This window comes from Aegilops tauschii, chromosome 7, assembly GCF_002575655.3.
Source record: "Aegilops tauschii subsp. strangulata cultivar AL8/78 chromosome 7, Aet v6.0, whole genome shotgun sequence".
NCBI lineage: Eukaryota > Viridiplantae > Streptophyta > Magnoliopsida > Poales > Poaceae > Aegilops > Aegilops tauschii.
In genome coordinates, this window is record NC_053041.3 from 558,307,406 (window position 1) to 558,379,014 (window position 71,609).

General features: G+C 48.8%; 2 protein-coding genes across 3 annotated transcripts; both read right to left on the bottom strand.

The window, feature by feature from the left end:
* Positions 1–3,569: 3,569 nt before the first annotated feature.
* Positions 3,570–17,408, bottom strand: LOC109785372 (glutathione synthetase, chloroplastic). 2 transcript variants are annotated; one of them, XM_020343971.4, is made up of 13 exons: positions 16,912–17,408; positions 7,744–7,913; positions 7,584–7,659; positions 7,067–7,197; positions 6,820–6,942; positions 6,661–6,741; positions 6,422–6,502; positions 6,264–6,333; positions 5,838–5,959; positions 5,337–5,476; positions 5,068–5,260; positions 4,865–4,992; positions 3,570–3,825 (listed from the first exon to the last, which is right to left on the bottom strand). In XM_020343971.4, the coding sequence occupies exons 1-12, from the start codon at positions 17,221–17,223 to the stop codon at positions 4,869–4,871; spliced, it is 1,623 nt and encodes a 540-aa protein (XP_020199560.1). In that variant the 5' UTR covers positions 17,224–17,408; the 3' UTR covers positions 3,570–3,825; positions 4,865–4,868. The 2 variants fall into 2 exon arrangements, with proteins under 2 accessions (XP_020199560.1, XP_020199559.2); XM_020343970.4 differs by lacking the exon at positions 16,912–17,408 and adding an exon at positions 12,095–12,561.
* A 4,318-nt stretch (positions 17,409–21,726) lies between these two features.
* On the bottom strand, positions 21,727–30,307 carry LOC109785371 (uncharacterized). Its single transcript, XM_040396788.2, has 3 exons — positions 29,996–30,307; positions 29,652–29,908; positions 21,727–22,049 (listed from the first exon to the last, which is right to left on the bottom strand). The coding sequence occupies exons 1-3, from the start codon at positions 30,293–30,295 to the stop codon at positions 21,998–22,000; spliced, it is 609 nt and encodes a 202-aa protein (XP_040252722.1). The 5' UTR covers positions 30,296–30,307; the 3' UTR covers positions 21,727–21,997.
* Positions 30,308–71,609: the final 41,302 nt, after the last annotated feature.

A 71,609-nucleotide genomic window follows, 5' to 3' on the forward strand; every position in this document is an offset into this window, starting at 1 on the left:
CCGTGACTATGTCAACAAGGGCAAGACTCCGGATTTCAATGGACAACATGAGAAACTGAAAGATGATTGGCCAGAATTTGTGAGGCAAAAGAAATCGGAGCATTTCAAGGAAATATCGAAAAAAATAAGGATAATGCGAGTAAGAAAAAGTTCCATCATATTATGGGGCCAGGAGGATACCGCCTTTCGGAGCCTAAGTGGCAGAAGATGGAGGAGGACCTGAGGGTGCGAGGAATCCCTCTAGGTACAGAGGGATGGGACCCAAGGGCCAAAAGCTGGTGGTACGGGCATGGGGGATCGCTAGACCCGGAGACAGGGGTGTGTGTTCACCGGAAGAAAAAGTTTGCTCCCACCGAAGCCCTTATTGACGCAATGACCCAAGCTCAAGAGGGCTTGATCAAGTTCAACAGAGAGAAAGACGCACTGACAACAGCCCTCGGGAATGATGAACACGGAGGACGTGTACGAGGCAAAGGCAGAATTCCGTGGAAAGTAGGGTTTTCCCAGGACAATGACCCGTACTGTTACAGAAGCTGTAAGAGAAAGACGGACCGGGATGCAGATCTCTTGGCGAAGTTTGCATCGGAACTCCATGAGTTGAAGCAGACCGTGCATGAACTAGTAAAAGAAAAATCGGCTGCAGGGCCGCATGAAGATCATGAAGCGGATCGCGGAAGCCAGCAGCGGAGAAGCAGCGTGGCTTCCACGGATGCCCCGCCTGGTGCTAATGCACCGATGATCGAGATTCGTGCACCGGAGCCTCACTACCCCATGGATGATGTAAAGGAGATGAAATAATGTGATCTGCATTATCCCGTGGGGAACGTTTCCACGAAGGTAGCTACCGGCAGTGCTTTACCCTGTACACCTGGAGCACTCCACCACAACAACCCCATTGCATATGGCTATGCTCGTGTCACGGTGGAAGACATAGTCCAAGGGTTTGAGGACCTGGAGATTGACAAAGCTACACCCGAAGGGGAGAGAAGACTTGGAGATGTCAAGCGCCAGATCATTCTATGGAAAAAGAAGTACATAGTGTTTCCAGGCGAGGCGCCAAGGCTAACAAGTCCACCCCCCTCCGATGGTGGTGGTGGTGGTGGTGGTGGTCGTGGTGGTTCACCTACACCTCCTTCACGCCATTCGACGCCGTCCCCCGATCCACAACCTCCGGCGGGTAAGCAGCCGCCACCCCCCAATCCTCCTCCGGCGGGTACGACGCCCCCCAATCCTCCTCCGGCGGGTACGACGCCCCCCAATCCACCTCTGGCGAAGAAGCAGAAGCAGGCGGACAGCAAGGAAACCCGCTCCTGGACTATTAACCCGGACCCTTATGTACCTAAGACCACAAGGGTACCGGAGCCATCACTGAAGCCTCTCCTCCCAAGGCCTTGGGAACTTAGTGAAGCTGAAACCAAATTGGCCGCGTCTGCTCATTATGAGAAATGGAAGGCGGATATGAAGGCGATAAAAGAGCCTGAGCCCAAGCAAGTATTCACTGAGAAGCAAAAGAAGTGGGCTAAGGATTTTTTGACGACACCGTCCCAAGCCGAGCTGAATATGCCTGATGACTATGGACATGAACTTCGTAGGCAAGCAAAAATATTGAAGGAGGAGAAAGAAGAAAGTAAAAAAAGCGGGAAACAAGTTGACCAGCTCGGGATGCAGAATAAACAATCGACCCCCCCGCTCATAGTGAAAGCCGGTCCAGAAGAGGACCCCGAGATCATAGCAGCTGCGGCAGCACTTGGATTGACTGTAGCGAGTGCCATGAAACAAGCGTCCGAGATGGGTTTGACTCTTCGTGCCTTCTTAGGCCTTGAGGATGCACCAGTATGTGAGATAGCATTACAATATGTGCGGAATGGGCCTCTCGTCGAGCCTGCGCGGGAAAAGAGTCTACCACCACAAATGCGAAATCTGCTACGTTGGTACAAGCAATTCATAACATGGGCCGACAAAGAATATGTTTATGCGGATGTTACAGAGGAGCATCACACCAAACGGTACTCTGTAGAAGTTAATATGAGTGAATTGTTCCAGCTGTTCAATCTGCGCGAGCTCGACAAATCTATGCTGAGTTGCTACGTTCTGTAAGTGATTTATTTCTACCTCATCTCGTTCTTCAATGCCTGCACTATATATATATATATATATATATATATATATATATATATATATATATATATATATATATATATATATATATATATATATATATTGTCCTAACTATATTGTTACGTACGCTATTATGCAGATTGAAGATTTGGGAATGCAAAATAAGAAACATCCATGATGTTGGGTTCATTGACCCACATATCGTTAATGGACATGTGTTACAAAATCACCCCGAAGACGTGGAGAAAGACTTGTACAAGTTTCTTAGAAAGCATCAACTCAAAAGTCATATTCTATTTCCTTACCATTTTGGGTGAGTGTTTCTCTCTTGTGCCCATTCTCTTTTGTTTACTCCATGCATGGTATGTCTAATCGATGAGTTATGCATGACTGTGCATGTAATGTGTCCGCAGGTTCCACTGGATTCTGCTAAATATTGAACTTCACACCTCCAGAGTTCTAATCATGGACTCTATGGATTCGGATCCAAAGCGTTGGGCCGACATGAGAAAAATGCTGCAAAAGTAATTATTTTCAATCATTTGAGCTCTATATCGATCGGTCTCTTTCGTTCATTTCCTAATATCAAGTAACTAATAACTCCCTTGTTCATTTAATTTTCTTTGCCCTGTAGGGTTTGGAGACGGTTCTCAGAAGAAATTGTCGGTGAATTCAAACATGAGCTAGATTTTAGAAGGTTAGTTAATGTGGATAAGCAGCCACCGGGGACCAATCTATGTAGATACTATGTTTGTGAGAACATCCGGAGACACACCTCTGAGCGGAAGGCATCGGATAGCGTGCGGAAGGCGACGGATAACTTGCGGAGGAGGCTTAGTCCAGAAGCTCGCTTTCGACCAATTCAAGATGAATTAGCAGGATTTTTCATGAGGGAAGTCATCAATCCTAAAGGAGAACACTAAACCGAGGACGAAGAAATTTATATGCATACCCGAGATTGAAACTTGTTCGAAGTTGTATATGGTCATCCATCCTAATTGTGTATGGAAACTTGTTCGAAGTTGTATATGGTCACCCGAGATTGAATATATATTATATATTCCTCTTGAATTCTTCTTGTTTGAAATTTCATATGCATGTATATAGTAGCGTAGAATATGTGTACTGAAACTTCATCGAAATTAAAATAAAACATAAAATAAAATATAAAAGAAATAAAACACTACAGATTAAAAAGAAACCAGGTTTAGGGAGGCTAAAACCCTAAACCTGCGGAGGAGGCCTTTAGTCCCGGTTAGCCACGAGAACCGGGACTAAAGGTCCTCCGCCCCGACGGACTCCTGGCGCCCACGTGGACGGGCCTTTAGTCGCGGTTCGTAAGAGGCGCGACTAAAGGGGGGGGCCTTTAGTCGCGCATATTTAGTCCCGGTTGCACAGCCGGGATTAATGGCCTTTGCGAACCGGGACTAAAGGCCTATTCGCTACCAGTGTGATGCACACAGCCATTTATTATACAATTTTCAGGACATTACATAAATAGATAAAAAGGACACAACCACGGACAATACATTTGTACATAAGACACTCATGCATTACTAAACCTATTTCTATGCTACCATATAAACTTGTTGAATAAAGCATGTACGGTCATCTCCAAATGCTTGTATCCAAAGTCTAGAAGCCCCGAGCTTCCACATGCTGATGTAAGGACTACATACAGATTCGGTGCGTAGCTCCGTGGATAACCTGCAAAAAATGGAAGCTTTGTCATTGTTAAACATAAGGCTAATATTCTCACCTGGATTTGAGCCTTAAGTTTCTCATCCACCCCACACGACTAATTTCCGAACATATTAGAGATACTAGTAGGCAGTGGAATATTAAACAGGACATGGACCCTCTACCATAACAAGCGTGTGAATGGGCACAATAGGAAGAAGTGCTCGATTGTTTCAGTCTCATCATGAAAACATCACTTTTTACTACAATTCCAGTTATATTTTGCTAAGTTATCCTTAGCCAACATGCTTGTACAAATATATACCAATCCAAAATCTTGATCTTAAGGGGGACTTTTACCTTCTAGATAAAAAATTTCCTAATAAAATATTGTCGTTTGTCAAATCAGCATACATATACTAAGAGGCGTATCTCTGAGCCATCCTTGCCAAACCTATCATTGTTACCATTACCAACTTGGAAGGAACCCTTTGAAAGAATTCCACTTTGACTCGCACGAGACCTTTCCAGAATGGAGAATTTGTAGGTTTCACTATCACTTGTAACAACGTTTTGGAATTAGTTATTTAATTCGCAACAGCTCTTACTATATATATGCCCATACCCATCATTTAACAGTTTGAAAAAACATTTGTGGAGCAACATTTATTTATTTTTATCTTCAAAACCTCCACCCCGAGACCACCCTTGTCTTTAGGTCGGAAAGTAGTGTTTAAATAGTTAGCTGTTATTTGCGCTAGCTTATGATTGTCAGATTAACAGAAGAATCTGGTTTTGTAATATTCTAGTGCTTTGTGACCTTTCCTTAGGTACCTTGGAGAATGACAACGTGAACATCGACATCCTTTCGCTGTCGAAATTGACTGGGATATTTTCTTAAACATGTCCTCTATACCATCCCACTCCTTATTCTGGAGGTTACAGATGTGGAAACAATAAATGGGTAGGCTCTACCTTTTCTAAATTCCTCTGGACTTGTTCAAACTACCTATATTCGACATGTTTTCATATATGATAAATGAACAGAAGTATGGAATTTATTTACCTTGTCATGTCAGAAATATGCTATTCAAAAACGCATATCCAGCAACCACCCCACCTTCATTTAGTGAAGCTGCTTTGGTCCTCAACAAATAACCGCACTGATCATTTATAATGACCTTGTCGTTGTTCCTATATCCATGAAATAAACAATTTTAGCAAGTGTTAAATATATGTCAAATATTACAATAGCTGATAATGTATTACCTAAGGTAGGCTCCAAATATTCCAAACTCAGAAACAACATTATCCCTAACAAAAGTTCCCTCGCGGACAAGATAGCTGGGAGATGCTGGTGGGAATATCCTTTGCATTAAGATGTATGCTGCAGTTTCATTGCTTCCATCCTTCCGAAGGCGAATCAATGTTTCACGTAGATTATCCCCGTAAATGTTGTTCCCTGAACGGAATATCAGGGTTACTCATCGGTCAATAGTGTCCAACATTTTGGCTGCATGGTGAGACTGAGGTAATACCTCCACCCTCCCTCTGTGGTTTGAGAACAAACAACTCCGGCGATTCAATAGCGGAATTTACTATAATGTCATTCTCCAAACTCCACAATCCTGCGAAGCATTTTCGTACATTTTCTATGTCGGATTGGTTGTCAAGAAACCTGGTACGTAATGCAGGGTCAGAATAGCAATCGTGTGCAGAAGGAGCCATTGATAAACATAAATAGTGAGTATCATTAGATATTTTTGTTTTATGCCCTTTTTTACTTGACTTCTAATTATTTATGTAGTCAAATTATCTGAACTTCCAAAGTTTGGCCATGAACGGACTTAATTCTGTGGAAACTGTTTACAAACAAATCATATAACTACATTTAGTATTTTTTTCGTCATATTATTACATTTCACAATATATTTATTATTACAGTAAACCTGATCCATAGTTACTGTTTTACTATGAGGTTTACCATAAACTTTTAGCGAGTCATGTATCAGTATGCAATAATAATGAAATGGGATTACCTTTCAAGCACATTTTCCTTCGCCAGTTCTTGTTGAATCTTCTTTGTACCGACAAGATGGTGTGCTATTGACGGGCACTTAATAGCAGAAGAACGCTCGATCAAGAGTCTTGCTCTCCATTCCTTAAGAAAAAATGTGGCAGTTGTGTGAATAGCAGCTACTTCAGTTGTTCTGTTGAACTATGGTAAATAGTACTCCCCTCGTCCCAAAGTAAGTGTCGTTGGTTTAGTACAAAGTTGTACTAAAATAACATCACTTATTTTGGGACCGAGAGAGTACTAGAAAAAAAATCAATGCTTAAGTCCCATATTTGTGGTTGCACATCTATTTTCAATGTTTATATCCCATCAAAAGAAGGAATCATTCAACACATCTAAAGATTAACAGAAGTATATCAAGTTTAATCATAGTAAAAGGAATACATACGGCTTCTGATGGGTAATCAGCCGGTGAGTACCCTGCCCTGAAGTAAACTATTGCAACTGGGCGTCCATTTCTGAATGACAAAACAAACAAAAATTCAAAGTTCCTCAAATCACGCATGACGACATTGCAAGTAACATTCTTGTAGAGAGGAACCTTACATCACGAGTGTCCCATCAGGACGAAGATCCCCCTCCGCTTCTATTTCTGCCATTGTCTTGCGAATAGTCGTCACCCCATACGTAAAAACAGAAGTTAAGGAAAAAAACATTGTACATTTTTTCAATAATTGCACGCTACGACACATTTTGAAATTGAATGAGATTCCTCTGCATTTTGTATTGGCAGCATCTAGCTAGTATCAAGCTACAACATGGCATTAGCATAGACCGGAGGATATATTTCTCTCAGCGCGACCGTGATCCAATACTGGTCATACATGTACCTTTCTTCTGCTTGAACAACCACCAGCACTACCGCGCTAAACAAGGAAAGCTTTTTGTTAGTTAGAACAAAAGTCTTAAGAAAGTACATGTCTGCATCAAATTAAACACCTAACCTTTGGTTGTTGTACTCGGCCCATGCAGTGGCTAATGCTTCAGCGTGCTGGGCTATCGCAGTGTTTCCAACAACACTGGTTGGATCCAAACCAAGCTCCCTCTGATGGTGTCTGATTAGATTTCTGCGCGTTGCATTCAGATCGTTCTTGTCATCAAATCATTCAGCAGAAGCACTCAAATATAGTTGTGCAACGTCTGTGAGAATTGTGCAGATACACTAGTTAAACTATTGTATGATCTTCAGACCTGTGAAGCTCAGATACGCCGCAAGCGAGACCATTGGAGGATGTAGAGATCGTGTTGAGCTCTACTTGAAGAAGCTTGTCAGTTGCCCCATCTATCATGTAGTCCGACCTGGTCAGACCCAGTTGAATGTCCTGAAAGATGTATCCAAACTCACCTCATTACTTGAGTTAAGCCAAGGGTATCATCGTGGATGGGTTTAGCATGTAGTAACCTCGTACCCCATTCGTTCCAATTTACTTTGCATATCACTTTTTTCTTAAGTTATTTTTTAAAAAGTTGACCAAATTTATGTTAAAAAAATTAACATCTACAATACCCAAAAATATTATATAATTATATATTTCATGATGGATCTAATGATATGTGATTCAGTATTTGTAAATTTTGATATTTTTTACTATAAAACTTGGTCAAACTTCAAAAAAGACTCCAAATAAAGCATATATGTGAAGTAAAGTGAAATCAAGAAAGTATATTGTACTGGTTTAAACGAACCTTAAATTAGCTGCACACTTACCTCTTTCTTGTTTAGTTCCATCATCTTTGAGTGAATATCTAGAAGCCTCCTAGTGAATGGATCCACTTCTTTTGTCCTGGAAGAGGAACATTGGCTTTCACAAAATTATTTGAATCCAATAACTATACTCTCTTGATGTTCAGTTCCATGAGAAAATAACCTTGCCAAAGTCTGCTGCAAGAAGTCCCCATCCAGGCTGACACGATGAACGAGCTCATTGAAAAGTGGAGCTAGCTCGAGTGCCTGCTCCCAGTAAACCTTCGGAAACGACATTGGCAAGAGAGCAAATGGGGCATGGAGTAGACCAACACCAGGCGCTTTTCCTGATCTCTGCATGCACCCATGAAAAATTAAGTCAAAATGTTTTGTTTAAGAAAGTGCAAAAACTTTGCGTCTCGGTGCATTGATAGAAATATGAGTTTGTAAAACTCTAAAAAGAGAAACACCCAAAGAGTATGACACGATGCCTCTAATTGGTAGACACAGTCACACGGCCATCACCGGAAGCAACACTGCCGCCACCTATTTCCTGATTTCGGTCTTAAATGTGCCAAGTAGGCGAGCTAAGCTGGGTTGAGCAATGTCGAAGATGAGCATGTTCCGATGCTTTCGGATGCACTAAGCCAATAACATTCTGATCGAGGATATGCCTTTGCGGATCGAGGTGGGGACAAAATAATAACTTTGTTGCTCCCAGTTCACGAAACCGTTCCCCGTAGCGCTGGGGAGGGGGTACCATCGGACGGATCCATGGGAGCACCTTGTGCTACATAGTGCGTGAAAATGAGCATCCGATGAGATGATCCATTATCTCCTTCGACTGATTGTAGAGTATGCACCTAGGTGCATACTGGTGACCAACGGCGTGCCAATTGCTCGACGGTCCAACAACCATCTTGGTAAACCTGCCCCACATGGAGAACTTGACCTGAGAGAGAACCCAAGTCTTCTAGTTGAGCTTTCCATGAGCTCGAACCGGACACTCCATGAAAGCAAATATGGCGAATCCTAACCAGCTAGGTGCACAACCTGAATCGCTGACGTTGCTGGTCCATGTGGATGCACGCCCTTGCATGTGCGCGGATACTCTCTCTCTTCTCTTCCTGCGCAAGTACTCACACATGCATGGCCTACATTAGCTTCCCTCTCTCCTCTAACTCCCATGGTTTTCATTTTCTTTTGACAATTTAGATTGTACATATCTTTAGAACCAAAAAGTCATTTTTGATTTTTTTTTACATATTTGAACTCGTGACGCCAAGCCCTTTAAAACAAGTACAGTCTTGGATACATTTGAAACACTTCTTTTAAAAAAAACTTTTGCTTTAAACGGTGAAGAACTTTTCATTTTTATTCTAAAGTGCCAAATAAACAGAATCAAGGCTGAAGAACTTTCTAAATAGTGGGTCTGCACTTTGTTAGAAATATGAAAGAACTTTGCTAGAAAATGTATCTGGAAACAAAGAACCTTATCTACAGCTTGGCCAAACTTTGATGAAATGTTTATGGAACTTTTTTGAGCCACACACAATTTAATTTGCGTAATTTATTTAAAAGTAATGGTGACATATTTGGTTATTCTGTTATTTTGTTTAAAGAGCCACAACATGCATGTGAATATGGCGAGGGAGTACACTGCATAGCTGACAACGTGGTGGGGCAGGTTGATTGGACATGACCCTAGATGGAGGGCCAGGATACATGTTATGCGGGTAACTGGTTAGGAAAAATCTACTTCCCCATGAAAGAGAGCGTCGTAACAGCTCTTAGCAGTCCAACATCAAATAAGGACGTCCAGTTCGATGGTAAGACGCACACTGCATACCATCCTCCATACCTGGAAGTATTGCCATAAGGCCAAGGCAAGGACCCTCTAGTGACTGAGATTGAACGAAGGTCGGTCAAGGCCCCAACGACAGCCTATTGCTTCTTGGTGCACCCTGATACCATTTTGTTAATACGCTTCCGGGTCTTCTTATTCATGCCTAGGACCATCAACTGGTGCACATGGATGGTGGCACTTAACAAACGTGAGATGTCCTACATTTGCCATCATAAATGCCCTCAAAGTTGGGAGGCGATTCGCAATCCCATCGACCAAGGGTTGGAGCGCCAAACTCGAGAGCTTTCCTGAACGCCAGAGGAAACCTGAGGTATTTGAACGGAAAAAAGCTAGCTAACACTATAACTGATGCCACCTCCAGGGGGCTCCTCCTCCTCCGAGAGTAACTTATACTAGTGTCGTGCATATGACACTAGTCTAAGTTACTATCTTTATAGTGCAAAGTAACATAGTAGCAGTGTCATAGATGTCTTTATTTATTAGCTTGTAGACTTATCCTTTCTCGGGAAGCGCTATGTTACAGTAACATATTATGTTACTCTAAACACATCTCTCCTCATTAACCACACGTCACATAAGCAAAATTTTCTTGGAGTGCGCTATGTTACTACCTAAGTTACTCCCACTATGAGACTATCCACAGTGGGAGTAACATAGGTGGTAACATCACACATATCTAGATAAAATAGATGATGTGGCAAGCAATTAATGAAGAAAGAGAGGCATGTAGTAACATAGCTAGTTACTAGTACTATGAGTAACATCACACATACCAAGGCAAGATGAGTCTATAACCTAATAAATGAACTTTTGCATAATATCACACATATGTTACTCCCTATTGTAGAGGTAGTAACATAGACTAGTAACATATGCATGTTACTAGTCTAAGTTACTCCCCACTGTGGACTAGCCTAAGGGACACTGAGGCATTTGGCAAAGCTATAATGATTGATGTGTTGTAGTAAAACGAAGCCAAACCCCATGAAACAGTCCATGGCATAACCATTTTACACTCATTTCTAGATCAATTTTTTTACATCCAAAGATGAACAACACTAGCCAGGCCAGTTCATTAAGGTGAATTGACAATTTGCATGGCCGAACGAGAAATGGTCCCTACATCTACTCTCTATCACCCATATGCTTCTACAGTAGTAAAGGATGATTGAGGACGCACATAAATCAATCCTCTCTTTGCCTATTTTTAGTGTGTGGCATTAGTTTAGTCCCAAAATGCAGGGCCAAATATTCCTCTTTTGTTGCTGTCACCAGCAGTCACCGTCGTTATGTCGTTGTTAGTTATTACGGCCAACAAGTTGGTGCTGCTCGTGCACCTCGTGCGCCTTTTTTTTAATAAAGTACACATTTTAGGGTGATGATGTTTTTAGAGGCCGTCCGTTCCTCTTTTGCCTAAGATACATATATGGACCAGAATTCGTCTATCTAAAAAATTGACACGGACGGCAATATTCCTATATTGGGCAAGTTGTTTTCGCCCGGGTCTAAAAACAATTTCTTTACCTTATGTTTGGAAAAAGTATTGTTCGCGTGACATAATTTCAGCTTGTCGGAGTTAATTAGAACCTGAATCTCTAGTTCTCTTTCATACTTTTTCGCAGGGAGAATCAGTAGATGTTCTCCACTTTCTCCCCAGAGGTGTGTCAGCCTAGTTTCTTAAAAAAGGGAAGAAGCCCATCCATACAACAGACCATACTTTCTCTATAAAGAAATATAAGAGCGGTAGAGCATCTTCAGCCACGTATCTCTAATTCAGCCCCTCAAACGCCCGCGGACGCGCCCTGTCAGTTAACTGGTGTGTCTGTTTTGAGCCCTTATTTTTCCGTCCGTGCAGCTACACTCCTCATTTTCTTTCTCATGTGTCAGGTCAGTTGCATGTGATTGGTGAAGATGAAAAGAGAAGAAAAGAATGAATAAAGAAAAAGAAAACGTGGTCTGGGGTGGGGACGCATCCTACATGGCGGACTAACCGGGCGCGCCCGGGCGCGTCCGCGAGCCCTCATATCCTCCCCATATTTGAGACGGATATGAGGGTTCGCGGATAGCCCGGGCGTATAGAGATGATATGAGGGGTCCGGTTGAGTCAATTTTTTGCTATTTTTTGCTTCTTCCTCCTGTCCGGTCAATTGTCCCCGCACCCGATCGATCAATTTGAGGAGTCTGGCTGTAGATGCTCTTACTACTTAATTATTTCAAACTTCACCTCTAAACTACTTATTTAATGAACGAGGCAAATATTATGCCTCCGCTTCAATTTTTTATTATTATTCCAAACTTCTATGAAACGCATAAATGGTTTCTCCAGCTTCCATCGAAACGAAAAAATAGCGTGCTATAGCAAAATAGCGCCGATCTTAAAATATGCTATTAGCGACTCAGCATGCTATATCGCGCTATAGCGTGCTATTAGCGAGACGTTGTATACCGATATATTTAGCGAATCAATTCTTAACACGCTATATCGCGCTATTTTTTTCAGTGATCAAAACTAAGCCAGCCGGTCAAATATGCAAAATAAAATGATTGCCGTTTCACAATTATTGTATGCTTCCGCAAACAGCAACGGGCAAACTGTGCAGCTTGTGCTCTGCACTCGTAGCAACGGGCAAACTCCAACGAAAGAAATGGGCTAGGAAGGTCACGTCACCGGGTGGTTCTTGTCGCCGACGACGAGGCCGTGCTGCGAGCACCACACGAGCGCCTCCTCCACGAGCTCATCCACCAGCTCCGGCGGCACCGCCAGCTGCTCGAACCGCCTCTCGTCACCCTCCGCCGTTGCCGCCACGGGCGCTGCTGTCCCAACGGCGGCGCACCGCACAGGGCGCAAGCACGACGAAGACAACGTCCTCGCGGCAGCCACGGAGCGTGGGCACACGGCGATCACATTGACAGAGCCGCTCAGGCTCGGAGCGCAGGACATGGAAGCGCTGGTAAATGCGTTGGCGGCCGCCATGGTCGATCGCCGGTGGTCGTGGGGGTTTCTTGCTTGATTGGTGGGGTTCCACACTTCCACTGGAGTGAGGAGCGAGCGGAAGCAGGTCATATATAGAAGAAAGTGGGGGCAGATGAGATGGGAGAAGGGGCACATATATGAGGTACACATGGAAGGCATGTGTTCTGATAGAAAATGAGACGTGGGTGCACGTAACGTAGGGACAAGCAGGGAGTCAACTTCAGTGCTCATTTGCCACGCGTGATGACAATTGACAATGTCGCCCGCGGATTGCCACACACCGATTCTCTTGTCAGTCCACATCATCCCCTCCAATTGGCGTGGCTTGCTGGCATGCGGGTCCGCTCGATTCCGGTGGTATGTGCTCGTTCGGCGGTGGAATAGACGTTTCGTTTCACCTTGCTGACCCTGACCTCATGTGTCATGTCAGTAACTCTTAAAGTGGTGTTGATATTTTGTCGAATCCAAACAAATATGTGGCTCTTATGACCGTGTGCATCTTTTGATGCAGAGGCCGGGGTTATCCTCTGTTTCAAAAAACAAAACAAATGTGTGTCTCTTGCCTTCCGTTGTTGTGGTGCCTCGCCCGGCAATTGACGGTGGTCTCGTCTAGATTTCGGATTATTACCCGAACATCGACCAACCACCCGATTACTCTCATATCTTGGTGGTAGACGGTAATGATGGGAAGAAGTTGCGATGGAGGGGCGATGATGGCGGCGCGCCTTCGGCTCGCTTCGGTGCTTGTAGTCGTTGTTAGGTGGTCTACGGATCTGGATGTACTTTTTATTTCTGGTGTTCGTTGTACTGCCATGATTGAAGATGAATAGATTGAAAGTTTTTCCGAAAAAAAAAAGTTTGATGGAGTCATATCTTACAATGCCTGACAGATTTGGAACTACTGGAATGCTAGAAACTTCAAGAATGATCAAAGTTCTGTTAGGGAAACTAATTTCAAGATACCGGAGGATTTGAGAGTTAGAAAGATAGCATTTGCCAGCGTAGTGAGTAGTGCAGGATGTTGTAGGGCTGGAGGCTAGCGTCCTTGTTTGGGTTTTTTCCCTCCTAGGCAAAGGCTAGTGAATATGGGGCGTTGGCGTCAACTTATTCGTTCGCTTCTTTCTCCTCTAATAGATACAACAGTGCTCCTGCTCTGTCAAATGTCTCCTTTTCCGAACACCCGCTCTCCCTCGTCGGTTATAAGCGATGATGACATTGGATGCACATGATAACAATTTCGCAGACTATGGGCTATGTCTAATAGCTTTCAATGCTCGTGTTTCTTTTGGAAAGGAAAGAAGAAGAAATGACTGACTGCAGGTTAAACTCAACTTGCAAAGCCAGCAAGTGTGGCAACAGCTTCAGAGTGATTGTCCGGCTCCCGTGGTGGCGCGCATGGCCAGGTACAGCGTGCAGGCGAGTGGATCTGGCGTGGGGGCGGCCAGGTGAGGGCGGATCTGGCGCCGGCGAGGGCGTGGCGCGGCCTGCCGCGGAGGCGGCCAGGCGAGCGGATCTGGCGCCGGCGACGGCGCGCGTCCAGGGGCGAGCGGGCGTGGTGCACGGCCTGGCCCGGTGGCGGCCAGGCGAGGGCGCGCGCGGGCGTGGCCCAGGGTGGGCGCGGCCTAGCGCGGTGGCGGCCAGGCGAGGGCGCGTGGAGGTGCCTCGGATTCGGCGCGGGCTGGCGGGGCGGCGCCCCTCCGGCGTGTCGCGGCCGGATCTGGTCAAACCTGGCCAGATCCGTGGTGGGTTTGACGCGCGCCGGCCCTGCGCGCTAGTCCTATGATGCTGGAGCAGGCGGCTCCGGCCGTGATAGATGCGGGATGCAGGGACTGATCGGGTCACTGTAGGCTCGCCGTGGGCGGGGTGGACCACGACTCCGTGGCTTCTACGACTAGGTTCTGCGGCGGTAGCGGTGCGAGACTGCATGAACGAGCTTCTGTGGGCACGAGCGAAGGTGTGCGGCGATACGGATGAAAGTCCTGCACGACCAGAGGCCGGTGGCGATGGCGCCTGTGGGTGTCATTTTTCTCCTTGGAGGCGTCACCTGAGGTGTGTCAGCATCTTCCTCGTGCTCGGATGGTGGTTTGTCTCCGGGCGAAATCCTAGGTCCGGTGTTGGATCGGCATGATGGCGGCGTGTTTGACGTCGTTCCTCTGTTGGGAGCATCACGTTTGGAGACACTTCCTGGAAGCTCTTTGTGGCGCTCCTCCGGTGCTTGCCGCTGTTCAAGGTGAAGCTCCAGGCGCAATGTACGACATCATCGATGAGTCCAAGACGAAGCTCTTCCTGGGATCGACCAAGTCCCGCCATCTACCCCCTGCTTCCTGGGTGGATGGTGCGTTGGCGAGGGAAGTTGTAGTGGGAGCTGCTGCTGTCTTCGGAGGTGATCGGCGTTGTTCGAGACGCGGTGGTGATGCTTAGCTGAGGACAGGTGCTTCGGTTGTGTAGTCATGTTGTTTGTGGTGGGTGTAGCTCCCTGCAGCTATTAGGGCCGCAGTTTTTTTCTTTCTCTTTTTGATCTTCGGATCTTCACCATGTTGTTCTTCCGCTGCTTTCTGCTAAATCTGAATCAAGCCAGCAATTTGCTAGATCTTAAAAAAAAAAGATTGTATGCTTCTGGATTTTGATAACGAAAGGTAACCGACACGATTATGATCGCCTTGAGGAGTTAGTCAATAGTTCAAGCTATATCCCCTTCAAATGTACGGGGCGCTAGTTGAGCGCTCACAGAGACCCTCTCCTCCGCGCATATGCTGGCATGAGGCCCCCAAACTAGCAGTGCTGGGTTGGGGCTAATCGATTTATTGTACTTTATAATAAAAAACAGAGCCAAAATGACAAATAGGTAGGTGCATCCCCATGGGACGGTCCTGCATGCATGACATAAACATTTTACACTCTTTTCCGGAACAAAACAATTTACATTTCGTCGTCTATCTAAAAAATTGTCTCCGTCAACTCTCTATCACCCACATGCTTCTGAAGTATAAGTTGTGACTGAGAAATTTGCCTATTTTTAATTGTGGCATTTTTTATATTAATCACACAATGGCATCGACAGGTTTCCCTTTCTTGCTCTGCTGCTCTGGACCCGTCACTAGCCGGTCATTGTCGCTACTTCGCTGTCACACAAACTAACAAGTGAACAAGTTGGCAAAGCTGTGACTATGACACGAGCCCCCCTCATGCACCTCGTGCGCCTTTTTTTTATGCCCCAGGATATGTGTGGAGCAACCGTCTATCTAAAAGTGACGCAGACGTACAATCCATCCAGCGGCCAACGCATCATACCATGTTGGGTCCTCGACACTGGACAAATTGTTTTCATGCAGGTCACCGAGAGCGATGCTCGAAAATCAATCAGTGGTTGGATGACTAGGAGGATGAAATCCTATATTGTGTTCTTTACATTACTGTGGTGGTAAAAACAATCTTTAATTGAACTATGGTAACGTGTTCAGTAATTTGTTTACCTTATATATGTTTGGGGGAAAGAAGACATCATTTGTATGCCATAGTTTTAGCTCGCCAGAGTTATAATCAGAAGCTGAATCTCTTATTCTCTACTACCTTCACAGAGGGTTGTCAGCCTAGTTTGTCAAGAAAAAGGCGAAGCCCATCTATTCAACAGATTGTAAACTTCTGTGTATATGCATGGAAATCTGGAAGCTTTAGGGTGCCCTCCAACCTTGCTTAGTTCAACTAAATAAACTGAAGCTTCACAATTTACATCACTTCTAAAACATTATTTCATTTTTTTTGAAGTAAGGAGGGGCAAAGGGGAATAATACGCTGATGCACTTGGGTGCTGGTGCACCTGTTAAGGAAAAAATAGTGTATTAATTATAGAAGAAGTAAAAAAATCCTGAAACTATTTTTGAAACAAAATTGACCTTCTTTTGTATTGGTGTAAAAAGTTTAGCACGGGAATAATCTTTCATTTACCTCAGGCCAGAAAAACGTTTCCTAGTGCAAACCTAATGAACAGTGACTTGATTATTCCGTCGCCCACAATATGCTGGAAGGTATTTCGCCGTGAAACGTTTTAAATGGGTAGAATGTTTGCTCATGTATGTTTCAAGAAATTTTCAGTTTTTTTTGCTTTTTTAGTTACTATAAATTATTTTTTCATATCGGGTGCACTTACACCCGAGTGCACCTAGTTCCCACCTGGGCGAAGGGTACCTTATAGTTCAAAATTTGCATTCATGTCTACTCCTGGTTGTAATAACATTTTATACTATGTGACAGATGATGTATTGTACTGTACTCCGTCCGTTCGGAATTACTTGTCGCGGAAATGGATGTATCTAGACGTATTTTAGTCTAAAACTCTAGATATATCATTTCCGAGACAAGTAATTCCGAACGGAGCGAGTAGTACCGAAATGGTTTCTCCAAAGACAAATGTGCAGAATTTTAGTGGTTGCTCGTTTTGCGCACAAAAAGAAACAAACGGATAAACTCCAACGTAGAGTAGGAAATGTGCTAGCAAGGTAAGCTCACGTCACCGGGTGGTTCTTGTCGCCGACGACAAGGCCGTGCTGCGAGCACCAAACGAGCGCCTCCTCCACGAGCTCATCCACCAGCCCCTGTGGCACCGCCAGCTGCCCGAACCGCCTCCGGTCGTCACCCTCCGCCGTAGCCACAACAGGGGCTGCTGTCCCGACAACGCCGCACCGCATGGGACGCAAGGACGACGTCCTGGACGTTGGTGCCGCTGCCACCACGGAGCGCGGGCACACGGCCGTCACGGAGCCGCTCATGCTCGCACCGCCGCCGCGGGACACCGAAGCGCCGGTGAGGGCGTTGGGGGCGGCCATGGCTGTCTGGGTTTCCTGCTTGATCGGTGGAGGTCCTCCAATGGAGTGAAGTGAGCGGAAGCAGCTCAGAGAGGAAAGAGTGGGGAGATGGGACGTGAGGAGGGGCAGTTGAGGTAGCTCATAACGTGCATCCAGCGAACCCGGCCGTGGCCCATGGCATTGAAGATAGAACGCATGTGCTCTGAGCCTCTGATAGAGAAGGAGACATGGGTGCACCGTGCACGGCACCTAACGTAGGGACAAGTTCGCTGGCAATACGAGTGCATGCAATGCATGGCTCGCTCTCACGGCCGGTGGGTGGGGAGTCAGCGTCAGTACCGCTCACTCGCCGCGCGTGACGATCGGGGATCGCCCCAAATCAATCGATTTCTCTCGTATTTCGCCCCCTTTTGGCCTACTAGTTGCTGTTGATCGCATATCCCGTCCAAACGTACCCGACCCTCGTTGAGATCTCCTGCGCGACGGCCCCAGGCAGCTGGCAGTTGTGGCCGGTAGGGGGTCGGATTGAATCCGCGTTTGCTGTGGCTCGTCGGTAGGTGGATCTCCTCAATTCCACGTATTCTCTGCTTGTGCTTCCTTTTTTTTGGATAGCGATATTTGGCAACTATGTGGTAGATTGGACGAACCAGCCAATGAGGCTGAGCGTGCTCCCGCGTGAGAGGCCGAGCGCGGTACCACCACAGACCCAGACGGCATGTCGTGGCCCAATAGAAAACCCCACGAACCCCAACCCCATGCCGAATCATACCACCACTCCCCACGCCCTCAGCACCACCACCCTAAACCCCGAAGCAAGTAAACTCTCCCCCATGCCCAGTCTCTCAGATCGACACCAAAACACTATCGTAACTACAGATCTAGGGGATCAAGAACAATCCCCAGTGGCCTCTTCTCTTCATCTTCGATAGGTGGCTATCATCAGCTCCAAGACGGGGAAATTACCAGGGATCTGGCAAAAGATTCACCAGGAAACATCACCCACCCTGGCAAGATCAAGTTCATCCTCACTACTCTAAAATAATTAGCCTTGCAGTAATTTACCACCGCATTTGAACAAATATTACCAGCCCGTGCACACTGTTATCACCAGCTATATAGATCAACAGCTCCCCCACACTCCTGTTTCAATTGTGTGATTTTGTGAATATAGCAGCCCAAGAAATCAGGAATGTTACCCATGTAAGAACTAGAGATAAAAAAGGAACCTTTAATGATCACAAAATCACATAGTTCTAGACAAAAATGCGTTACGATAGGGTAACTTCTAGACTAGTACGCTAGGTAGCAAAAAAATTTAAAAATACATGAAAAAAGGAAAAAAAATACCAAGCTGTACATGAGAAAAATTATCATCTACTTTGTATTAAAGCTACCAGGGAAAAAACATGGTGTCTTTTTTTTGAAGTTGCTCATGCTGCACTGCATATATCCCAACTGTATAGAAAAAGTGTCCTGTGCAATTGAATGAAGGAATGATCTTCCCTTTGACCCCTGTTGTACGAAAAAACATGAAACATAACAATGTGTCAAAATTTAGTGAACATGTGTAAAATATCCACTTTTCTATACAGAGATAACAAGAACATTGTATGTAATGATGATACTAACATGTGAACGTAAAAAGCATAAGCAGGTGGTACAAAATGGCTTCTAGCCTGGAAGATAATGCAGAAGGTGTATTGAGAGGTGGCAGAATGAATCAACATGAAGATGTTGCACGCACGACAAACAACAATTTTGTAATCCCGAACACAGGTAGTTAATCATGTGTGCAATTACTACCAGCCTTGATGTTTATAAAACTACCATGATGAACTTATGTTGTTTACCAGTGTTCTTGGTGGGAAATTACCAGCATTGATGTTTATAGAACTACAATGATCAACTTATGTGGTTTACAAGCGTTTATGTGAAGGTCTTCGTACACACTACGTGTATAAACTAACAAGTTCACAATGTATATGAAAATACCGGTCCTTGTTGGAAAAAAAATCACCATACTAGATTGTGTGACTAAATTGCCCGGTGAACACTATGAAAGTTATCAGACATGTTGAGGGGAATTTACCACTCATCCTGGTAAGAAATTACCAGCCTTCATGTTTATGATATTACAATGATCAACTTATGTTGTTTACTAGAGTGTATGTAAGGGTCTTACCACACAACATGTGTCTAAACTACCAAGTTCATAGTGTGTCAAATATCGGTCTTTGTAAAATAAAAATTAAAAGATCACCATACTAGATTCTGTGACTAAAGCACCAGGTGAACACTATGAAAGTTATCAGACATGTCGAGAGGAATTTACCACACAAAAAGAAAAAATGGCCAATATTTACTATGCTGCATTGCAGGTGCCTGGACAATCAGTGCACACAACAACTTGCCTAGTGTGGAAACAAATGCAAGCATGGGAGCAGGAAGCTTCGGGGAGCAAACAATCAGTGAACTGGCAACTCCAGAATCAGCTCGGATGGACGCTGATTAAGGGGGCTCCAACATGGATGCATATTCCATGCCTAAGGCTCCTATTCCATGAACAAAGTTTGACAATATGGAGAGCGCGCGTAGATCTTTGATTCGAGCAACTGAGGGTGTTTTGTCTTCTCATTTTCATGCATGGGCAAGAAAGGGATAAAATGCCAAACTCACAAATCAGATACAGGTAATCAAGACGAAATAACTCGCATACTAAATTTAGTGATAGTTTATAGAAGCGACAGGCTACTACGATGCAGGTTTATGGGAAATTCCCTCTATATCTATACGGTCACTCCGGGCTACAGAGTATCAAGCAATATGTTTCACATGTTACTGTTTCTCATGTAGCTAAAAAGAGAGGCAAATATACCATTTGACATGGAGCATCATATATGTCAGTTGCATCTTCCCATCATCCTTCTCAATCTTAAATTGCTCCTAGAAATAACATAAAAAGCATCAAGAATAATTTCAATGATTGAAGTGTAGAGAACTCGGAAGAAGCATGGGTGTTCAAGTTATGTTCTGTACCAAATGGTATCATCGCCCAAAAAAGATTTAAAGAGCAAGAATGCGTACACAACCAGCCATACCACACATGCACAACTCATGAATATGGACCGGACATATAAAAATTTATGCAGAATTCCCATATCATTAACGTAAGCTAACCAAATACTGGAATTGGATGAAAAGAACTATTGCACAATGATACAATTACTACATAAAATGGTGTCTGCAAACCCCATATTCCATATACCAATCAGAACTGATGCAAAAAGATAAAAGTAGCAACTATATTACGACTTAGTCTCGCTATGTTCTGAAACCAATATATAGGTCATTTTACTACAATCTACAAGGTCATCTAGACACCAACTGAACCATAATGCCTGAAATTAAAAACATCAGCAGAGATGAGCACGACAAGCAACTCATGAGCATCGAGAAAATAGGAGTACCAGGTGGTGGTAGGAAGTAGCTGAGTAGTTGGGGTCGGGCGGAACTGAGCAGTGATCATGAGTATATCGTGGGCATGGGGTACCCTGTTCGTATCGATCAACTAAAGAGCAATGAGAAAAGAAATTGAACAAGCAAAGAGAAGATAAGTCGCTTAGTGGGAATCCGGCGTGGAAGATAGGTTTTCTTCTTCCTCCAGGGAAGAGGCCGAGGAGGGCCTTCCACTGGCTGTTGGCCAGACGTAGTCATGTACTAGCGGAGCCCGAGAAGCAGCATTTGTGCCGCAGGAGGTAAGGAACACAGGTGGCGTGGGCGCGGCCATGAGAGGGCTCAAAATCGAGCCTAGGTTGACCCGCCCCCGACTACTTTCCCGATTCTTCCTGTCCTGCATCCATCCACGAGGGGATCGTCTAGCACACAGCTTGTGAAGGAGGGGAGGGAAGGGGCAAGGAAGTAGAGAAGGAGCGGCAATGGCGATGGTGATGACGTGGAAGGCGAGGAACGAGAGGAGGAGGAGGCGTGTCTGGTGGAGGCGATATTGATGTGAGAGATGAGAGGGGATGGTGGCGTGCGATGGGGAGTTGCCTTTTTAACAAAGGAAACAAAGTCGCGTGGAAATTCTTTGGAGCAACCGCTGCATTTTTTCTCCCGCTATTATTTGCACCGATGCACCGTTCCTACGCTGCAGACGTTGACATACTAGAGTGCACCTTGCCTTTCCCTCTTGAAGATTGTAATGGTGTCCTTTTTCAAACACCAGTAAGTTTGCAAACACTGGCTCCACTCGTTAATCTCCTTGTTCTTTGAGAGGATTTTTTTTTGCTACTAGTCCAACCCAAAGCAAAGCCAGCAAGTGGCACCATGTTGCACATCCGAGTGAGCATAGGCATACTAACTTTTGATAATGAAGGATAACTGATAAATTTATGATCAACCCAAGGGGCTAATGATCAATATTTTATATGTTCGGACCAAAACAACATGTGAAAGGATATTCTATTTTCACATTAACTATATTGGTGTTGAATCTCAAAACAACACACAAAAACTTTGCTGGAATTAAATATGAAAACAACAAAGACATGGAGTATAGGTCCAAAACTCCAAACATGCAGTGCCAACTTCTAAGGATTCATTTCAGTATAGGTAGAAATAAAAATGAGTTTTGTGCACAATGCCCACCAAGAAGCAGGTTGCAAAATCCGAGAAACATGTGACTAATCGGGACCAAAGATTTGTGATCCAAGGGCACAAGTTTCAGTTTTCATACGTTCCACTGAAACTGGGTTTCCGTTGGATACTTTCTATATTTAGATACCATATCTCCTCTTCACGATCTTCTGGCCAAACGTTCTGATGCTGTCTTCAAGGGAAAAAGTACTCTGTAAAATATTAACCGTGAAATCCAGTTAGATAATTAAAAAAATTCATAATGCAAAAGTTAACTTTGTACAATGTTAACCATGAAATTCAATGGTATTTAATCATAACAGTGTTGAATCTTGATTGTTTTGTTATTTAAACTGTTAAATGTGTCGACTAGTTCATTCATTTTACCATGTCACCTTTTACTTTTTCCTACCCGTCTTAATTAAATTAAATGTCTCTTCCCAACAATTCATAGATGGAACTCATTTCATTGATGAATGGATGTATATACTAAGCTAGCATGCATATGTATTAAGTAGCACCAACTGTTATAAAGGTAAAGTTGTGCTACTACAAAATTTGGTGAGATAGTTGAATCATAATCACTCAAGCTTTATCATCCATTGATTTTTTATAGTTATGTTTGTTATTTAGTAATTCATTTATTTTCCATCTTAAATTTTACTATAAATCGTTCTTTTGCTAGATCATATTAAGATAATTGAACTACTTGTTTTCCATTTTACTAATGATCAGTGCTTTCACGGTCGGCGATGGGCCATGTCAAGGAGTGTGATGGCCTAGGGCCCATCTCAAATAAATGCCCAATACATCAATATATTATGAAAGTATGTTTGCATAACATAAAACCAGCAATAATAAGAGGTTAAAATGAATTTGCTAATGGATACCTAACTCCACCACAATGAAGCGTCAAGAAGAAGCAATCATCTTAGACGATTTGGAATCTCAAGCACACGGGATGCATACAATATATCAACTTTATGGAAGGTCTGCATATGATAAGTCCCACATATATTTGAGCTATTATTCTAATAAAGCCAGTGCCCGATAGAGCCCCTTTGTAATGTTGTGTTTGTACTAAGTATCTCGAAACTAGGAACCACATTTCTGTAAATACTATGTTGGCCAACATGGCAGAAGGATGAGGGCTATGGCGAGTTGGTGCATGAGTTAGCTCAGGTTCACACGAGAGAGATAGGCATCTTAAGAAGATGGTAAGCTCAGCCGAGCTTTCTGTTGAGGTGAGGTGTGGTTTTTTTTTTACCGGATGGAAAGAAAATATGAGTTACATAAACAAAATAAAAGAGGAACAAGCTATCTAGGCAAAATTTCTAGACCATATTCCCTTGATAGTCTCTATTTTACTGTTTTATAGCGACACTATAGGAGAAATTATAGAATAGGAGTGTAAGTTTTGGTAACCGTATTACTTTGAGTTGAATGTTAGATGATGGTGTGACTTGCTTTTGGCATTGGATCTATAAGATATAGAAAAATATTCACAGTGGTCTCAAGAAAGTTTTATCCCACTCGTCTTATTGGAAGCTATTGTTGTTAATGTTGGTGCTTGACGAACCACTCTTGACTTGACAATCTTTGTACTAATAATTTTTATGAGACACTTTGTTATGGTAATATTGATCATAATGAAACATTTATTGATTTTTGGGACAACTCGTTGAGCCATAAATTCTACCCATAGATTTGTCTTCTTGTAACTAAAGATCATGTTTAAAGTTGGCGTCCACCATTACTGTATTTAGGATGACTCATTAGAAATGGATGTCAATACGATAAGCTTCCAAAATAGGCACATATGTATATCATGAATCTATAAATAAAGTGCATTACTGTTGCAATTAGCACTTCCAGAGTGTGGAGCATGCATTAATGGTTAGCTACAAATTTTCTAAAGCACAGCACACAGAAGTGGTACTGACGGGATGCTCCTACCACAAAATATATTGATGTTATATGCGGTACACAACTATCTCCATTTTAAGTCCTCATTTGTCATCAATATCAAGGCATGAAGCCTAGTGTCCCATTATGTCTCTCACAAGATAGGAACACAATGGAGATTCGTGAGTGTTGGAGAAGACAACATCAACATTAGAGTTACACTGAATGGAGCAAGGCAAGCACATGAACCAGGCGTCTACAAATTGGTGTTTGTGGTGCTTTGGATGAACAATTACATTCATGACTTTGTTGTCTCGTGGTATTTAACTAGACAAATCTTTTCAGGGTTAAATCCTCAACAACATCGGCTCCCTCCAACCTAAAGCAACATGTTGCATTAATTGCTTGAACACCTCCCTCCTGGTTGTAGGAGAATGATGGCATAAAGTGTGTTTCCACAGAGAGTTCACATGGTCTATCATGTCGCTATAATCAATGATTGGGCAAGTCTATTGAAGGAAAAGGCAATGTAGATATCCAGTAAGGATCCAGAAAATTTGCGGCCATGAAAGCTGATGGAGGTGTTTGATTGGACAAAATGATTGTACAAGATGTTTCAGGGAAGCCATATGGCTTAATGGGCCGGCCTAGTCGCTCGCGCATCAGCGCGGCGACGTACTTTAAAAAACACCATCTGCCCTTTATTCTGAAGGGGTATGGGGTAATCGCGTCATACATGTGTTTAGGCAGGGGGAGGGGGGTTGTACCCAAGTAGAGGCCATTTCCTTTGCACATATACAGTTTTTTTACCAGAATCGACACACTAGTGACACCATGTGTCTTTCGTGAAACGTCCGGTACAATCCTTTTGCCGAGCAAACACCTCCATTGGCTGCCATGGCCGCGGGTTTTTTGGATCCTCAGTGGAGATCTACATTGCCTTTCCTTCAATAGACCTGCCCAATCATCGATTATAGCGACATGATAGACCACGTGAACTCTGCCTGGAAACACACTTTATCCTATCATTCTCCTACAACTAGGAGATTTTTCACGTAATCAATGCAACATGTTGCTTTAGGTTGGAGGGAGTTGATGTTGTCGATAAAAGGATTTAAGCGTGAAAACCTTTGTCTAGTTGAACACCACGGGACAACAAAATCATGAATATAATTGTTCATCCAAAGCACCACCGATGCCAATGTTTAGACGCATGGTATCACTATGTGTCGATTCTGGTAAAACAAACTGTAAATGTGCAAAAAAGGCTTCTGCTTGGGTACAACCCCCCCCCCCCCCCCCCCCCGCCGCCACCTAAACACATGTATGACACTGAGATTACCCTGTACCCTTTTAAAATAATGGGCAGATGGTGTTTCTTAAAGTACGTCGCCGCGCTGGTACGCAAGCGACTAGGCCGACCCATTAAGCCATGTCCCTTCTACCACGTTAAATGTAAACATACATAAAAAAGGGAGAGCTTGAGACCTCTAACTTAAGACGCGCACTACTAGCCACTTCACATCACCACTTCTTGGGCTTGTTTGGTTGCCCGCATCGAGCCCAACCAGGCCTATTTGGTTGCCTGGTTTCACTGTTGGGCCTGCATCGCATGCTTCTTAAAGCAGCTCAGAGCCCGGCTCGCTGAAAACGCTCGAATCGGCAGTTTCTCGCGAGCCAGGCCGAGGCGAGCGCAAGCGAGCTGGCCCTTGCACAGGTGGAGACGGGAGGGATGCGAGGTGATTATGTGAGGTCTTCTTCAACCTCGAGTAAGTTTCTATCTGATCTCCTCCCTCTGATCTGCACAACGGTGCTTCGATTCGAGGTAAGCTCTACACAAAAAAGATGCACCTCGATGCTACGGTTCCATTCAGGCGATCGGTTCGTAGTTATGTCGGCCGTAAGTTTTTAATTTTGTGTTCCCATTTGGAGCTATTCTGGACAAATTTTGTCAGATTTGTTGTGCACGATCGATCATTTGAAATTTCCTTTGACCAGCGGCCTAATCTCGCAATTCCTCACAACATTCGTGTTGTAAGTTTTTGGTTTCGACAATCGTAGCTTCATCTCTCTTTGAACAGCAGTCTACTGCACTGACGCCGCCATGTCGAGCTCCTGTGTCCTCTGCCTCTATGCACACTGCAGTTCGCCACGCGTCGACGGGGTCTATCATCTTGGCCTCCTCTCTCTCGCCCTACTACACTGGAGTCGTTTCCGGCGTCGATCATCCCGACCTCCTCTCTCGTCCACTGCACTAACGATACCATGGTGCGAGCACTGCATTCCCCTCCTCTGTTGACTGTCTTTACGCGAGCACCGCAACTAGTTCGCGAACGGTGTCGCTCACCGTGCCGCCAACGGGGTCGCTCGTCCACGACTCCATGCTCGTCATGTCGGACACGGCGCCACGGCCACTATCCACCGTAGTCGCCATGGTCCGGCGCACACTGCATTTCTTCTCCCCCTTCCTCTGCTAGCTCTTAATCCTGTGTGCTAAGTGCAAGTGCTAGCTCTTAATCATACCACATGCGGGCAACCAAACAGCGTGTAGTTGTATGCGCCGAGACAATGCAGGCAACCAAACATCGTGCCAAAGTTGATCCCCCTAATGCAGGAAGTCCATATGCAGTCAACCAAACAACTTGCAGATGTCGCATATAAGGCTGTTTTTCCAGAGCCAGGCTGGGTTGAGATGTGTATGCAGTGCAGCTACTGTTCACTACTGCAACCAAACACGCCCCTTGTGATATTCCATAGCTCCAAATATATAAGTACACACAACAACGTTCATATATACAAAAATGTTTCCTAAATTTTTTGAAACTTTTAATGAAAAAATATGTGAACTATTTTGAAATGCCGAATAGTTGTTGAAGTTTGAACAAAATTTGAAAACACAAACATTTTCAGAAATTTGAACAATATTTAAAAATGAACTTTTTTTAAAATTTCCGTACATATTTCGAAACATGAACAATTTCCAAACATCTTTCAAAAGATGTTTTTTAATTTATGGTTTTCTTTTTTCAGTTTTCGTTTGTCCCGTTTTCCTTTTGTTTTTTCTCTTTCTCTTTCTTTTCTTTTTTAAAATTAATGAACTATTTTTGAATCATGAACTTTTCCTTAAATCCGAATCTTTAAAAATTTGTGAACATTTCTTAAATTTGCGAGCTGTGCTTTAAGAAATTATTCATAAATTAGGAAAATGTTCGTGTTGTCTAATTTTGTTCAGAGTTTCAAAATTTGTCTCCTTTTTCAAAATTTGTTCGCAAACCAAAAAAGTTCTCTTTTCTGGAAAAATAATAAATTTTGAAAAACGTCACTTTCTGAAAATTTATTCACAAATTTTAGAATATCCCTGTTTTCCAAATATTGTTCACAAATTTTTAAAAATATTAGTGGAATTTAAAAAAGTTTTGTTTTCAAAAAAGTTCCTGGTTTTAATTTTTTACAAAATTTCAAAAAATCTTCATGTTTACAAATTTTGTTCATAAATTCAAGAAAAATCATGAATTTTAAAAATTATTCTTATTTCTTAAATATTGTTCATGTTTCAAAAGATGTTCAGAAAGTTCAAATGTCAAAACATGTTTGTGTTTTCCAATTTGGTCACAAATTCAAAAATAATTCAGCATTTTACGATTGTTAACCTGTTTTCTAATAAAATGTTTGACATTTTTCAGAAATGTTTTCTTATATATGAATGCTGCTGTATGCTCTTATATATTTCGCATTGTAGAACATCACAAAAAGCTTTGAGGTGAAGTTGGTAGAAGCGCGCACCTTAAGTGGGAGATCTTGAGTTTGAATCCTCGTGAGCTTACCCTTTTCTCTGTAGTAGGAAATTGCCCGTGGGTTGCAACAGCGCATACATATGCTAGTGATTTCACGCCGATTGTGTCTAGCATATAACTTTCTCCACACATTATCTTTGTCTAATACCTCTTTGAAACACTTAAAACCGTCCAAGTGTGAATGCTCACCCAATGCAAACTTGACCCCGACAAAATACTTGCTCGTGCTTGAGCTGCGTCTCATCAAGAGGCATCATCAACAAACAAAATTCTAAAATGCAAGGGCAATTCAGTAGCAGTAACAAAATATAGCTCTAGAAATCGACCATAGTACTCAAGCGTCGTTTCCTCGTTGGCGCCGGAGAGCGCACTAGTTCAGAAGCCAGAGTCGAGCATGAGCACGACGATATAGTACTCGAGCACCTTCAGGTTTATGCGCGCGTCGGCGAGGGTGTAGAGTGTCTGCTCCTCGATGTTGAAGTAGATCACTAGGGTGGCCAAGGTCCTCGGCGCGGCTGCCGAACCCTTATGCCAGCACGTTGAATGTACAACGACTGCAGGCCCCGACATGGCAGCCGTGGCCTCCCGGATGCATGGGGAGTCGAAGCGCTGGAAGTTGTGACCCACCCAGTCACAAAGGACGGTGCATCACGGGGAACGCGACCGAGAGGACAGAGGAAGCATTTGGAGATTGTGGAGAGGTCCCCTGGCGGAGGAGGGTTTTCTGGCGCTTCACCGTCAGTAGGTGGATACCTCGACAAGGCAGCGCCGGATCGAGACGAGCAAGGCGAGAGACATGGCGAGTGGCGGGTGGGATGAATGATAAAGGAGAGCATCGAGGAGACGGATCCATGAAGGCAAGATAGAGGGAATGGCTAGAGGAAATAAAATTTTGGCAAGATTTGGTAAGGGAAAAAAATTTGTATGTTGTTTTTAGATAGGAAGGAACATAATAGATATTTTTAGATTAGAAATAGGAGAGACTATCGTACGTGATTGACCTGAATTAACTGCGTTATCCATTACCAAAAAACATATGAGTTACCAGATAAAAGATTCTTAGTTAGGAAGGAATAGGGGAGATTGATTAGCCTGAATTAAATGTGGTACGATGTTACCAAATACTAAAAGATAGGTTACCAAATAAGAGACGTAAATTGATTGAATTACCAAAGATTGATCGGACAAAAAAAATTGTTGGAACATGGGACGAAGAGGTTCGATGAAACATAAGACGAGAGAGGGAACCTTACGTTTCTTTTAGGTAGTATATAATATATATAAAGGTTTTTATGTTGCTTACATAGAACGTGGCAGGAGGGACATGGCTTCATGAGCCGGCCCACTCGCTCGCACCCGTGCAATTCGTATACAAGGTTCCGCGTATACATTTTGCCAAAGTTCATTATTGCTCTTTATACGTTTGCTGAAAGGGGCTTAGTGAAAGGGGTGTGCCGAAGCGGCCCTCGTGCAAAATTGTGATTCTGTGTCATAGATTCCTGCCCTAAAGAGTACTGATATGACTCCTGTAGGGGGTCTAATGCTAAATAAATAAATATCTCCACAGGATATCTTCTTCAAAATGTAGTTTAATCCCATTTGCTATAGCTTGAAGCAGACCAAGGGCCAGCATATTCAGGACCAATACTTTGTTGTATAGCACAGATATTTCTCTTTCTAACCAAATAATTACGAGTACCTCTATTGTTGTTCCAAAAAAGGTTGTAGGAGGGACATAGCTTAATGAGGCCCCGTCCCTCACGCCTGTGCAATTCGTATACAAGGTTTTTGTATACCTTCTATCAAAGATTCATATTGTCCTTTATACGTTTATTAGTAAGGGGCGTGGGGCTCGTGCAAAATTATGATTCTGTTTCCAGCCCTACAGAGTACTCCCTCCGTAAACAAATATAAGAGCGTTTAGGACACTAACATAGTGATCTAAACACTCTTATATTAGTTTACAGAGGGAGTACATACTAATGAGCGTGTATCTCTTGCTTTCCTTTAGCCGATGGCTGTCAAGTATCAAACGTCTGATGATTTCAGGGGAGAAATCCCTTCATTAAAAGACGAAAAGACTAGTTACTCGAGGAGTAGTATGCGAGACTGTACCGTCGGCTGCCTGCTGGTGTCGGGGCTGCCTCCTGAGACGCTGCCGTCGCCTCTTGGTCCTCGCCGAACCTGTTTCTCACATCGTCCAAGAACTCGGTCAACACCGGATCTTGGATCGGTGACTCCTGCACGCAGCAGACCACCTCGACGCCCACCTTGTCCCAGCAACCGCGGCGCGGCCCCTCCGTCCAGCGCACGGTGAAACGGCACGCGCACCGCTCCACGCCGTCCACGGTGCCGTGCGCTGCCTTCTCCACCTGCATGTGTGGTCTGTGCCCATTACTACTCAAGCATATGCCTGTGTTGACGAACGCACTGTGTAGGGCGCGACGAGGAGGACTTACGGTCTCAAGGACGGCGTCGTAGTACTTGAGCTCGTCGGCGTCGCCGTAGATATCGCAGGCGAGGCAGAGCCGGTCGCCCGGGCGAAGATCGCCGCAGCGGGCGTCGTGGAGGGCCGGGCTTTCCCGGCGGAACCTGGCGCGGAGCGCGTCCACGTCGCCCGGGGATGCGAGGTCAGCCACTGGATCGTACCACTCGTCCGCATCCTCGAGGAAATTCTCGAACATGACGCGCAGCCAGCCGTCCTGCACCAACACGCGCGCGGGGTACCACGCTTCGTCGGACCGCGCGCGGTACTCCATTCCGGGTCGTGGGCGGCGCGGCGTCGGCGCCGGGGCGACGGTGGCCTGCCGCTGTTGCGACTTCGGCATTTCCGCGGTACTGTAGGAGTGGCGGCGCTCGGGGTGGTCCGTGGGATTTGGGCCCTGGAGAGGACGGGGCGGCGGGTTTCCCAATGCTTTATACCGTCCAGATTCTGGTAATCTCTCTATGTTTTAGGTTTTTAGATTTGGTCTGCATAATGCGCATAAACGTCCCTCAGTCAAAAGAAAATCATAATGTACAAATATAAAAGAGGATAACTATATTAGGGATATCTCTCCAAATTTCCTAGAGGTTATTTTGACCAAGATAATCACATTTCAGATTACACACTTATTTTATAAACTAAGATTTAGACCTATTATTACTAATTCATCTATGGAGCCTTCGTCTCAAAGGTGTGCTTTGATTGGGCACCTATTGATATGGGAAATGCTTTAGTATCATATCTTCCTCAGTCCGGAAATACTTATTAGAGAAATAGACGTATCTAGATGTATTTTATTTCTAAATACATTTATTTTAATTCATTTCTCCGACAAGTATCCTGGCACGGCGCTCGGCGGCGTTGCTTCCTGGTGGAAGTGGCGAGACGGCGACGGTCTACGGGCAGCGAGTGCTTCGTTGGTCGGCGTGTTGCAGCGCGGTGACAGGGACTGTCCCCGGCCGGGCCGTAGGGCCTGGCACGTCCTCGTTGCCGCGTCCGGTTGGCTTCGCTCTTGCGATGGAGGTTATTCCCTCCCACCAGTCGAGTAGTGCCCGCTCTCGTGGCCGTTGTCTCCTTTCCCTCTCCAGGCCTCGTGTTGGCAGCTCCAGAGAGACGGCGAGGGTGGTCCGGTAACCGTGGTGGGCACATGCTGGTTGGCTGCTGCGTGGGTGGTGCACTACGAAGTGTCTGGAGTGGTGGTGGTGGTTGTGGATCGGGAGAAATCCCTGTCGGCCTGTCGGCACCGATGCGATGACGCATGCGGACACCGTCGGACCTTCCTGAGGGGCATCGTGTGACACCCGGATAGTTAAGCTACAGTAAACCCTTCCTAATGGTGCCACGTCATCGCATTACTGTTGCCAATACTCACTTGATCGAAATCACTTGATTGAAAATCAAATTTAAAGTCAAAAATTCAAATTGGTCGAACATGAAAACTAAAATGTTCAAAGTGTAGCAAATAATCCCTGGATATTTTTAATTTTAGGACCAACCTCGTTTGGATTCCCAAAGTGCCATTGAAAATTTAGTTAGTGGTCCAGCAGTATTTAAAATTGACCTTTTCAATTTCTAAAAATGGTTAGACAACTCCTTTTGGCCTCAACCTTTTTGTGACTCCTACAAATAATGTACTTGATTTATGGTTAGACAACTCCTTTTGGCCTCAAACTTTTTGTGACTCCTACAAATAATGTACTTGATTTATGTGACAAGTCTCAAATCTAACAAGACTCATCTGGTCTTACTTTTAAATAGAAAACAACAGCTAACATTGAAAACAGAAAAAGAAAATGTAAAAAAGGAAATAGACCACCCCCTTGTCCCCCCGGCCTTGCCCACTACACTGGCCAACCCACCTCCCCAGCTTCTTCCTGTTCACAAAAGCCTCGTGGACAGAGGGGACGCGTCCGTGGGCGGGATGGCCACGCGCCGGCTATCCGGCGACGCCCCGACGCCCCTCGCACCGCTCCTTCTCTCTCTCACACTCTGGATCGAGCTAGCCGACGCACACCGGAGCGTTACACCGCGAACCACCGCAGCCACCGCCCGCCTCACGATGTGCCGATTCCACCAGGAGACAAGTCGTTCCGCTTCGTCCTCCTCGCCCATGAGTTCAAGCCCAGAGACAACGCATCGACCGGGTGGAGGCAATCTTCTTCCTTGGTCATCGCCGTTGATCTTCGTCGATCCGTCGCCTCTACAGCTCCTAAGCCACCAACGGGCCTCCGTGTGCCTCTGGGCCCGGGGTGAGCCCTCATCCTTCCTCTCTCTGCATCGTTCCGCTCGCCCGCTCCCGCGCCTGCCGCTGCAGCGCCTGCCTCCGTCCGCAGCCGCTGGCCCGCACGCGCCGACCGCCCCTGTACCCCGCACCAGCGCCCCGCGAGATCCCCCTCCCTGCCCCGCTGCGCCGGCCGCCCCCGTCGCGCTGCTGTAGGCTGATCGCGGCCTTCGCTTGCTAGCTACGCCCGCCGCAGCCGCACGCCGCTGCGCCGCGCTGCACGTCACCGTCGCCGCGTGCTACCGCTGCTCTGCTGACACTCGATACCCCGGCTGCCGATAGCCGCGTCGGCGGCGCCCCGTGCTCACCCGTGCCTGCCTGGCCTTCCCCAGTCGAGCCCGTGCCACACCACTGCCCACTGCTCTGCTCTGCTTATACTGCTGCTGCTAACTACTGTAGCTGCTAGCTAGCTTTGCTAAATCTACAATGACTAACCCTCTAGACAATCTCTAAATTGCGGTTAAACAGTTGATAACATGAGTGAAAATAATATGAGTAGAAAGTATACATGACAAACTCCATTTTATCCCACTGGACCAAATCTTTTTGATGCATGGATTAAATCCTACGAAAATCACAAAGTTCAATGTTCTGTTAACAGAAAAACCAAAAAACAGCTTTATTTTCATAGCTACTTTAGAGCTGTTGATGATCACGCAAATGAATTCTAATTGGGGTGAAAGTGATACTAACATGTAGTTCACAAAAAATGCTCAAAATTGATATAAGGCACAAAATCATAGGATGTACAGAACAATAGCTATAGCCTCCGGAAAACAGCTAATTGATGTTTACAATTGTCGAATTCTCGGGCCTTGATAAATCATAGAAAATATTCCGTAACTCGGATGAAAAAGTTTTATACATGAAAGTTGCTCAGAACGACGAGACGAATCCGAATACACGGTCCGTTCGTCTGTCACGTGCCCCTAGCATAGCGAACCTGCAACCGTCCCCCCTCTGTTTCATCTGTTCGAAAATGACAAACTTCGGGAAAACTTTCCCGGATGTTTCCCCCCCTCTGTAGCGTTGCGTTAGAACACCCCTAGCGCTGCTTATTGTCTTTTCATGCTTAGTATTGCATCTGTTTGCTCTGTATTTACTGTTTCTTCCCCCTCTTCTTCTCCGGTAGACCCTAAGACCGCTGCCGATGTCGCTGTGATCGACTACGTCACCAACGACTCTTCTTCCCTTTCAGCGGAGCTTCCAGGCAAGCCCTCCTTTGGTCATCCCGATAACGCCCATTCCATTCTCTCATGCTTGCATTAGATTTTGCTACTGTAATTGATTGCTCCTATTCTGATGCATAGCCTGCTTTTGTAACCTTCTTATTGTTACATACCTGCTTATCCTAAACTGCTTAGTATAGGTTGGTTAGTGATCCATCATTGACCCCACCTTGTCCTTGTTGCCCCTGCTTCATCATCGACGACTTGGTCAACGTGATCGACGACCAGAGCATAACACCTCACATCACATCACGCCCATTTTGTTGCTCGACTCTGCAGAGCTACTATCGAGTCCCGAGGGTGATACCTCATAACGCACTCTTGATGATAACTCTGTATTGTAGCTATTCGGTCATGGTCAACGAGGGTGGTTCCTCCTTCACCATTCCCGATACGGTTCTGTCGCACAACACCTCAAGTGTGAACCTCGCATCAACCGTAGGTCACGTTTTCTGTCATGCATGTACCTCCATGACGATTTTATGACAGAATCAAGATAGTCATACCTGTGCTATCGTAGAAGTGTTCCATGACATTACCAAAATTATCATCACGGAAGTGTCCACTCCCATGACGATAAATCTTGCATCATAGAAGTGCTTTCGTCAAGAGTGACCGACACGTGCCATCAACCGTAACGGGTCGCCGTTAAGCTATCGGGTCCGTTTTGGATCCGGTAACCCGTTAAGAGCCCGGACCAATGGGGATTTTTCACATGTAAAATTCTCATTGGCCGGAGGAAACACGTGTTTGCTCACCGTTGGGACAGATGTAATCCACTCATTGGACAGGAGGCGCCTATGATACGTCGACACGTGGCACGGCCCAACAGAGGCCCATTCCGGTGAAAAGGCCGGCCCAGCTAAAGGCCCACCATGTTTTTTCACACACTAGTGGGCTGGCCCGTTAACAGCCTGCCATGTTTTGGGCCAAATTGAGGCCCATAGCAGATCAGGCCCGTTCACATCCCGCCGTGTTTTGGGCCAAATTACGGCCCATATCGGATCAGGCCCGTTAACTGGCCATTCTTCTTTTGGGCCCATTCTAAGACAGGTTTGTATTTCAGCCTATTAAATGCCCGTTAACCAGTTCGGCCTGATAATAGTTTCGGCCTGTTAGCGGCCCATGGTGCATCTGGTACGTTGTCGGCCCGATTTAACTTTAGGCCCTTTAACGGCCCATGCAGAAACTAGGCTATTTCTTGCCCGAAGTAACTTTAGGCCTCTTAACGGCCCATAGTCTTCGTGGATAAATTTCAGCCCAACAGGCCTATCGGCCTGTTAATGGCCCGTGGAACAGTTGGGCCTAATTACAACCCGCATTGAATCCGGCCTGCTTACAGCCCATCTGATAATGGCCCGTGACACTTTTGGGCCTATGGCCCGCGTGGATACCGGCCTACTTAAAGCCCATAATTTTATTGGGCCAAACTGGCCTGAGATATATTTTGGCCTGTTAACTGCTTGTCCTATTTGGGCCAAACATGAGCCTTAGGCAGTTTCGGCCTGTATTGGCCCATGAATTTTTCGGTCCAACGCTGGCCCAATCTAGGCTTTAGCCTGTTAAAAGCCCATGGAATTCTCTGGCCGAGCTGGCTAGAACTTTACTCGGCCTGTTAAAGGCGGGTAACTACTATAGGTTTAGACCTGCTAATGGCCCAAGATGATTATAGGCCCACGTTTTGGCCCATATGAGTAATGGGCGGGCCTGAAGACCGACAACATTGAGATCCATTTAACCTTCCGGCCCAAATTACAGCATACCGACCAAAGAATAAACCTAGACTATACAATAAAGAAATTACGGCATATTACATCCACTGGGAATCAAAGTTCGCTACCGGTGATAATAAAGCGCAACGTGACCGCAGATTACATACACTGGGCATCAATGGTCGCCCCCAGTGCATATAAACGCGCCGACAAAAGAATATACAAAATTGAGAGCACTTCAGAAGGCACTAGGCCTGGCCAGGACGGGCCCCGCAAGCAGCCGAACAAGCTGATGAGACCTCAGTTGTGTCAACGATAGATGCTCCATCCCTAGCTGTATGGCACGATAGTGCGCATGGCAGTCCTCTGACATCTTCGTTGCATCTTTGACTTCAAGTCGGAGCTGAGCTGAAGCAAGCCTTTCCGCTTTAAGTTGAGACTGAAGCAGTCGAACTGATTGAGCAGCGACTGCACAGAGGTTGTCTCACACCTGCTGGTGAGTAGCTTCAACTCACTGTCTTCATCAAGACAGGACCTTGGGGTCATCTCACTATCCTCAATATGATTTGGCTCACTATCTTCCCTAAAGTTCTTCCTGGCATAAGAGATACGACTCTGAAAGAGAAACAAGGAGACACGTAACAGGTTTCACAATTATATAAGCAAATAAATGGATCTGTTCTGCATAAGGAACATGTTTTTACAACTACAATTTAAAACTGGTAGTTGTTGCAAACATCCAATTAGATGTAAACAGCAAAGTAAACAGCAGTGGAGGAAATGATGCCTATCCAACTCTATATTAGAAAAAAGTTTGAAGGCTGGAGAAGGATGAACTTACTTTACATGTTAACACGGGCTGGACAAAGCCCATCTCCATGTTGATGGAAGGATAATTCAATAAATTCCCCAAAGAAAATTCTTTATAAGCGTTGCCATTTTTTCTACATTTTGCAAAGAGTAAATATAGATAAAATAATATTGGAAAAAACAGAGGATAATGAAGCTCAGGTGCAGACTGATGATACATAATCAAATGGCAATTAATTAAGTATAGGGTTACAAGGCAAAAGGTACTGACAAGAGGAATGAGGAGATTAACGTGTGCAGTGGCATTGGCTTTATTCAACATTTTGGTAAGTGTAAATGTAGATATGATAATTTGGAGAAAGTGGAGGGCAGGGCAGATAAGATGCAGAGTAATGCTAGACAATCAACTATCTCGCGATGCAAGTACAGTAATACCACCACCGTCCGTTATTACTTGTCGCTCAAATGGATGTATCTAGCACTATTAAGTTCTAAATACATCCAATTGATCAACAATTAATTCGATACAGAGGGAGTACATGACAACAGGTACATACATGATGTCGGTGGAAATGACACCTATGGGATCACTGGAATCCCTTCTACGGTTGGCGGGCGTGGGGTTGTGCAAAGAGCGGGTCTAGCGGTCAGCACAAGGATCGTTTACCCAGGTTCGGGCCGCGAGGAAGCGTAATACCCTAGTCCTGCTTTGGTGTATGTATTTGAGTGTTCTTGAGTTCTTGAGCTAGCTACGGTGCGTGCATAGCCCAACAGATCCGAATCCCTCTCCTGGACGCCTCGGGCCTCCTTTTATAGACAAAAAGGGGCCGCCACAATGGCACACAGGAGGTGGAAAGGTGTATAGTGGATGAGTCTATCCTTTGGCACCGTCGGACAAACGCATTTAATGCGTTGCCGACGTGCCCCTCTTGCTTTATCGGGGACGGCAAGGAAGCTCGTCCCAGCTGTCGCCGCCTCACCTGGCTGCGATGCGCGTCCGAGCTGATGATGCGTTGTAGCGCCACGTTGGCTGGCTGCTGGGCTGGCGCGGTGGTGGAGTATTCACAAAGATCTGCATGCCACCACGCAGGTGCTAGCTGAGTCGGCGTAGAGGCCGCACGCTGCCACGCAGGTGCCTGTCCAGCTGGTTGAGCTAGCAGCTGCATGGGAGCGGTGGTGTAGTCTTGGCAGACGTAGGCCTGGCCACGGCCCCGTAAGTGTCTTCGGCAAGGGCCTTGCCGGGGCCCCGGCAAGGGTCTTGCCGCAGCACCGTGGTCGTCCCCGGCAAGGGTCTTGCCGGGGGTCTTGTGGATTTCCTCGGCTAGGATTCCGCCGAGGATCGTCGTCTTCCGGTCCCCATCTGGTCTTGTGTGTTTATGATCTTGACGAAGATCTGCATGCCACCATAGAGGTGCCTCCAGAGCCTTGGTTCCAATGTGGTTGGTGGTGTCGCAACCCTCGGGCTCAAGGGTGGCTCGCTCTGCTGATGTTGGGCAAATTGCCCCGGCAAGGCTCTTGCCGGGGCTGCGGAGGTTGCCCGGCAAGGGTCTTGCCGGGGGAGTCCCCCTCTCCTCTTTGCTCTTTGTGGTCTCTGGTCTTGGCGTTGCTCTGATCGCCTTGTGCTCTGGCTCCCCTCTTGTGCCCTGCTCAGTGTGGCCGTGGGCACGGCTCTGACTGCCCGTGCACAAGTAAAGGGGTAAAAAGGAGTGCCCCTACTTTTGTACACCGACAGGAGCCCCCGGGCCTAGGCCACACATAAGCGCGACACGTTGTTGGGCCAGGCCCAGAATGGTGCGCGGGCAGGCGTGGCGGATTTTTACCGCGGTAACTTTTTCGCTCGCTTGCGCTTCCCCACAACCCGCGTTGAATGGGCGTCGTGGAGGGTCGTGCATGACGTGGGGGTCGTGCGTGGGGCGGTGCCCGCACACATGCATCACATCACAGTAAATGGTAAAGAGGCGGCCCGCGCCTTCCCCATAAAAAGGAATAACCGCAGGCGCGCTGCTCATTTACCCTCTGCGCTTTCTCCAATCTCGGAACCGCCGCCCCCTTCTTCCTTCCTCTCAAGCTCTTGCCTTTGCTCGCCATCGCCGCGCCTTCTTCGTCCTTCATCCTTCGCCTCTCGCAGCTGCCATGGCACCCAAAACCAGCAAAGGCAAGGGAGTGGCCAAGGACGCCGGGGCGAAGGAGCCGCCGGAGAGTGAGTTGGCGGCGCGGCGGACGCAGTTCGCCTACTTCCCCTCGATGGTTGACGCGGTCCATCTCCGGGACTACTTCAAACACATGTGGGGGTGCATGATGGGAGGGGGGGGGAGACGATGGGGCATCCGGCGACGCGCGTCATCCCTGCTGCTTTCGCCGAAGCCGGCCAGAATCGGTACCCATTCTTCGTCGACTACTTTTGCTGCGGCCTCTGACCCCCTTCTCTGATTTCTTTAATGATATCATGCACACCTTTGGCTTCCAGCTTCTGGATGTCACTCCAAACGCCGTGGCGTGCATGGCTCTTTTTGCGCTTCTCTGCGAGGGCTTCGTCGGAGTGCTCCCCAACACGGCGCTCTTCCGCCACTACTTTTATCCTCGAATCCAAAAGGGAGGCGCCATCTCTGGTTGTGTCGCCTGGATCCCAAGGACCAAAGGGACATGACCCACAAGAATTCTGCCAGGTCCGCCAGGCGCCGCCGGTTCGCAGAAACGACTGGGGCGATGTCGACGCCGACGATGGGAAGCTCACGGTCGCCATCACCAGTATTCATCGCCTCACCATTGCCGGGCTCACCCTGGAGATGATTGGGGCGGACTTCATCCGCCGCCGAATCGCTCCTCTGCACAACAAGGGGAGGCCGGCCTGGCTTTTCAGTAATGCGGCTGTTATCATGAGGCTTCGCCCCGGCCAGAATCACAACTTCACGGTGATGGGGCATGCCCACTTCTGCCAGCGGCTCTTCCAGCTCGACGTGAACCGCGACGGCAAGGTCGAGAGGTCCGGCAAGGCTGCGAAGGCTGACAAGGTCGCCAAGGGGCCCTTGTTTCGGTTGCCGGCGGGGGTGGTCCCGCTGAGCAATAACTCGCGCCAAACCGACATCATTGCCATGATGCCAGATTTCAACGCGCACGGCCTCGTCGAAAGTTGGGATGAGCCGCTGGCGGATCAGGTGCAGGAGTTCTTCAATACCTTGGTGGAGAGGTACGCCCGCGACGAGCCGCTGCTCGTCCAGGACACCACCCAAGCGGAGCTGGACTACATCGCCGCCAAGGCGGCGGAGGTGGAGCTCGCCAGGGAGGCTGGCAGCGCTGGCGGCGTGGAGGACGAGGCCGCGGCGGCCGCGGAGGAGAGGGAGCTCACCCAGTGGGCAGAGTCCGCTGGGGAGGCCAGCATCACCGGCACCGGGGCCCCTCTCATTGAAGATGTGGTCGACGAGTCGTCGGAGGAGGAGGTCGAGCCTGTCGACCCTTCGGTCATGGGGAGAGGGCGAGTCCTGCGGCGGGCCAGGTCTGGCGAGCCGGTCCGGCCCGGCAGGGCCATGCAACCACAGCAAGCCCAGGAGGCGTCCGTGCGCCAAACGAGGACCGCGGCGGCGAGGAAGTTGGTGAAGGCCGCGGTGGCGAAGAAGAAAGCAACTGCCTCTTCTTCGTCCAAGCGTGGCCGGACTCCACTCTCTTCCCCTCCTCCGGCAGATGTCGACGCGGAGGTCATCTTCGATTTTGGGTCCCTCGGCCCAAGGAGGAAGTGGAAGGCAACGGAAGAGGAGGTGGAGGATGAGTAAGTATCTTGCTCTTTTTGTCATCTCCGTCTCCCCAGACTGTGCCGCTTATCTTGGTTTGTTTTCATCTTTGTAGGGATGCGGAGACGCTGACCCAGAGGGTGAAGAGGGCCAGGGCCTCGACGGGTGGCCAGCCCCCGGCAGGCACTTTGAGTACGCCGCTGGTGGTGGTGAGCAGCCCGGACAGCAGCCCCCAGCGTAAGTTCACCACTCGCTCCCCCTCAACGCGTGCTGGGGTACGATCCCTTTGTGCTGACCATGTCGTGGTTGCAGGAGGAGGGCGGTAGCAGGAGGAGCCACTGGGGGCCACCCCAACACGCCGCCCCCATCATCTACGCCGCTCCGAGGGGCGTCCCTGGCAAGGGCGCCAAGCGTCGAGCCTATGCGCACAGAGGAGGAGGAGGCGAACCCGGGTGATGGTGGCTCCGTCCCGGCGCCAGATGGTGGCGGGGAAGGGGCTACTTCTTCCCAGCCCGGCACGGGTAAGTGATCCACCTTCTGTCCTTGTTCGTTCCTGTTTCTTCTTTCTTTTTTTCTAAATTTTGGTCTTGTCATCGAGGAGGTCACCAGGGACGCCGCGGCCGAGGCCGACAAGATCGCTGCCGAGGAGGCCACCAAGGCTGCCGTCAAAGAGGCCGCCAATGGGTCTGCTGAGGAGACCGACAAGGCTGCTGCCGAGGAGGCCGGTGAGGGGCCTGCCGGGGAGGCCGGCAAGGCCGCCGCTGAGGAGGGGGCGGTCGACGACCAACCTTCCTCCTCCGCTGCTTCTGGCTCGGGCAGGTACCTGAGGGTGAGCGACGAGTTGTTCGTCCACCTCCCAGGGACGGTGAGCACCGGGGCGCCCGCCGAGGGGGAGGTGTTTGATGACGAAGTGCTCGCCGCCACCGGGCTTGAGGTTGTTGACGAGCTGAGCGCCGGTGGCGGCGGTTCCCAGGAAGAGCGGCTCCACCAGGCCATGAGCGCCAACTTCCAGAAGCTCCAGGCGCTTCACCGCGCCCGCCTGGACAAGGCCAAGTCCAGGATGGCGGTGGTGGACAAGGCGGAGGCAGACCTTGAGGAGCGCGTTGCCGAGGCGCAGGATTGGTTCCGCCAGGCCCACAAGGACTTGAAGGCCGCCCAGGACGTGCTGGCTGAGCGCAAGCTGGAGCTCGTCATGAAGCAGGCCGACATCGAGAAGGCCTAGGAACTGGTGAAGGAGCAGGCCGCCCAGGCCGAGGCTACTCGGCACCAGCAGCAGGCCGTGCTGAACTCCCAGGAGGAGGACCTTGCCACGCGTGAGGAGAAGCTCGCCGCAACGCTCCGCGGCAAGGACAATGAGGTGGAGAAGCTCGTCGTGCAGCGGACCCAGGAGCTGGAGCAGAGGCACAAGGAGGCACTCAATGCCCAGGCTCTGGTTCACGCCAGCAAGGTGAAAGAGCTAGAGGTGGAGTGGGACGGGCTGAAGGATCAGGCCCTAAAGCTGGCCAAGGAGAAGGACACGCTCAACGGTGCCCTGGTGGAGGCGCAGGGCGCATTCCTTGGCAAGGTTGAGCAGCTCTCCAAGGCCAACGACTCCATCAAAGACCCGAAGGAGAAGATGGAGGGTCTCGAGGGGACGCTGTCGAAGGTCAGGGCCCGAGACAAGACCCTGACCAAAAATCTGGAGAAGGAGAGGCAGCTGCAGAAGAACGAGACCGCCAACCACGAGGATTTCGTGAAAGGCGAGAACCTCTGGGTCAGCCGCCTCGCCGATGTCGCCGGCATGATCACCACGTAGCTGGCTACCACGGGGATGCCGCACGTAAGGTACGTACCGGAGCCGAACGTGAGTCCCAACGCCAAGCTGACGCTGTTCTTCGAGGGTGTTCTTGGAGCCCTGGAGCTGTTCCGCTCCAACAGGGTGGCCACTCTGGCCGACGAGGCCCGGAAGCTTTGCCGGGGCGCCAGGACCAAGGTCCTCACCAAGGTGGCGCACTGGAACCCCAACCTCGACTTCGACGCCGCGCTGGTGTAATGCCCACGATGCGGCTATATCTCCCACGTGTCGAGGCACGACTTAGAGGCATAACCGCATAGTGGTTTTGTCGCAAGAAGGGTCATCTTCACACAATCCCATGTAATGAACAAGAATGGGATAAAGAGTTGGCTTACAATCGCCACTTCACACAATACATAAATAAATATCATACATCATCCAAAATACAAGCATATAGACCGACTACGGTCAAAATCCAGATGAAAATAAGACAACCCCAAATGCTAGATCCCCGATCGTCCCAACTGGGCTCCACTACTGATCATCAGGAAAAGACACATAGTAACGACCACGTTCCTCGTCGAACTCCCACTTGAGATCGACGCCATCATCTGCACTGGCATCGTCGGCACCTGCAACTGTTTTGGTAGAATCTGTGAGTCACGGGGACTCAGCAATCTCACGACCGTGAGATCAAGACTATTTAAGCTTGTAGGAAAAGATGGTGCAAAGAGGTGGAGCTGCAGCGGCCTCCACCTGCAACTAGCAATGCTATAAGAAGGGCTGAGCAAAAGCGGTAACATAGCCAAACAACGGTTTGCTAGGAAAGGATGGTTAGGGCTGACATGGCTAAAATGGGAGACATGATATAGCAAGAGATAGGTAGCGAGCATGGCAATAGAGCGAACAACTAGCATAGCAAAGATAGAAGTGATTTCGAGGGGTGGTCATCTTGCCTGCAAGATTCTCAGAGTTGTCGAAAGCTTGATCCTCGTAAGCGTACTCGACAAGTTCCTCGTTCACGAACTCATCTCCCGGCTCTACCCAAGACAAGAACACAAACAAACGGAACCACAATCAACAACGAGAAATGCGCAAGCAACATGATGCAAAACATGTATGATATGCAAGATATGATATGCGATGCATATGCGTGCTCCGGAAGGAAAATGATGAATATGGAAGTAACATGGCAAACCAAGCATGCCACTAGAAAGATGAGATAATTTCGGTCGAAATCGGTATAAAGATCACCGGAATCGGATGCACGGTTTGCAAATGGCAAGCAAAACAAGAATGACACGAATCTGCGATTAACAGCATGATAGCACTTAAAATGCAACAAGTAACAATGCTACATCACCCCAACATAGCAACAAAGCACATGGTAGTAATCTAAAGGCCATGCTTAACAAAAGATGAACACTGAGCTACGGCTAGTTCTCAACATATCAAGCTCAAACAAGCATGGCAAAAGTGCAAAAGATTACAGGTTCATAGACTTAGTGAAAAACTGGACATAGCAGAAATCAGCATCAGGTAGCAATGTTTAGAGCACGAAATCAACATGCTACAGGAACTTAACATAGCAAAACAAGGCATGGAAGTGTTCTACTAAAAGTACATGACAAAAGTCCCTTACTGACCATAAGCCAAAAAGGACCAGAAGATATATGATGGCAAGCATGTAAACATAGCAAGTTTAAATATTACGGGGCCTACTTTGCATGCTTGTGCTAGTCACCACAGAGATCACAAAAATACATGGACTATACCACTGGAAAGATGGCATGGCATACTTCAAAACACATGTAGAGCTCATGCTCAAAAGATGCACAGATTAAATGATACAAAAAAGACAAATCTCCAAGTTCTGATAAGAACCAGAGAATAACAGCAACTAGCCCTCTTCCAACGAATATTTGGGCATCAAGATTAGCTCTAATGGACATGGTGCAATTGAACAAAATGAAAAGCATCACGAGGCGAACAATTTGACATATTATACGCGCGAATCGGAGCTACATGCACGAAGTTATCGCATCGGAAACAGGAGCACTTGCTGATAAAATAACATGACTTAGAAAAAAAGGGAAGGACGAAGTCAACGCGTACTGTAGCTCCCGATCGGATCTGGGGGAGGTCGAGCTCGGGCTCGGGCTGCTCGCCGGCGGGAGGAAGAGGAGCGACGGGGAGGCGGCCGGAGGAGGGGAGGCGCGGCCGGAGGCGGTGGTCGCCGGCGGGCACGGCGGCGCCGGAGGGAGCGGCGACGGCGGGGCGGGCGCGGCGGCGGGCGGCGCGGGGCCGGTGGCGGCGGCGGCGGCGGTGCGGGCAAACGGCGGCGCGGGCACGGGAGGCAGGCGCGGGGCGGCGGCGAACGGGTCGGCGGGCCCGCAGCGGGCTTCGCGGGCCGGCGCGGTGGAGAGGCCTGCGGCGACACGTGTCGCTACGGGATTGGACGGGGCGCGGCGGCGGACGTTGTCCGGCGCGGGCGGACGCGTCCGGCGCGGCGCGGAGGGAGGAGCTAGGGTTTGTCTGCAGTTGTAATTCGGGATGCCCACCTATTTATAGGTAGAGGGAGCTAGGAGGCTCCAAATGAGGTGCGGTTTTCGCCCACACGATCGTGATCGAACGACCTAGAGCATGGAAGAGAGTTTGGTGCGTTTTGGGCTGGTTTTGGAGGGGTTTTTTGCTGGATACTCAAATGGACTTTGCGGGTGCCCGGTTAGCCGTTGGAGTACCAAACGACCTCCGAATGGAACGAAACTTGACCGGTAGTCTCCGGGTGGTATATTAAGACCACTTGACAAGCCTCGGTCCATTCCGAGAAAGTTTGACACACCCACACGAAAGAAAACTAGAGGGGTGCACCGGAGGAGATAGGAGCGCCGGATTGGAAAACGGACAACGGGGAAAATGCTCGGATGCATGAGATGAACACGTATGCGAATGCAATGCACATGATGACATGATATGAAAATGCATGACATGACAAAATAGAAAACGAAAGACAAAACCCGACAACGGAGGGAAAATCATAACACATAGCCGAAAATGGCAAGAGTCGGAGTTACAAATATGGCAAGTTACATGCGGGGTGTTACAGCTGGAGAGCTTGCCGGAGGATGCGGACCTCGCGATGCTCGAGGAGCGTATCAAGCCCATGACCAGCCGCATCGACGGAATCCAGAGGGTAGAGGGCCAGCGCCGGGACTAGGCACCCCGTTCTTCTTTGCCGCTACGAGAGGATCTCGTCCCGAGATCTAGGACTGAGAGAACTCCGGATATTCGGAACGGAGATGGTCCTCGTGTTCCCAGGTGGCTTCCCGGTCGGAATGGTGCGACCACTTCACTTTCAGGAATTTGATAGACTTGTTGCGAGTCTTGCGCTCAGTTTCTTCAAGAATAGCAATGGGGTGCTCATGATAAGACAAATCTTCTTGGAGGTCAATCTCTTCGAAGTCGATAGTGTGCTCAGGCGTCTTGAAGCACTTGCGGAGCTGTGACACGTGGAACACATCGTGCACGTTCGCGAAGTTGGAAGGAAGCTCAAGTTGATAGGCAAGGTCGCCTCTTTTGCCAATGATCTTGAAAGGACCCACGTATCTAGGGGCAAGCTTCCCTTTGATACCGAAGCGACGAGTGCCTTTCATTGGAGAGACGCGGAGGTAGACATGCTCTCCGATCTCGAAAGCCAAATCACGATGCTTACTATCATAGTAACTCTTCTGGCGCGATTGCGCGGCTTTGAGATTATCACGGATGTCTTTACACATTTCTTCAGCTTCAGTGATTAAGTCATTGCCAAGAAGTTGGCGTTCACTAGTCTCTGACCAATTGAGAGGAGTACGGCACTTTCTGCCATAGAGAATCTCGAATGGGGCCTTGCCCGAACTCGCTTGGAAGCTGTTGTTGTAGGAGAATTCAGCATATGGAAGACAATCTTCCCATTTCATGCCAAAGGAAATGACACAAGCCCTGAGCATATCTTCAAGAATTTGATTGACTCGCTCGACTTGGCCACTAGTTTGAGGGTGAAAAGCTGTGCTGAAGCGAATATTTGTGCCCATGGCCTTCTGGAAGGAGTCCCAGAACTTAGAGGTGAAGATGCTTCCACGATCTGAAGAAATCAATTGTGGAATGCCGTGCAAGGAGACAATTCTGGAGGTGTAAAGCTCTGCCAGCTGAGCTGCTGTGATGGATTCTTTGATAGGAAGGAAATGAGCCACTTTAGAGAGCTTGTCGATGACAACGAAGATAGCATCATTTCCGCGCTTGGACTTGGGAAAACCAGTCACGAAGTCCATTTCGATATGATCAAACTTCCATTCTGGGATAGCAAGAGGTTGGAGGAGACCAGCTGGTCGTTGGTGTTCTGCTTTCACTCTTCGACAGACATCACATTCATTCACGAATTGAGCAATTTCTCGCTTCATTCGAGTCCACCAATACGACTGCTTGAGGTCATGATACATCTTCGTACTTCCAGGATGAATAGAAAGGAGAGAATTGTGCGCCTCGTTCATTATGACTTTCCTTAGATCACCTTTCGGAACCACAATCCGGTCCTCGAAGAACAAAGTGTCTCTGTCATCAATGCGATAGCACTTGTATTTGGAAAGACCCTTGTCGATACCACGTTTCACCTTCTTCACCATGGCATCCAGGAGTTGTGCCTCACGAATCTGATCTTCCAAAGTAGGAGATACTATGAGGTTGGCAAGAAAGCCTTGAGGAACAACTTGGAGATTCAGCTTGCGGAAAGCTTCACAAAGATCCGGTTGGAAAGGCTTGAGAATTAAGCTGTTGCAATAAGCTTTCCTGCTTAAAGCATCTGCAATGACATTTGCTTTGCCTGGAGTATATTCGATACTCGGATTGTACTCTTGAATCATTTCGACCCATCGAGTCTTCCTGAGGTTGAGGTTGGGCTGAGTGAAAATATACTTGAGACTCTTGTGATCAGTGAAAATGTCCACTTGTCTTCCCAACAAGAGATGTCTCCACGTAATCAAAGCATGGACAACTGCCGCCAACTCAAGATCGTGAGTGGGGTAGTTCTTCTTGTTGGGCTTCAACTGCCGAGAGGTATAGGCCACAACTTTCTTCTCTTGCATTAACACAGCACCGAGACTTGGAGAGAAGCATCACAGAAAACTTCATACGGCTTGGATTCATCAGGAGGAGTCAAGACAGGAGCTGTGACTAGTTTCTCTTTGAGAGTGTTGAAAGCAATGTCACACTCAGGAGACCAGACAAATTTCACATGCTTCTGTAGGAGGTTGGAAAGAGGCTTCGCAATCTTGGAGAAATTCTCAACGAATCTTCGGCAATAGCTTGCAAGACCCAGAAAACTGCGGAGCTGCTTGACATTTTGAGGAGGTTCCCAATCCAGAACTGCGGACACCTTCTCGGGGTTAACAGCGATGCCCTTGGCAGAGATGATGTGACCAAGGAAAAGAACTTCATCGAGCCAAAACTCACATTTGGAGAACTTCGCATAGAATTGATACTCTCTGAGCTTGTCGAGCACCAATCGCAAATGTTTGGCATGATCCTGCTTATTCTTGGAGAAGACCAAGATATCATCGAGATACACCAGAACGAATTCATTGGTATAGGGGTTGAATATGAAATTCATCATCCGAGAGAACACCGGAGGAGCATTGACAAGGCCGAAAGACACGACAGTATATTCATAAGAACCAAAGCTTGTTCTGAATGCTGTCTTGGGAATATCTTCTTCACGAATGCGAATCTGATGATAACCCATACGAAGGTCAAGCTTCGAGAATACTTTAGCACCTTTGAGTTGCTCAAATAGCTCATTGATGTTGGGAAGTGGATACTTGTTCTTGATTGTCTTCTTGTTCAATGGGCGGTAGTCGACACAAAGTCGGTCCGTGCCATCCTTCTTCTTGACAAAAAGAACACCACAACCCCATGGAGAAGAACTCGGTCTGATCAAACCCAGACATTCTTGTTCATCGAGCTGCTTCTTCAATTCCTTCAGCTCGTTAGGTCCAAGCTTGTATGGACGCTTGCAAACGGGTTCAGTGCCAGGCTCTAGTTCGATAACGAACTCAACTGGCCGATGAGGAGGCATACCCGGAAGCTCTTCTGGAAAGACATCTTGATACTCGCAAACGACTGGAATTTGAGAGATGGCATTCAATTCGCCCTTCTCATTGAGAGAGAAAAACCGAATGGTTTCATCACGAGCGGCAAAAATAATCACATCCTCAGACGAGTGTGTCAATTGAATTTCCCTGGCAGCACAATCAAGTTGAGCTTTGTGCTTAGAAAGCCAGTCCATCCCGAGAATTAGATCAATATCCGAGTCACCAAGAACAATTGGAGAAGACTGAAATTTATAGTCGCCCATCTTGATGGAGACATCGGGAGCAACCAAACTAGAAGACAAAAGCTTACCCGGAGAAACAACTTGCATAACTTTGGATAAAATCTCTGTGTCAACATTGTGCTTCGATGCAAATGGGTATGACAAGAAAGAATGCGATGCACCAGTATCAAAAAGAACTTTTGAAGGAATATCATTAACTGAGAGATTACCCATTATCACATCAGTAGATTCCTCCGCTTGAGCTGCATTCATCATGTTCACCTTTGCAGACTTTGGATTATGCTTGACCACTGCATTGCTGGAAGATCTGACAGGAGGAGGAGGAGGAAGACGCCTTTGGTTGAAGCACTTGTTAGCATAGTGACCTTTCTGCTCACATTTGTTGCAAGTCACCTCCGAGAGTGGACGGTGATAAGGAGCATTGGACTTGGGAGCTTGATTCTGAGACTTGTTCTGATAGCCAGAGTTGGAAGAGTTGGAAGAACTATGGCCACCTTTGTTCTTCTGCTGATAAGGCTGACGAAACGGAGGAGGAGGAGGCAACCAGAACTTCTGTTGCTTAGCTGTCACAAGTGACGAAGAAGAAGACTGAACTGCGTCCCTGACTCTTTTCTTAGAAGCCTCACACTTGAGCTGAGCAGCCTCTTGCTTCAGTGCCATATTGTAGAATTGATCAAAGTGAGTAGGCTCAACAAGAACGAGAGCTAACTGCAGATCCTCTTTAAGGCCACCTCTGAAGTGATAGATCATACTCTTCTCATCAGGAACGTCTTGTTTAGCGAAGCGAGCAAGTTTTTGAAACTGAATGTTGTATTGATACACAGACATGTTGCCTTGCTTGAGATTGCGGAACTCCTCACGCTTGCTCTCAACAACACTTTGTGGAATGTGGTGCGCTTTGAAGTCCTGACAGAAGTCAGTCCAAGTGATCATACGACCTCCTCTGGAATCTTTGTATTGTTGAAACCAATCAGCAGCTTGGTCCTTGAGCTGGAAAGAAGCGAACTTGACAAAGTCCTCAGGCCTGACATTGCTACATTCGAAATGCTTGTTGATGTCCACAAGCCAATCATCGGCATCCGTGGCCTCGGCACAGTAGATGAAAGATTTGGGCTGATTTGCGAGAAACTGGTTGAGAGTGGCAAAGTGAAACTGATTGTTGCCTTGACCTTGATTGCCTTGCCCTTGAGTACGTTCTTGCAAGAGTTGCAGAATCATCTGAGCATTGGCGTTTGTGGCTGCCATGATTGCTTGCCATGCCTCCGGAGGTGGAGGTGGTGGCGGAGGGTTCGCTTGACTCCCTTCATTGCGATCGGGATTCTGGCGCGTTGGCGGAGCCATCCTGAAGAGGGTGACATCCGTTAGCATCTTGATAGACAAATAGATAAGTAGAATCAACGGATAGAAATTGCAACATATAGTCTTCACAATAAACATTCGAACGAAGATGAACGAATGAATTCCGTAGTAAATCATCACACTTCCATAAGTTGAGAAGCCACTTGAAAAAGATATGGAATGAACATAGAATTCGAAGCAACTCGAATACCACAATACAAAATAAAACAAAGTATTAGCTTGCATAATAAGCCGGAACAAACATATGATAGATATTTCGTCCGAAGTTTTCGTGGTGGGGCCCACACGGGCTCAATCGTACAGCACCATCATGTACAAGGCTGTGCACATGACATACGAAGCGTCCCCGAGTCGGCAAAGCCATGGACTCTTTAAGACACAACGAGACCACTGTAAAATCAACCGTATACAGGCGGACCACTAGACGTCGAACCCCAATCTCATATCATGCGTCTGTCGGAAAGATATCCTAAGGCTACTTGAATTCCCACTTATAAACTCCCGAATCTTTCTGGTTATGCAATCTGGTGTAGGGGATATAGGGGACACAAATATATATCACCCAAACTAGCAATCCCTAGATCCAGCTGTATCCATCCGTCAACACATAACCAAGAAACCTTCGGAAATCGTTTACCTCAACCTTCGAAAAACATCCGTTACACAAGTTATGGCAATACTCCCGAACTCCCGCCCCAGTACAGGGTGGCGTCGAGGTCATCTCACCAACAACTGTATAAAAGAGATTTCGATGTCGGCGAAACTCAGGTATTCCAGAACTGCAACGATAAAATTGTGACGACAACACCTCGGAGCTCAACTCCCCGGGACACTGCCACAACCCCTAAATGTCAGGAGGCACCAAGAACAATGTTCTCGTCACAAAACCATCGGAACGATTCCAAGATACCCGCGTGATCCTAAATTTTTTTTTTGTGAAATTTGAGGAGAGAATAGTCAAAACTTCTACGTCAGGAGACCTCACCAGAGCGATGAAGGGACTGAGGAGTAAAAAGAATCCTACTCTCCGATATTTATGATCCTAAGACTCAAAACATTTTTTTTAGACTCAACAACGTCAGCGATTCGATCAAGCAGGGGGCTCCTAAGTCGGGGATGGCTCTGATTACCAACTTGTAACGCCCACGATGCGGCTATATCTCCCACGTGTCGAGGCACGACTTAGAGGCATAACCGCATAGTGGTTTTGTCACAAGAAGGGTCATCTTCACACAATCCCATGTAATGAACAAGAATGGGATAAAGAGTTGGCTTACAATCGCCACTTCACACAATACATAAATAAATAGCATACATGATCCAAAATACAAGCATATAGACCGACTACGGTCAAAATCCAGATGAAAATAAGACAACCCCAAATGCTAGATCCCCGATCGTCCCAACTGGGCTCCACTACTGATCATCCAGAAAAGACACATAGTAACGACCACGTTCCTCGTCGAACTCCCACTTGAGATCGACGCCATCATCTACACTGGCATCGTCGGCACCTGCAACTGTTTTGGTAGAATCTGTGAGTCACGGGGACTCAGCAATCTCACGCCGCGAGATCAAGACTATTTAAGCTTGTAGGAAAAGATGGTGCAAAGAGGTGGAGCTGCAGCGGCAAAAGCATATATGGTGACTAACTTGCGCAAATGAGAGCGAGGAGAGAAGCAAAGGAACGGACGTCATCTAACAATGACCAAGAAGAGGTCCTGAACACCTACTTACGTCATTCATAACACAGACCGTGTTCACTTCCCGGACTCCGCCGAGAAGAGACCATCACGGCTACACACGTAGTTGATGTATTTTAATTGGGTCAAGTGACAAGTTATCTACAACCGGACATTAACAAATTCCCATCTACCTCATAACCGCGGGCACGGCTTTCGAAAGATAATACCCTGCAGGGGTGTCCCAACTTAGCCCATCATAAGCTCTCACGGTCAACGAAGGATAAACCTTCTCCCGGAAAAACCCGATCAGTCTCGGAATCCCGGTTTACAAGACATCTCAACAATGGTAAAACAAGACCAGCAAAGCCACCCGAATGTGCCGACAAATCCCGATAGGAGCTGCACATATCTCGTTCTCAGGGCACACCGGATGAGACATCCTACGAGTAAAACCAGACCTCGAGTTTCCAGGAGAGGGCCCCGCAGTCTGCTCAGTTCGGACCAACACTCGAAGGAGCACTGGCCCGGGGGGGGGTTAAAATAAGATGACCCTCGGGCTCGCGAAAACCCGGGGGAAAAAGGCTTAGGTGGCAAATGGTAAAACCAAAGTTGGGCCTTGCTGGAGGAGTTTTATTCAAGGCGAACTGTCGAGGGGGTCCCATAAATCACCCGACCGTGTAAGGAACGCAAACTCAAGGAACATAAACCCGGTATAACAGTAACTAGGGCGGCAAGAGTGGAACAAAACACCAGGCATAAGGCCGAGCCTTCCACCCTTTACCAAAAATATATAGATGCATTAATTAAATAAGAGATATTGTGATATCCCAACATATCCATGTTCCGACATGGAACAACCTTCGACTTCACCTGCAACTAGCAACGCTATAAGAAGGGCTGAGCAAAAGCGGTAACATAGCCAAACAACGGTTTGCTAGGAAAGGATGGTTAGGGATGACATGGCTAAAATGGGAGACATGATATAGCAAGAGATAGGTAGCGAGCATGGCAATAGAGCGAACAACTAGTAGGCAAAGATAGAAGTGATTTCGAGGGGTGGTCATCTTGCCTGCAAGATTCTCAGAGTTGTCGAAAGCTTGATCCTCGTAAGCGTACTCGACAGGTTCCTCGTTCACGAACTCGTCTCCCGGCTCTACCCAAGACAATAACACAAACAATCGGAAACACAATCAACAACGGGAAATGCGCAAGCAACATGATGCAAAACATGTATGATATGCAAGATATGATATGCGATGCATATGCGTGCTCCGGAAGGAAAATGATGAATATTGCAGTAACTTGGCAAACCAAGCATGCCACTGGAAAGATGAGATAATTTCGGTCGAAATCGATATAAAGATCACCGGAATCGGATGCACGGTTTGCAAATGGCAAGCAAAACAAGAATGACACGAATCTGCGATTAACAGCATGATAGCACTTAAAATGCAACAAGTAACAATGCTACATCACCCCAACATAGCAACAAAGCACATGGTAGTAATCTACAGGAGATGCTTAACAAAAGATGAACACTGAGCTACGGCTAGTTCTCAAAATATCAAGCTCAAACAAGCATGGCAAAAGTGCAAAAGATTACAGGTTCACAGACTGAAAAACTGGACATAGCAGAAATCAGCATCAGGTAGCAATGTTCAGAGCACGAAACCAACATGCTACAGGAACTTAACATAGCAAAACAAGGCATGGAAGTGTTGTACTAAAAGCACATGACAAAAGTCCCTTACTGACCATAAGCCAAAAATGATCAGAAGATATGATGGCAAGCATGTAAACATAGCAAGTTCGTTATCAGGTTTCAGACTTGGCAGAAAACAGACCATGGCAGAAATAATAATATGTAGGCCTCTTTGTGAGCTTGATGCACTCACTAAAGAGCAATGCACTACAAACCAAGCATACCTATAACAAGATGGCATGTTTATGAAGCTAACCATGGCAAAAAAAATAGCATAGCATGTATGGATCAACTACACTAAGCTTGGCAAAAATGAATATCATGTTAAGAATCTGCCAGAAATATTTTATAGCAAAAGTAGAGCAAGATTGAGTCATGCTATGGCACTCTATAATTGAAAATAATTGCAGTAATGGATCAATTACAACTATAGCTACAAAATATCCTTACTGAACATCTCCAAAATATGCATGGATCTCTCTGTAGCATCAAGTTTACATGGCAACAAAATTACAGCAGACAAGGACTTGGAGAAATCACTAAGTCCCTGAAATCAGAAATATTACGGGGCCTACTTTGCATGCTTGTGCTAGTCACCAAAGAGATCACAAAAATACATGGACTATACCGCTGGAAAGATGGCATGGCATACTTCAAAACACATGTAGAGCTCATGCTCAAAAGATGCACAGATTAAATGATACAAAAATGACAAATCTCCAAGTTCTGATAAGAACTAGAGAATAACAGCAACTGGCCCTCTTCCAACGAAGATTTGGGTATAAATATGACCTCTAATGGACATGGTGCAATTGAACAAAATGAAAAGCATCACGAGACGAACAATTTGACATATTACACGCGCGAATCGAAGCTACATGAACGAAGTTATCGCATCGGGAACAGGAGCACTTGCTGATAAAATAACAGGACTTGGAAAAAAAAGGGAAGGACGAAGTCAATGCGTACTGTAGCTCCCGATCGGATCTGGGGGAGGTCGAGCTCGGGCTCGGGCTGCTCGCCGGCGGGAGGAAGAGGAGCGACGGGGAGGCGGCCGGAGGAGGGGAGGCGCGGCCGGAGGCGGTGGTCGCCGGCGGGCGCGGCGGCGCCGGAGGGAGCGGCGACGGCGGGGCCGGCCGGCGGCGGGCGGCGCGGGGCCGGTGGCGGCGGCGGCGGTCGGCGGCGGTGAGGGCAAACGGCGGCGCGGGCACGGGAGGCAGGCGCGGGGCGGCGGCGAACGGGCCGGCGGGCCGGCGCGGTGGAGAGGCCGGCGGCGACACGTGTCGCTACGGGATTGGACGGGGCGCGGCGGCGGACGTTGTCCGGCGAGGGCGGACGCGTCCGGCGCGGCGCGGAGGGAGGAGCTAGGATTTGTCTGCAGTTGTAATTCGGGATGCCCACCTATTTATAGGTAGAGGGAGCTAGGAGGCTGCAAATGGGGTGCGGTTTTCGCCCACACGATCGTGATCGAACGACCTAGAGCATGGAAGAGAGTTTGGTGGGTTTTGGGCTGGTTTTGGAGGGTTTTTTTGCTGAATACTCAAATGGACTTTGCGGGTGCCCGGTTAACCGTTGGAGTACCAAACGACCTCCGAATGGAACGAAACTTGACCGGTAGTCTCCGGGTGGTATATTAAGACCACTTGACAAGCCTCGGTCCATTCCGAGAAGTTTGACACACGCACACGAAAGAAAACTAGAGGGGTGCACCGGAGGAGATAGGAGCGCCGGATTGGAAAACGGACAACGGGGAAAATGCTCGGATGCGTGAGACGAACACGTATGCGAATGCAATGCACATGATGACATGATATGAAAATGCATGACATGAAAAAATACAAAACGAAAGACAAAACCCGACAACGGAGGGAAAATCATAACACATAGCCGAAAATGGCAAGAGTCGGAGTTACAAATATGGCAAGTTACATGCGGGGTGTTACAGCTGGAGAGCTTGCCGGAGGATGCGGACCTCGCGATGCTCGAGGAGCGTATCAAGCCCATCACCAGCCGCATCGACGGAATCCAGAGGGTAGAGGGCCAGCGCCGGGACTACGCACCCCGTTCTTCATTGCCGCTGCAGGCTCATGACCAAGACAATTTCTATCTTTAGTTAGAATCGCAGCAACGATTGAGGTAATATAACTCTGCAGCACTTTTAATATTATGCATGCTATCTTCCTGTTAGACCTCCCTTGTATGTTCGTACCCTACGCTTATTGAGATAAGGTTGCTGGCGCGTACCCATGCCGTGGTGCTTTAAGGACGGATCCTTAGCACCTTGCCGGAAGGGCGCTTGCTGCCGGGCAAGCCACATTGCCGCTGCCAGAGCGGTCGCTTGAACTGTCGAGCGGACTCGAAGCAGGACAAGAGCGCTACTGGCAACGGGTAGGCCACCTTGCCGCCACTAGCGCGGCCGCATGAACTGTTGAGCGGGCTCGAGACAGAAGCAAGGGCGTTGCCCATAACGGAAGGGTCCCATTGCGTGTCGGTTTCCCATACAAAGAACGAGATCTCTCGGGGAGGACAGCCTTATATAAGTGAAAATAACAAAGATTTCGCATGACTTAGCTTTTCTGTCGTGGCGCGGACGTTCACCGCATTCGCAGGCGACGCCGCCCGTTTGGTCGTCTTCTTCCTTGGAGTGACGACCATGACGAAACCGCTGCTCCATCCAGACCAGATTTCCACAACTGCGCGCCCCCTACCTGGCGCGCCAAAGATGTCGGTGGAAACGACACCTATGGGATCACTGGAATCCCTTCTACGGATGGCGGGCGCGGGGTTGTGCAAAGAGCGGGTCTAGCTGTCAGCACAAGGATCGTTTACCCAGGTTCAGGCCGCGAGGAAGCGTAATACCCTAGTCCTGCTTTGGTGTATGTATTTGAGTGTTCTTGAGTTCTTGAGCTAGCTACGGTGCGTGCAAAGCCCAAAAGATCCGAATCACTCTTCTGGACGCCTCGGGCCTCCTTTTATAGACAAAAAGGGGTCGCCACGGTGGCACACAGGAGGTGGTTGTACAGTGGATGAGTCTATCCTCTGGCACCGTCAGACAAACGCATTTAATGCACTGCCGACGTGCCCCTCTTGCTTTATCGGGGACGGCAAGGAAGCTCGTCCCAGGTGGCGCCGCCTCGCGTGGCGACGACGTGCGTCCGAGCTGACGAGGCGTTGTAGCGCCACGTTGGCTGGCTGCTGGGCTGGCGCGGTGGTGGAGTCTTCACGAAGATCTGCATGCCACCACGCAGGTGCTAGCTGAGTCGGCGTAGAGGCCGCACGCTGCCACGTAGGTGCCTGCCCGGCTGGTTGAGCTAACAGCTGGATGGGAGCGGTGGTGTAGTCTTGGCAGACGTGGGCCAGGCCATGGCCCCGTAAGTGTCTTCGGCAAGGGCCTTGCCGGGGCCCCGGCAAGGGTCTTGCAGCGGCACCGTGGTCGTCCCCAGCAAGGGTCTTGCCGGGGGTCTTGTGGATTTCCTAGACTAGGATTCCGCCGAGGATCGTCGTCTTCTGGTCCCCATCTGGTCTTGTGTGTTTATGATCTTGACGAAGATCTGCATGCCACCACAGACGTGCCTCCCAAGCCTTGGTTCCAATGTGGTTGGTGGTGTCGGAACCCTCGGGCTCAAGGGTGGCTCGCTCGTCTAATGTTGGGCAAGTTGCCCCGGCAAGGGTCTTGCCAGGGGAGTCCGCCTCGCCCCTTTGCTCTTTGTTGTCTCTGGTCTTGGCGTTGCTCTGATCGCCTTGTGCTCCGGCTCCCCTCTTCTGCCCTGTTCAGTGTGGCCGTGGGCGCGGCTCTGACTGCCCGTGCACAAGTAAAGGGGTAAAAAGGAGTGCCCCTACTTTTGTACACTGACACATGAGCAATCCAAAACTTCGTAACCATTGTGTTAATTCTACATTTATCTAGGAGTTAATATAGATCTTATAATTTGAAGCAAAGGGAGGATAAAGAAGCGAACATTTACAGTGATGCTACATAATAAAACAACAATGAGTGTACGTATGCTGACAAAGGGCAAGAGGTACTGACATGAGCAATGCAGAGCCCAGTATTGTTGTGAGATACTATGATCCTTTGAGCAAGGATCCTCATCTGAAATTAGTTTTCATACAAGAGAGAAGGTAAGGCACATGCAGAAATTTAGGAGTTCAAATTTTGAATTGATATCATAGACAGTACCTAACGTTGGGCTGTCATCATTTCTAATAGGGGTTTGCCCAGTGGAGTAGGGGTAGAGTGTGGTATAGTTGGGCCTGTGTTTTTTGTGACGGCTGATCTATCTGATTTATCAGGTATCACTACCTTTTCCAAATACCTAGTTTTTACTACTTGAGGATCTGCACTCACCCTCTTCCTTTTGGACATCTATTACGAAAGAACAACATTTGACTGGAAAAACATAGTATGACGACACATGGAATAGGTACAGAAAATGGATAGGTATGGTATATACTCATATATGATGCTTAAATAAGCAGATGGTGTAACAAAGTAGAAGTAATGCAAGAGGTCAGATGCAAAATATGTGCGACCAATACAACCTTGCCAAGTTAGAGCAAGCTTCTTGATGGGTGAATAAGATAGGCCATCCTCCACCATGCCAAGTTTGTTAGCCAGTCGATTGTTCCGCAATATTCCTCTCGTACTCCCATTCTCATATTCATTTTGATAATGTTCAGTACCTGACATGCATGAAAACATAAAACAAGTGAGATTATCTTTGTAATGCAGAAGTAATTCTAATCCAATACTGCCTCCCTGTAAACACCTTTGTGCTATCTCTGCAATTCTTCTGAGAGATGCCATGCATGCTGTAACTTGGTGTGTGCATTAATATAATGTGGCCTACTACCGAAAATATGAGAGCTTCAGAAGTGATGATACATCGCAGATGACAACTTCAACATATAGTAAAGAAGAACAAGTCGACCTGACCAGACAGATTCAAAATATACTAAGGGAGAACAACTCGACCTGACCAGTCGACCACAAATGTCTTTGCTATTCTTCCCAACAAGGAACATACTTATTAAATAAGAGAAGAGGATAATCTTAAATAAGAGCAGCAGATTGAAGATATTACAAGTCTTTCTATACAATGTCGGTTGCCCACCCATGATGAACCAGAGCGCACAAATAAATAGTATTCCTTCCGGTATCTCCATATGTGCCTCACATGCATTTCGAAACTAAAGTAGGAACATTTAGCTGACCAATTAAACATCTCTCAGTTTTACTAATATCAACATAATATCAGATTTGAATTTGTACAACTAAGCTTGTTTAGCTGGATGGGTGGAGAAGTGCTATTACGACACGAACCACGTAGGCTGATCGTGGTCATCATAAAATGGGGAAACCGTAAGCATGATGAGTATAGTGTTGACCGTGGCAGTGGGATGTGAAAGTGCAACTATGCCTGGGTGGTTTTGGTAATTCCAAACAACATATAGCTCATTGAGCTAATGCTATTTCAAGATAAATATTTCAGGAAAGCTCACTGATTGGCATGGCATGGATTAGAAATGTGGACCACTCAAAATGCTAAGGACAAAAGATTGGCTCAAGCTCTAAACCTCAAGACTCTACATTTTACTTTTAGTGATCCAAGATCAGATTGAGTCCATAGGAAAAGCCAATACTATTAAAAGGGGATGAGGTGTTGCTTAATGGGTTACTTGCTCAAAATTCTTAGTGATATGCTCCAAAAACCCTCAACCACTTTCTCATATCCACATAAGTCCCAAACCAAAAGTCAAACTCGGCCCCACCGAAGGGTTCTATCCGGCGCCACCGAGTTCAGTTGACATAGCCACTGCCACAAAACCCTAGTCATTTCGGTCTCACCGATAGTGATCTCGGTCTCACTGAGATGGGATTGCAAACTCTCTGTTTCCCTTCTTAACGTTTCGGTCCAACCGAGATGAGCGATCGGTCCCACCGAGTTCGCAATGCAAACTCTCTGTTTCCCCTTCGTAACGTTTTGGTCCCACCGAGATGAGCGAATCAGTCCCACCGAGTTTGCCTGACCAACTCTCTGGTTAGCTTATTACCAAAATCAATCTCACCAAGTTTGTGTAATCGGACTCACCGAGATTACGTTATGCCCTAACCCTAATGAAATCGGTCCAACCGAGTTGACATGTCGGTCCCACGGAAAAGCCTAACGTTCACATTTTGAACTAAATCGGTCTGACTGAGTTTCATTATTCGGTCCCACCGAGTTTGGTGATTTGTGTGTAATGGTTAGATTTTGTGTGGAGGCTATATATACCCCTCCACCCACTCTTCATTCGTGGAGAGAGCCATCAGAACATGCCTACACTTCCAACATACATTTTCCGAGGGAGAACCACCTACTCATGTGTTGAGGTCAAGATATTCCATTCCAACCATATGAATCTTGATCTCTAGCCTTCTCCAAGTTGCTTTCCACTCAAATCATCTTTCCACCAAATCCAAACCTGAGAGAGAGAGAGTTCAGTGTTGGGGATACTATCATTTGAAGCACAAGAGCAAGGAGTTCATCATCAACACACCATCTATTACCTTTTGGAGAGTGGTGTCTCCTAGATTGGTTAGGTTTCACTTGGGAGCCTCCGTCAAGATTGTGGATTTGAACCAAGGAGTTTGTACGGGCAAGGAGATCGCCTACTTCGTGAAGGTCTACCCTAGTGAGGCAAGTCCTTCGTGGGCGATGGCTATGGAGGGATAGACAAGGTTGCTTCTTCGTGGACCCTTCGTGGGTGGAGCCCTCCGTGGACTCGCGCAACCGTTACCCTTCGTGGGTTGAAGTCTCCATCAACGTGGATGTACGATAGCACCACCTATCGGAACCATGCCAAAAATCTCCGTGTCTACATTGAGTTTGCTCCCTCCAAACTCCTCCCTTTACCCTCTTGTGCAATGTTTCACATTCCGCTGATATACTCTTAGACTTGCATGTGTAGGTTGGTTACTTGACTAGTGCTAAGTTGCTAAAATCTGCCAAGACTTAAAATTGGGAAAAGGCTAGATTTTTATTTGGTCAAGTAGTCTAATCACCCCCCTCTAGAAATACTTTCGATCCTACAAGTGGTATCAGAGCTTTGTTCTCCATTTGCCTTGATTTCCATAGCTTTTGGTGATCATAGCCTTGGTTTCACAACCTAGGAGAGTATGTCGTCTAGCGAGGGATACCACCGTAGAGGTCCTTACTTTGATGGTACTAATTTTGCTAGTTGGAAGCACAAGATGAAAATGCATATTCTTGGACATAACCCCGCCATTTGGGCTATTGTGTGTATTGGCTTGCAAGGTGAATTCTTCGATGGGAGAGGACCAAACCGTGAAGCTTCCGCGGAAGAGTTGAAGATGCTGCAATACAATGCTCAAGCTTGTGATATTCTCTTCAACGGATTGTGCCCCGAAGAATTCAAGAAAATTAGCCGTCTTGAGAATGCTAAGGAAATTTGGGATACTTTGATTGATATGCATGAGGGTACCGACTCCGTCAAGGAATCCAAATTGGATGTTCTTCAAAGTCAACTTGACAAGTTCAAAATGAAGGATGGTGAAGGTGTCGCTGAAATGTACTCTAGGCTTGCTCTCATCACAAATGAGATTGCCGGCTTAGGAAGTGAAGAGATGACCGATAGATTCATTATCAAGAAGATCCTAAGAGCCTTGGATGGAAAATATGATACCGTGTGCACATTGATCCAAATGATGCCCAATTACAAAGATCTCAAGCCAACGGAAGTCATTGGAAGAATTGTTGCTCATGAGATGTCACTTAAGGATAAGGAAGAGCTCCACAACAAGTCAAGTGGTTCTTACAAAGCCTCATGTGATGCTCCCACATCATCAAGTGAGAAACAAACCTTCAATGAAGAATTGAGCTTAATGGTGAAGAACTTCAACAAGTTCTACAAGAGTAGAAGCAAGGAAAGAAGTTCCAAGTCAAGGTCCTACAATGACAAAAGATCTTCAAGTCGTGAATGAAATTGCTACAATTGTGGAAGACTCGGACACTACTCAAATGAGTGTACGGTTCCCTACAAAAGAAGAGAAGATTCTCCCAAAAGAAGAAGTAGAAGAGAAGAATCACCACCAAGAGAGAGAAGGAGTAGAGATGATCGTTATGAATGTAGATCCTCTCGGAGAAGCAAGGATTCGGAAAGGAAGGACAAATAATCAAAGAGCTATACAAAATGAAGACATCAAGCTCATGTTGGTGAATGGGTATCCGGCTCCGAATCCGACCATCACTCTGAAAGAAGTTATCACTCCCACTCCGAATATACTCAAGATGAAGGTGTTGCCAGTCTAGCACTTGTGTCAACCAACTGCTACGACATATTTCACTCACCAAATGAAGGAATTGGAAGATGCTTCATGGCTAAAGGTCAAAAGGTATCACACCCCGAGTATGTTGGTTTCAATAGTGATGAAGATGATTTGCTAGGAGATGATGATTTACTTGTTGACAACTCTAGTTATGAAAACTATGATGAACTTGCTATTAATCATGCTAATCAAGATAAAACAAATGACGATGATAAGAAGGAGATTGAGCGTCTAACTAAAGCACTAAACACTCTTAAGTTAGCTCATGAAACTACCTTGGAAGATCATCGAGAACTTTTAAAGACTCATGAGAAGCTACGCTTTGAAAAGCTCAATCTTGAGCAAGAGCATGAGTTCTTAAAGGCAATCAATGATGATCTTCGCAAGAAAAGTCCTTACATTGCCAAGCGTTTACTCTTGTTTACTTACATGCCACAAGTAAAATCTAGCAACAAGAGTAAGAAAGATTCTTCATCTAGTAGTAACAATGATCATGCTAAATCCAATGTTGTTGCTTCTAGTAGTTCTCTTGATTCCACTAATGATTCTCTTAGCCAAGTTACACTTGAGCAGGAAAATATCTTGTTGAAGGGAATTATAGAGAAAGGTGTTTACAAGAGCCTTGCCGGAAGTAAGCAATTTGAGGAAATTATACGCAAGCAAGGGAGAAACTGGAAGAATCAAGGTGTTGGTTTTGAACGAAAGTTCAATGCCAATGGAGTCGAGTGGGAAGAAGATCAATACCCCATGACGAAGTTTGTTCCTCAACAAGAGAATTATGATCCTACTTCCTTCCAAGGAACACAAGCTCAAGATGATCTTCCACCACAAGACCACAAGCAAAAAGGCAAGGACAAGCTTTAAGAGGAGATTGATGCATTTGAAGAAGCTCCCAAGGCCTTGATCAAGTGGGTTCCCAGGACTACATCAAGTTCCACTTCATCAAGTACGACTACAACTCCAAGGATTCCCATCAAGATGGTGTGGATCCCGAAGAAGAAGAACTAGAGAGTTATGGAGGGTGACTCCACCAACATATTTCACTCATATCTTTTGGCAAGAACATGTGCAAACATCTTCCAAATCTTGCACTAGTTCAAGGAGTCACAAAACCTCTTGTTGGTAAGACAAGGGACAAGGTAACCTAATGCTTTCATGGACATCATCTTATGTGAACATCACTCTATGTCTATGGACATCTGATGACCCACAAGTATAGGGGATCTATCATAGTCCTTTCGATAAGTAAGAGTGTCGAACCCAACGAGGAGCAGAAGGAAATGACAAGCGGTTTTCAGTAAGGTATTCTCTGCATGCACTGAAATTATCGGTAATAGATAGTTTTGTGATAAGGTAGTTTGTAACGGGCAAAAAGTAATGAAAGTAAATAAGGTGCAGCAAGATGGCGCAAACCTTTTTGTAGCAAAGGACAAGCCTGGACAAACTCTTATATAGAGAAAAGCGCTCCCGAGGACACATGGGAATTATCGTCAAGCTAGTTTTCGTCACGCTCATATGATTCGCGTTCGGTACTTTGATAATTTGGTATGTGGGTGGACCAGTGCTTGGGTACTGCCCTTTCTTGGACAAGCATCCCACTTATGATTAACCCCTATTGCAAGCATCCGCAACTACAAAAGAAGTATTGTCGGGTGGTAGGTGCGACATATGCCAACGGGTGGCTTATCATTGTGGGAGCCAGTAAGACGTCGCCGGTGCCTGGAAACGGGATCAGGCGAAGACACGCACGCCGGCGGATCTTACCCAGGTTCGGGGCTCTCCGTGGAGATAACACCCCTAGTCCTGCTCCGCGGGGTCTCCGCATGATATCTAGATCAGTACAAGTAGCTACAAGTGCTCCTTGAGCTGTCTAGCTAGAGGAAGAGGAAGGGCAAGGCTAGCTCTTCTTTTCTCTCTATGCGGTGTGTCAAACTCTATGAGATCAACCCTTTGCATGGGTGTTCCGGGGGGTTTATATAGGCCTACCCCCCAGGGGTACAATGGTAATCCGGCTGGGCGCGGGTCTCAGCTGTCAGTGTCCGTGTTCGCCGGCTTCTCCGCTGGCCATTGGGGCCCGCCGACTGGTGGGTCCCGCCGGCTGCCGGCCTCTTGGCCGAAAGGCTGGCCCCACCGCTTGGGGGCCTTGTCGGCGGCTGGTTACTGTTGCCTCGCCCCTGATGACGAGGGCTTTGTCGAGGTAAGTGTGGCTACAGTGCCGCCGCCTTGCGGGCTCTCACTGTAGCCTCACCTCGTCTTGTCTCCTTAATGAGGCACATGTTTCGAGGGAGGGAGGTAGCCGGCTATTGGGAGCCGGCCACGCCTCCGGCCGACTAGTGGAGGCCGGGCCGCCTTCGAGCGTCTCTCTGGCTAAGGGGGCCCGCCACCCGCGGGTCGTACTGGCGCCTGTCGTGGGTGACGTTGAGGTTAACATGGCTACAGTGCCGCGCCGGACGGGGGATGGCTGACCCGTACGGCGCCCTGTGGGCATGCCGGTTCCGGGATTCGGGGGTGGCGGGCAGTACTGCGGCCACGCCCCGTCTTATCGCCGTTATGTGGATGCAGTCTTGGTGGGTGCAGTCTTGGCCGGCTTCTGGGAGTCGGCTCTCTTCATGGCCGGCTTCTGGGAGTCGGTCCTCTTGGGGCCGGCTTCCTGGAGTCGGCCATCTCGTAGCTTTCTTCAGGAAGGTTTTTTGAGGCCGGGTCGCCTTCTGGTAGTCGGCCCTAAGGATAGCCGGCCGGAGGAAGGCGGCCCCACGCTCTGGATGCTTGCAGGCTCGAATGGCCTGATAACTTTTTGAAGAGCCAGGGGAGTCGGTTAGGCTACCCGTGGCCATTTACTCCGACAGTAGTCCCCGAAGCTGGTTGGGCTTCGAGGCTAAGAGGAGGTCGAGAAGCTTGGTTAGCTTCTTATCTTGATGAGCCAGCAGCTGGGAGCCGGCTTCGGTTGGGCGCGCCGTCTTGGCGACATTTCTAAAGTCAGAAGGCGGGAGTCAGTTGGTGCGCGCGCCGGGCTGCGAGCCAGCCGCTCGCCGCCCACGAACCACGTGGCATCCTCCAGCTGAGAAAAGCCTGTCAACCCACGTGCGCGACAGGACATCGCCACAGGCCAGGGGCCCACCACTCCTATGCCTAGGCCCAGGCGCGGATTCTCTGTGGCCCAAAGCTATCCGCACGCCTTCCGGCGGCGGTTTCCGCACGCCGTTAGGGCGCAATAATCGCGGGACGTGGGGGGAGTGGGCGCAGTTAATCCCACGTTCCCCCATGCCTCGCCTCCTCGGCTTCGCCGCACGAGGCTATAAGTAGGGGGAGGAGGGGAAGCGGCAGACGCTCGCACGCTCCTCTTCTCTCCGCCATCTTCTTCCCCCTCCTTTCCATCGCAGCAGTTCCTCGCCACCGCGCCGTCCCACCAATCTTCACTCCACCCCGCAGCTTTGCCGCCGCAGGGCCGTGCTTTCTCCGCTGCCGCACCCTTTCTCGCCAGCTTCTCGCCATCATGCAGTACGGCAGGGACTGGGACGGCTCCAACGTCCATATGGACCATATCGACTTCCTCCGCAAGATGCGGCGGTTGCCCGGCAAGGACCAGGTGCGGGTCCGTCTCGTGCCGGAGAGGGAGATCACGCCGGCGCCGGAGGAAGGCGAGCGGGTAATCTTCCGCTCGCACTTCCTGCGCGGCCTCGGCCTGCCGGCGAGCGCCTTCTTCCGCTCCTTTATCCAGTTCTATCAACTCCAGCCGCACCACCTCACCCCGAACACGGTGGTGCTGCTGTCCGCCTTCGTCACTCTGTGCGAAGGCTTTCTTGGCGTTCTCCCCACCCTCGAGCTCTGGGGGGAATTCTTCCAAACCAAGCTTGGCACCCGCATGTAGGGCGTGCCGGCTCAGAGCGGCGCCTTCATCGCGATGCGGAGGCCGGCAGCCGACAACCCCTTCCCCGTCATCACGCTGATCCAGTCGGTGAAGCGCTGGCAGAAGTCGTACTTCTACGTGAAGAACGTCGCCCCGCAGGGCGACTACGTCAACTTGCCGGCTTACGTAGCCGGCCCGCCGGCTGGGAGGCGGCCCCAGTGGTCCTATCGGGCCCTGACGCTGTCGCAGGCTGGAGCCGCGACCGTCGCCCGACTGCGGGTGATGATCCAGTTGGAGGGCCTGACTGGGTCCGACTTGCTAGACGCCTTCGTCGCGCGCCGGGTGCTTCCGCTTCAGAGCCGCCCTCACCTGATCTGTCAGATGAGCGGCCAACTCGATCCGAGTCGGATGTGCACCAAGGACATGCCACATGACGAGGTGGCCCATATGGTGAATTATCTTGCGAACTGCAAGCTCTCCGCAGAGTGGCGGTTTGGCAAGGAGCCATATTCCCGTGCACATACTCCACCCACAGTATGTTCTCTTTTTGTTCCTTTCTTCTCTTAGTTTTGTCGCCGAGTTCCTTTTGGCCGTCTCTGACCAGTCGGCACGCCTTGGCAGAGCCCTCTCCTTCGACCCGCAGCCGGGCCGGGCGGAGCATGACCTGAAGGACCACGACTTGGGGGCGGCCGCCATGGATGAAAACACCGAGGCGGGTGGCGGCGATGCAGGCGGCTCCGGGCTGGGAGCCAGCTTCGACGACTTGCCGGATGACGACGAGGCGGAAACCGTCCCACGCCGCCAGCCGGCGCCCGGCCACGGCGCGGGTTCCTCCGCCGCGCCGCCTGCTTGGGGCGGCGGGCAGAAGCGCCGTGCCGCGTCGAGCTTGTTCGGCAGTCTGCCGAAGAAGCCCAAGGGCGGGGCGGCGGCAACCAGGCGGGATGAGGCGGCCGCGAAGGCGGCCCACTTCCGCAAGGTGTTCAAGCAGCCGCAGATGGTGTCGGCGTAAGTGTATATTCCTTTGTACATTCTTTCTTCTTTTCTTGGTGATTTCTGAATCCTACCCCTTTTCTTGGATCGCCGGGAGGATCCGGGAGCACCCGCCGCGTGGACCCCCGCGCCGAGCTTCAGGCGGCGACGGAGCGAAATGCGCGGGAGGCGCGGGAGGAGCGGGAGGCGGAGGAGTTGAGGGCGGCTGCCGCCAAGGCGGCACAGGAGGAGGAGGCGGCGAAGGCGCGTGCCGACGCAGCGGCCACGGCCCAGCCGGAGGCTGCCGCCGTGGCGACAGCGGAGGGGGCCTTGCTCGTCACCCCTCTGCGTGTCACGGCGCCCGAGGTCCCAGAGCCCCCGCCAGAGGAAGCGGGCGGCGATCAGCCGGGGTTGGAGAGGGAGGACGACGTCGTCGTCCCAGAGAGGGAGGCGGCACCGGCCCCGCCGACTGGGGCGGCTCAAGGTGGCCGGCCGATCGTGCCGCCTGCGCACTCGGCCGGGGGCGAGCCGGCCGCGATTACGGACCTGGTGGTCCAGTCGCCATCGCGCCAGCGCACGGGGAAAGCCGCATCGGACCCATAGAGGGCCGCTGGCTCCAGCACGACATCCCAGGACGTGGAGGCGGCCAGCGCCAGCTCGGGGTGGATGCCGGGTGGAGGGACGGCTGTGGTGAACGTGGCAGCACAGGACGTTCGGAACCGCCTTCAGTCCCAGGCTGCGGCGCTGAGGAAATACAATGATGAGTTCCTTGCGACGCGGGCGGCCATTCGGGTTAGTCTTCCTATTTTTGCTTTTTTGCTCTTGGTTTCTTCCGTGGGGGCGCGTCAGCGCACCCACTGGGTGTAGTCCCCGAGTTCCGAGTCGGCTGCTGAGCAGGTGGCTTGGAACTTGTTAGCGGGCTTTGTTTTGCTATCTTGTTCTCATTCGCTCCTCTGTCTGACTTGCAGGACTACCACAACCTCCGCGCGGCTGCCTTCAACTCCCAGGCTCGGGAGCTGACCCAGAAGAATGCTGATCTGTCTGAGAGGCGGGGTAAGTGCTTCGTTTTTTATCTCACGTGGGGGCGCGTCAGCGCACCCACTGGGTGTAGTCCCCGAAATTCGGGCCGACTGCTGAGCAGTCGGGTCGGATCTTCCTTGACGACTTCTTCCTTATTGCTTCTTTCTTTTCCGCCATCCCTGCAACGGCCAACGCCAGTCTGAGGGAACAGCTGGGCGGGGCTCAGGCCGCCCTCCGTGCTAAGGAGGCCGATTTTGACGCCTTGGCACAGGAGCGTGAGCGCCTGGCCAAGAGGTTGGCCGACCAGGAGGCGAGCCACAAAGCGGCCCTGAAGGCGGTGCAGGACAGCGAGGCCGCCCTCCAAGCCGAATATGAGACAGAGGCGGCCAGCTGGGCCGAAGCGAAGCAGAGGCTGATCAACGGCTATGGCCAGATCGAACACTTGATTGACGGTAGGCCGTCTTCTTCTTCGTCCTTGCTTGCCGCTTGCCGTTTAACTCATTTTCTGACTTGGTGTTTTTCTCTTCTTTCTCTTTCTTCCTTACGCAGAGTACTTCCCTGGCTACTCTACCGCTGCCGACCAAGTCGTCGAGGCCCACCGCGAGGCACGCAGGCAGGCTGGCGTCGAGATCGCGCCAAACACTCGCCGGTCGATGGAGGAGCAGCTCTTGGCGATTCAGGCCCGCCTCCAGCCGGCTCATCGCATGCTCCGCCGGCTTCAGCGTGTTGGGGCGCAGGTGTTGGCCGCTCTCTGGCCTGGTGAGGTGATTCCCCGCACCCCCAGTCGGACTGCCGACTGGCTGGAGGTGACGGTCGGCCGCTTCGAGGCCTGGAAGGCTTCTGCGGCTCGGTCCGGCGCCAGGCGGGCGCTGGAGTTAACCAAGGCCTGGTATCCCGAGCTGAGTCTGGACCAGCTGGCCACCTGGCGGCAGGAGGCCGACACAGAGCTGGAGCCGACGCGGCCCGCTATCATCCAGCGGGCTTCGGTGATTGCCGATTACACCGACACCAGCGCCTTCGCTCCTGAGGTGGACGACAACGGCGTTGCCCAGCCGGAGGAGTGGTTCGGGCTGAACCCGGCAGACGGCGAGGACTCGGCGAAGGAGATCGACTGCAACGACGAGGGCGAGGAGGAGGAGGAGGAGGGTGAAGACGCCGCGCCAGATGGTGGAGTGGCCGGTCAGCCTCAGCTTGACCGTGCCTCCAGCAACAAGGCACGCGTGGGTGCACCGCCTGCAGCTGACGATGATCAAGCCGAGACCCGCCAGCCGGCCACTCCTCCAGCCGGCGGCGCCATCTCCCCCGACCAGCCCGGCTCCCCTGCTACGCCCTTAGTCTAGTCTGCTGCCTCTACTTTCCTGTTTCACCATTATTGGAATAGTTTTTTGTTAAGTTTGCACAATTCCACCCACTGGGGGTGTATTCGAACTATATTGAGTGCCGGCCTGTTTGGAGCCTTATGTGTAAATATAATTACGCATGCGTTTGGCTTTCCCTTGTTCTTCGCTTTTCATCGTTCGGCTGTTTCCTTTGCCGCCCTCCCTTGGTTGCCGCCTTCCCAGAAGGACAGCTGCTCTGCAATCTGTGGCTGGGGAAGTGCTTGGGAGGCCAAGTACTCTAGCTTTGTTGGATTATAGCGAAGTGATTGGGAGGCCGGCCAGCCGGCTGTTTTGACAGCCGGTAGGCGTGGTAGGAGGCCGTCTTTGCGTTATATAAGTTCGTTAGTCCTTAGCCGTTTTTCGTGTGGGCATCCTTTCTGCCTTTGGCTCTTGCCAATCGGACAGTCGGTTCTTCGAGCTGCGACTTTCAACAAGAGAGGGCTCGGGTGCCGGCACACTACTTGTCTGACTTCAGGTAGAACTTTTAATATAACTTAAGGTGGCAAGTCCCCGGGCCGACTAGTCGAACCCGGTGCCAGACAGAAAATCAAATGTAATAATACATTCATGAGTATGACACTCGTCATTCATAGATAAAGGAGGGCAGTCCCCAGGTGCTCCTCGGGGGGCCCATTTGTCTCATATTTAAAAAAGGTAGCATGGTACATACTGCTTTCAACTGTAAAATCTTCTCAGGAGGTTCGCGTTCCATGGTCGCTCCGACTCCTTGCCGGAATCGTCCCTCTTGCGTGCTCTTGGTTTTTGTGCGTCGATCAGGTAGTAGGAGTCGTTGCCTAGTGCCTTGCTGATGACGAAAGGGCCTTCCCAAGGGGCCGAGAGCTTGTGCTGGCCGGCTGTTCGCAGGATCAGCCAAAGCACAAGGTCGCCCTCTTGGAAAGATCTTGGCTTGACCTTTCGGTTGTGGTAACGGCGCAGACCCTGCTGGTAGATGGCGTACCGGCTGAGTGCTAACAGCCGGCCTTCTTCCAGCAGGTCGACGCCGTCTTCTCGCGCTTCCTTGGCCTCCGCCTCCGTGTACATGGTGACCCGAGGCGAGTCGAACTCGATGTCAGTTGGGATGACAGCCTCGGCACCATATACAAGGAAGAACGGAGTGAAGCCGGTTGACTTGTTCGGGGTAGTACGCAGACTCCAGAGGACAGCCGTCTACTCGTCGAGACAGCAGCCGGCCGAACGCTCCAGTGGTAACGGACGCTAAGTCCAGTCGGATGCCCTGTGTCGTGCAGAAACGTGCCAGTGCTCCTTTGGCAAAGTTTGTGCCGTTGTCGGTGATGATGCTGTGCGGCACGCCATACCGAGCAGTGATGTCGGCAATGAATGTCACGGCAGTCGGCCCGTTCAGCTTCTTGATCGGCTTCGCTTCGATCCACTTGGTAAATTTATCCACGGCGACAAGCAGATGTGTCAAGCCGCCGCGGGCTGTCTTGAATGGGCCCACCATGTCCAGCCCCCAAACGGCAAAGGGCCAGGTGAGGGGGATGGTCTTGAGTGCAGAAGCCGGCAGGTGTTGCTTGGAACTGAAGACTTGGCATCCTTTGCAGCATTTGACTATCTCTTTGGCGTCTTCCAAAGTAGTCGGCCAGAAGAAACCATGGCGAAAAGCTTTGGCCACAAGTGATCTTGAGGCTGCGTGGTGGCCGCATTCGCCTTGGTGGATATCTTTGAAGATTGCTACACCTTTCTCTGGCTCGACGCAGCGCTGGAAGACTCCAGTGACGCTGCGCTTGACAAGTTCTTTGTTTATTATTGCATATGCCCCGGCTCGGCGTTGCACTAGTCTTGCCGAGATCTTGTCAGTCGGCAGCTCTCTGTTGACTAGGAAGTTGAGGATGGGCTGGGCCCATGATGGAGCTGTGACTTCTTCTACTATTAGCACGGCCACTGTGACTCGGGTGGGTGGGTTGGGTGGTGGGGAGTTGGAGTCGGCCACCGCTTTTTGTGCCGCTGCAGTCCCCGGGCCGACTGCTGTAGTCCCCGGGCCGCTTGTCGAAGTCCCCGAGCCGCCTGCTGGGTTCCTCCAGTCGGATCCGGCTGCGTCAGGGGCGGGCGGTACGAAGATAGAGTCCGATTCTGGAGGCGGCTTGATAGACGGCTTGAGGAGGCGCTGGAGAGGGACACCGGTTGGTATAGCCTGTCGGGTGGAGCCGATCCGTGCCAGGGCATCTGCTGGGTCGTTGTCGGCCCGTGGCACGTGAAGGAACTCGCACCCTTCAAAGTATCCACTAATCTACTGGACGAGGAATCGATAGCTCGCCATGTTTGCATCCTTGGCGTCCCAGTCGCCAGACGACTGCTGGACCACCAAGTCTGAGTCGCCATAACACAGGATCCAGCGTATGCCGAGCTCTTTGGCTAGCCGGAGCCCGTGTATGAGCGCCTTGTACTCAGCCACATTGTTGGAGGCGGCAAAATGGATTTGCAGCGTGTATCTGAGCTTGTCGCCTTTGGGAGAGCTGAGGACGATGCCGGCTCCCAAGCCGGTGCGCATCTTGGACCCGTCGAAGTGCATCCGCCAATGAGTGGAGTCGGGAGCCGGCGGTAGGTACTAGGTCATGGCCCAGTCGACAAGGAAGTCGGCCAATGCTTGGGACTTGATGGCGGTGCGGGGCTGGTAGAAGATTGTGTAAGGAGCCAGCGCAATGGCCCACTTAGCCACCCGGCCGGATGCATCCCAGCTGCCTATGATCTCGGCAAGCGGGGCGGTGCATACGACCATGATGGGATGCTCTTGGAAGTAGGGCTTCAGCTTCTTGGCGGCGAGGTACACTCCATAGCACATCTTCTGGTAGTGTGGGTAGTTTTGCCTTGAGCTGGATAGTACTTCGCTTAGATAATATACCGGCCTCTGGACTAGCTGGGCTCGGCCTTCTTCTGGGCACTGGATCACGACGACTGTACTGACCACTCGGCTAGTTGCGCCAATGTAGAGGAGCATGGGCTCCTTCTCAGTCGGCGCCGCCAGGACAGGTGGAGTGGTCAGCATCTTCTTCAACTCATGGAAGGCTTGGTCTGCTTGGTCATTCCACTCGAAATGAGTGGATTTCTTCATGAGTCGGTACAGGGGGAGAGCCTTCTCTCCTAGCCGGCTGATAAAGCGGTTTAGTGGAGGAGGCGGCGGGGGGCGCGGGGCAGCGGGGGGCCGGGGCGGCTGTGGGCCGGGGCGGCGGGGGGACGGGGCGGTGGGGCGGCGGGGAGCCGGGGCGGCGGGGCGACGGGGCGGCGGGGGCGCGGCGGCGGCGGCGGGGTGGGAGGAGAAGGGCGAGGACGAAGTGAGTAACGGGCGGGGGGGGTACCGGCCGTTAGTCAAGTGCCCTCTTTGCCGTCAGCCAGCCTTTGCCGTCCGCCTTTTTGCCTTTTTGCCGTCTGCTAGCGGACGGCAAAG

Excerpts from the sequence above, each read along its gene's own strand:
- LOC109785372 (XM_020343970.4), bottom strand. The coding sequence starts at position 12,559 with ATGCCTTCCATGTGTACCTCATATATGTGCCCCTTCTCCCATCTCATC. Across the intron at positions 5,477-5,837 it reads AAGGAAAATGTGCTTGAAAG|GTTTCTTGACAACCAATCCG; the intron begins GTAATCCCATTT and ends ATTACGTACCAG. Across the intron at positions 4,993-5,067 it reads ATATTTGGAGCCTACCTTAG|GAACAACGACAAGGTCATTA; the intron begins GTAATACATTAT and ends TCATGGATATAG.
- LOC109785371 (XM_040396788.2), bottom strand. The coding sequence starts at position 30,295 with ATGGAGTACCGCGCGCGGTCCGACGAAGCGTGGTACCCCGCGCGCGTG. Across the intron at positions 29,909-29,995 it reads ACGACGCCGTCCTTGAGACC|GTGGAGAAGGCAGCGCACGG; the intron begins GTAAGTCCTCCT and ends CCACACATGCAG. Across the intron at positions 22,050-29,651 it reads ACACCAGCAGGCAGCCGACG|AGTACTTTTTCCCTTGAAGA; the intron begins GTACAGTCTCGC and ends AATATTTTACAG.